Source organism: Loxodonta africana, unplaced genomic scaffold, assembly GCF_030014295.1.
Source record: "Loxodonta africana isolate mLoxAfr1 unplaced genomic scaffold, mLoxAfr1.hap2 scaffold_107, whole genome shotgun sequence".
NCBI lineage: Eukaryota > Metazoa > Chordata > Mammalia > Proboscidea > Elephantidae > Loxodonta > Loxodonta africana.
In genome coordinates this window covers 578,703-650,791 of record NW_026974872.1, presented here as the reverse complement: position 1 = coordinate 650,791, position 72,089 = coordinate 578,703, and the positions used below count along the sequence as shown (strand labels likewise).

Sequence of the window (72,089 nt, the reverse complement as noted above, 5' to 3'; positions counted from 1 at the left end):
GTGCAACCTATTTATGCCACTGTGCAGCAACACACACTTTGGGAACATCTATATAAACTTAGGGTAACTACTTGATATATACTTGCTTTGACGATATTTCACTCAAAGTAATTTTTGACACATATTGATTTGGTATCCCATGAAGCCTCTCACCCCAGACAGCTGCCTATATAGCCCACCCCTTAATTCAGCACTGTCAACAACCGGTTTGCTTCTCAGTCCTTAAGGGAGAAGCCCCCACAAACAGAGGAATGTGAGAACACTGCCAACACATACTCACAAAGAGAACTGCGTGAAGATTTACCTTCTACATTCACCCTGACCCTACAACTCTAACCCTTATCCTAATGCTCAAACACTAACCCTGGCATTGACCCTCACCTGACATGGCCTGGCCCTAACTCCGATTCTAACCCTAACCTTAACACTCCAGGCATCATCCACCCTCCTGTTCTCAGAGGATCTCTGCTCCGCTGTGTTCAGCTCCAAACACTGCACCTTCCCTTTCTGCCCCTGCCTCCTTGCTGGCTTCACTCAGTGAAAATGGGTAAAGGTCTGAAACAAGGTGAGTTCCTTCCAGTCCTGACACAGATTTTTCTATGCACACAAGTGACAGCACACGTCCCACTAAAGGGCTTCAAGGAGGTGCTGTGTTCTGGACTCATTGGACATGTTCACCCTTGCTAATGACTTTCTCGTGAAAGTACAGAAATTACTGGTCTCAGAGCATATGTTCCCTCTGATGGGCTCAAAAAAAAAATCAAAGCCGTTGCCGTTGAGTCAATTCCGACTCATAGCAACCCTATAGGACAGAGTAGAACTGCCCCACGGTTTCCAAGGAGCGCTTGGTGGATTCCAACTGCCAACCTTTTGGTTAGCAGCTGTAGTACTTAAACACCACTGCACTAGGGTTTCCCCAAAGGGCTCGCTTCCCTCTAAGTCAGTCACCGCAGACTCTGCTCCATGTCACGGCCACCCCATGTGTGTCAGAGCAGAACTGTGCAGCATAGGGTTTTCCATGGCTGATTGTTCAGAACTACATCACCAGGTCTTTCTTCCAAGACACCTCTGGATGGATCCGACTGCCAGCTTCCCAGTTAGCAGCTGAGCGTGTCACCATTTGCACCACCTGGGAACTCCCTAGTTCTCTAGGGGGTCCATGCAAAGCTCTGTGCAGACCATGCTTATTTCTGTCCCTCCTGTTGAAACTGAGAGTGTAAATCTTCCCCATTGGCTTTATTGATGGAGGTCAAAATCACAAGAATCAATTAGTGCGGTGGTAGATGAGACACTCTCGAGGGGGCAGAGGGGAGCCGTGCTAATATTAATATCCATACCTTAAATGTCTCCCTTTCCATTCCCACCTTCCTCCTCTGTTGAAGTCAGCATCTCCAGCACAGGCAGTTATACTAGAGTTCCAGACTGAAATCTCACATAGAAAGGAAAAGAAAAACAAAGCCTAAAAGTTCTGGGTGCCTGTTAGTGCCAGGATACCAACTTGCTCTGTGATATCTTGGTGGCAAAACTGTCTGGATAAGGTCACATGCTGGGCACAAAGGTAGGGCGGGAACGGGGTGCAGGCTGAGCCAGGCGTGGGGTTTCAGGGAAGCTTGTTCATGTGAACACTTAACAGATGGCAAACAAGACGACACAACAGGTACAGAAGCTGCAAGACACAGAACCAGGGTGTAAACCAAGGGGCCGGCAGAAGTAGACTTGGTGTCAACTCATAGCGACCCTATGTACCACAGAACCACTGCTGGGTCCTGCACCGTCCTCATAATCGTTACGTTGGAGCCCACTGATGCAGCCACCAGTCGAGGGTCTTCCTGTTTTTAGCTGACCCTCTACTCTACCAAGCATGTTCTTCTCCAGGGACTAGTCCTTTCTGATAGGATGTCCAACACATGGGAAACAAGGCTCATCATCCATGCTTCTAAGTAGCATTCTGGCTGTATTTCTTCTAAGACAGCTTAGTTTATTTAAAAAGTCCTGAACACTCCATTCCACAACTGGAGCTCAGCAACAAAATGCCACAAAAGCATACAGGAGCCATTCTGCCTGGAACGGGTGCGCTGAGCTTATTGGCTCCCCTTAAACTTTACCTGGCCTGGTGAGGAGGCAGTTCAGAGTCCAGGCCAGAAGAGGCCCAGCCTTCTCCAACTCTTCCATGTGGTGGTGGGCAAACCCTCTACCTAAAATTACAGGCTGGGCACAGAGGCAGGGGTGAGAGGGTCCGTTGGGGGGGGGGAGGGAGGCGGGCGGTGACAGTGGGGAGGAGCTGCGGACTGAAAGGGTCGCTGGCAGCAATAGGGTGCGGACTAAGATGGAAGGAGGCAGAGGCGAAAAGGGAAGGTGGAGCAGGCAGAGCCAGTTGTGGGGTTTCAGGGAGCTTGTTCATGTAAATGCTGAGTGGGGGCAAACAGGACGAGAGAGCAGGGGCAGGAGGTGCAAGACACAGAACCAAGGTGCAAAGCGAAGGGCCGGGCGATGTTGCAGCGGTGGTCGACATTTTGAGGAAGCCCGGGGGACCTGGGTATAGTGACTGAGCTCAGGCTGACCCTCAAAGGCATCAGTGGACCGGGGAGACCAGAGGAGGGCTGAACAGGAGGCGCTGGCCGGGCGCTTCTGGAAGCCCTCGGTTCTGACTCTTCTGTCCTCATGTCCTGAGCCATCTCCAGACACGGGTAATGATTCCCCAGGGTCCACCGGCTCACCTAGATGTGCGGCCGCCCTTCCCCACCCTCCGGTGCCCATCCGCCTGTCTGTTCCGGATATCTCTAAAATTTTGATATTTTGTCCTCACAGATTGTTCTTAAAGTACATTTCATTAAAGTGTCATTAATCCTGACCACCGAGTTTCCTGGCACCCCTTAAACATCTCTTCATTTACCCTAATCAGGCCCTGGCGGGGTGGGTGTGTGGAGCTCACAGGTCAGAGTCCAAGCCAAAGAGTGCACAACCTCTCCATCTCCGGGCCCCTCCACTGTCCGCCTGTTTCCTCCCTCCAGATTGTCCTCTCAGTGGGCTTTTGAATATTTAGCTCCTGTCTTCTTGTCTCCACTATTTCCATTAAGGCGCTAGATGGTGACTTCGCTTCAGTTTTGACTTCCATGGCTTAGAATCACCTGACTCTGAATTTCAGCGAAATCGTGGCTGGCCACCAGAGGGCGCTTGCAAACCCACCCGGGACCCCAGCGTGGGACCCGCCGATGCTTGGCCGAACGGACCTGGGCGCCCTCCCATGGTGAAAGCAGGAGCTTTCCTTCCTGCAGGACCCACCGCCGCAGGGAGAGGACCCGAGCCTCTTTGGAACCAAACGCGCAATGAGTCGGCGGCAATGAGGAAAACGCTCCCTTTTCACTGCCCAGACTGCAGAAGAAGGAGCTCGGCTGCAGCTCCTGTCAGACAGATTTCTCCAAAAGCGAGCAAAAAACTGTGCATTTTTTAAGCTGTTTCCACGTGTTTTGATCTTTGCTTCTCATATAGTATTTTAGCAAGACCTATGCAAACCGTTTGCACTTCACTACTAGCCTCAAGTTTGGGGTTTCGAACACCCACTCCCCGAGAGCCCAGGGAAGAAAGGCCTGGAGATCTGCTTCCATAAAGATTCACCCTTTGCTGAGAAAATGCTGTGGAAAAGGGTTCTACTCTCTAACACATGGGGTCACCAGGAGTCGGAATCCATTGGACGGCAACTGGTTTCAGTTTTTTTTTTTTTTTACAACAACATCCAAACATTCCTTCATGGTTTTGGTGGGTTGAAATCATAGCATGCTCTAGTTTTTTTTTTTTTTTTTTTACAGATTCAGTATTGCTGCTGGGGAGAAACTCCACAGATTCAGAGAAAGGGGAAGCACATAAAAGAAGTGTACAAAATATAGGGAACTTCCAGTCGAGTCAGCTGAGTACACAGCCAGTGAGACTTTTTATCCAGAAACTCAAGGAGAAATTGAATATGGGTGTCCTTACGTACCTGCTTTTGTTAAAAACTTAATGGCTATTCTTTCCTACAATATTAATGTAGTTCATCGGAATCTGAAAAATTCAAAGTAAAGGTCACATTATTTTAAATTTATAAATGAAAAAACTAAGATTATATAAATTATATAAATAAAATGTTCTTGTTTAACTACCATTTCTTATCATTTTACTTCACTGGTTTGTGGTTATTGTTAATTGCCATTGAGTAACCTTTGTGTTTGCAAGAGGGAAAGTTAACGGATTCATTGCATGAAAGAGGAACCAAAATACAGTTTCTCTCATTCTACTTGATTAAGTCAGAGGGCTTGATTAAGTCAGAGGGTTTTTTTTCTCTTATTGAAAAACATGTAGGTTAATGATGCATCTGCAGTCTTTTACTTGGAAAAGAATGTAAAGTTACTCCCATTCAAATACGTGCAGGCACTTGTTTTCTCTAATTCTACTTGATTAAGTTAGACAATTTTATTAAGTCAGAGGGTTTTTTTCTCTCATCGAAAAACATGCAAGTTAATGTTGTTTTTGCAGTCTCTTAGCTGGAAAAGAAAGTAAAGATACTCCCATTCAAATACATCCAGTGACTTGGGCTTATAGGTTTTGAATGTACAGTTTGTTTTACCTGGGCATGAATGTGCATTAAAAATATCTTGAGAGCAGAATGCTGTCTCTCCTGTGCAAGTACGAGGCTATAGCGATGTAGTTTTATTGAGTGAACATTAGCTTCCAGGTTTTTCAATAAGAAAAAGAACCTCTGATCTAATCAAATATGCCTAACTTAATCAAGTAGAATCCAGGAAAACAAGGGACTGCACCAATTTGAATGGGAGTAACTTTACATGCTTTTCAGCTAAGACTCTGCAGATGCAGCATTAGCTTGCAGGTTTTTCAATAAAAGAAAACAAACAAAAAAAATCTGATCTAATCAAATGCGCCTAACTTAAGTAGAATCCAAGAAAACAGGGGACCGCATGGATTTGAAAAGGAGTAGCGTCACATTCTTTGCCAACTAAGACACTGCAGAGGCAGCATTAGCTTGCGTGTTTTTCAGTAACAGAAAAAAACCTGATTTCATCAAATCCTCTGGCTTAATCAGGCAGAATGAGACAAACTGTCCTTTGGTTTCTCTTTCATGCAATGAATTCAGTAACTTTGGCTCTTGGAAACACAAGCTTTACTCAGCAAAACTACATCGCCGTAGTCCATGTACTTGCAGAGGATATACCACACAGTGCTATCGTTCAGAGAGTCTTAATACACCTTCCCGCAGGGGTAAAACGAAGTGCAAAATGAAAACCTATGAAACCCAAGAGTCTGCATGTATTGGAATGAGAGCAACTCTTCATTCTTTTGCAACTAACAGACTGCAGAGGCAACATTAGCTTGCACATTTTTCAATATGAGAGAAAACCCTCTGACTTAACCAAACCTGCTGACTTAAACAAGTGGAATGAAACTGTATTTTTGTTTCTCTTTTGCTCAATAAATTTGGTAACTTTGTCTCTAGCAAGCACAGGGTTTAGTCAGCAAAACTACATTGCTATAGCCTGTGTACTTGCCCCGAAAAACCTGCATGGTGTTCTCGTTGAGATTGTTAACGCACATTCGCACTGGGTAAGACAAAGTCCTTATTGAAATTCATTAAAACCCAAGTGTCTGCACGTATTTCAATGGGTGTAACTTTACATTCTTTTCCAACTAATAAAATGCAGAGGTAACATTAGCGTGCATATTTTTCAGTGAAAGAAACATGTTTTGATTTCATCGGATTCTTGACTTAATCAGGCAGAATGAGAGAAACCGTATTTTGTTTTCTTTTTTGCTCAATGAATTCGGTAACTTAGCCTCTTGCAAACACCAGATTTAGTTAGCAAAACTTCATGGTGGTAAAACAAATACTTGCAGAGGAAAACTACATAGTACTATCGTTAAGAGATTCTTAGTGCACTTTCAGGCCCAGATGAAAACAAAGTGCATATTGAAATCCTATAAAAGCCAAGTGTCTCCACATATTTCAGTGGGTGTAGCTTTACGTTCTTTTCCAACTAAGAGACTGCACAGACAACGTTAGCTTCCACGTGTTTCAGTAAGAGAGGATACCTTCTGACTTCATCAAATCCTCTGACTTAATCAGGCAGAATGAGAGAAACTCTATTTTGGTTTCTCTTTCATTCAATGAATTTGGTAACTTTGAGTCTTGCAAGCACAAGGTTTCCTCAGCAAAACTACATTGTTGTAGCCTTTGTACTTGCAGAGGAATAACTATATTGTATTATTGTTAAGAGATTGATAATGCACATTCACGCCCAGGTAAAACAAAGTGCATGTTGAAATCCTAAAAACCCAAGTGTCTGCGTGTATATGAATTAGAGTAACTTTACATTCTTTTCCAACTAAGAGATTTCAGAGGCAATATTAGCTTACCTGTTTTTCAGTAAGAGAAAAACTTTCTGACTTCATCAAATCCTCTGACTAAATTACAAAGAATGAGAGAAACTCTATTTTGGTTTCTCTTTTATGCAATGAATTCGGTAACTTTGACTCTTGCAAACACAAGGTTCACTCAGCAAAACTACATCATGGTAGCCCATATACTTCAGAGGAAAAACTACATAGTCTTATCCTTGTTAAGAGATTGTTAAAACACATTCACGCCCAGGTAAAACAAACTGCATATTGAAATCATAAAACCCAAGGGTCTGCACCTATTTTAATGGGTGTAACTTTACATTCTTTTCCAACTAAGAGACTGCAGAGCAACATTATTTTGAATGTTTTTCAATATGAGAGAAAACCCTGTGACGTAATCAAACCTCCTGACTTAATCAAGTCAGATGACAGAAACTGCATTTTCATTTCTTTTTTGCGCAGTGAATTCAGTCACTTTGGCTCTTGCAAACACAAGGTTTACTTAGAAAAACTACACCATGGTAGGCCCTGTACTTGCAGAGGGATAACTACATCGCGTTTTCATTAAGAGAACGTTAAGGCACATTCATGCACAGTTTTAAAAAAAGTACATATTGAAATCCTTTAAAACCGAAGTGTATGCACATTTTCCAATGGGTGTAACCTACCATTCCTCCCCAACTAAGAGAATACAGAGGCAACACTAGCTGGCAGGTTTTCAGGAAGAGAAAAACCTTCTGACTTCATCAAATCCTCTGACTAAATCAGGCAGAATGAGAGAAACTCTCTTTTGGTTTCTCTTTCATGGAATGAATTTGGTAACTTTGACTCTTGCAAACACAAACTCTACCTCACTGTAGCCCGAATAATTGCACAGAACAATCTGCATGGTGTTCTCTTTAAGAAATTGATAATGCACATTCACGACGGGATAAAACAAAGTGCATATTGAAATCCTATAAAACCCAAATGTCTACACGAATTTCAATGGGTGTGACCTAACATTCTTTTCCAACCAAGAGAATCCAGAAGCAACATTACCTTGCATGTTTTTCAATATGAGAGAAAACCCTCTGATGTGATCAAACCTCCTGACTTAATCAAGTGGATCAGAGAAAGTATATTTTCGTTTCTCATTCAGGCAATGAATTTGGTAACTTTGCCTCTCCAAACACAATGTTTACTCGCAAAACTACATCGCGGTAGCCCATATACTTGCAGAGGAAAAACTACATAGTGTTATCAGTAAGAGATTGTTAAAGCACACTCACGCACAGGGATAACAAACTCCGTATTGAAATCTTATGAAACCCAAGGGTCTACACCTATTTCAATGGGTGTAATGTTACTTTCTTTTCCAACTAAGAGACTGCGGAGCAACATTAGCTTGCATTTTTTCTATATGAGAGAAAATCATCTGACTTCACCAAGCCATATGACTTAATCAAGTGGGAAGAGAAAAACTGCATTTTCGTTTCTCTTTCGCACACCGAATTCAGAAACTTTGGCACTTGCCAATCGAAGATTCACTGAGCAAAACTACATGGAGGTAGCCCATATACTTTCAGAGGAAAAACTACATAATCTTATCATTGTTAAGACATTGTTAAAGCACATTCATGTCCAGGTAAAACACAGTTCATAATGAAATCTTATAAAACCCAAAGGTCTGCACCTATGTCTCTTAGTTGGAACAGAACAGAAAGTTACACCCATTGAACTGTGGGCAGACACATGAGTTCTCTGGCTTTCAGTATGAACTTTGTTTTACCCGAGACTAAATATTATTTCACAATATCTTAAAGTTAGCACTACCTAGATGTTCCTCTGTAAGTTACAGGGGCTACCTATATGTAGTTTAGCAGAGTAAACCTCGTGCTCGCAAAAGCCAAACTTCCTGGGTTCACTGCATGAAAAAGAAACCCAAAGACAGTTTCTTTCATTCTGCCTGCTTTCGTCAGGGGATTGGATGAAGTCTGAGAGTTCTTTCTCTTACTGAAAAGCATGAAAGCTGATGTTGCCTCTGCATTCTCTTAGATGGATATGGGAAGTTACACCCATTGAACTGCAGGCACACACATGGGTTCTCTAGGATTTCAAAACGCACTTTGTTTGACCTGGGCCTGAATGTGCTTACACAATCTCTTAATGCTGACTTTACATAGTTGTACCTCTTCAAGCTACAGGGCTACCACAATGTAGTTTTGCTGAGGAAACCTTGTGCTCACAAGCCAGACTTACCAAGTTCACTAAATGAAAGACAAACCTAAAGTCAGTTTCTTTCATTCTAAATGCTTTCGCCAGAGGTCTGGATGAAGTCACAGAGATCTTCCTCTTAATGAAAAACATACAAGCTGATGTTGCTCCTGCCCTCTCTTACTTGGAAAAGAATGGAAACTTAAACTAATTGAACTGGAGACAGAAACTTGGGTTTGCTAGGATTTAATATGCACTTTGTTTTCCCTGGGCATCAGTGTGTTTTCACAACCGCTTAACACTACCACTTCATTGTTGTTTCTCTGTAAGAACAGTGGCTACTGCTATGTAGTTTTACTGAGGAAACCTTGAGTTTCCAGGAGCCAAACTTACTGCTTTCACTGCAGAAAAGAGAAACCAAAAGACAGTTTCTCTTATTCTGACTGCTTTCATCAGGGGGGAAACCCTGGTGGCATAGTGGTTAAGTGCTACAGCTGCTAATCAAAGGGTCGGCAGTTCAAATCCACCAGGCGCTTCTTGGAAACTCTATGGGGCAGTTCTACTCTGTCTATAGGGTCGCTATGAGTCGGAATGGACTCGATGCCACTGGGTTTGGTTTTGGTTTTGGTTTATCAGAGGACTGGATGAAGTCAGAGAGTTCTTTCTCTTACTGAGAAACATGTAAGTTGATGTTGCCTCTGCACTATTTACTTGGAACGGAATGGAAAGCTACACCCATTGAACTATAATCGGACACTTTGGTTTGTTAGGATTTCAATATGTGCTTTGTTTTGCCTGGTCATCAATGTGCTTTCACAATCTCATAAGGCTACCACTAAGTAGTTGTTTCTGTTCATGAACAGGGGCTACCACGATGTATTTTTCATGAAAAAATCTTGCTTTTCCAGGATCCAAAGTTACTGAGTTCACTGCAGGAAAGAGAAACCAAAAGACAGTTTCCCTCATTCTGCCTGCTTTTGTCAGAGGAGTGATTGAAGCCGGAGAGTTCTTTCACTTCCTGAGAAACAAGAAAGCTGATGTTGCCTCTGCACTCTCTTACATGGAAAGGAAAGGAATATTACACACTTTGAACTGCAGGCAGACACTTGGGTTTGCTATTATATCAATACTCATTTTGTTTTCCATGGGTGTCAAAGTACTTTCACAATCTCTTAAAGCTACCACAACGTAGTTGTTTCTCTACGAATACCCAGGATAACACAGTGTACTTTTGCTAAGGAAACCTTGCATTTCCAGGAGCCAAAGTTATGGATTTCGCTGCAGAAACAGAAACCAAAAGACAGTTTCTTTCATTCTGCCTGCTTTACTCAGAGGACTAGATGAAGTCCAAGAGTTCTTTCTCTTACTGAGAAACATGCAAGGTGATGTTGCCTCTGTGCTCTCTGACTTGGAAAGGAGTGGAAAGTTAAACCCATTAAACTATAAGGAGGCACTTCAGTTTGCTAGGATTTCGATATGCACTTTGTTTTGCTTGGTCAACAATGTGCTTTCACAATCTCTTCAGGCTACTGTGTAGTTGTTTCTTTTCATGAACAGGGGCTACCACGAAGTAATTTTGGTGAAAAAAATCTTGCATTTCCAGGAGCCAAAGTTACCAAGTTCACTTCAGGAAATAGAAACCAAAAGACAGTTTCTCCTATTCTGCCTGATTTCTTCAGAGGAATGGATGAAGTCAGAGAGTTCTTTCACTTACTGAGAAACATGCAAGCTGATATTGCCTCTGCGCTGTCTTAGTTGGAAAGGAATGGAAAATTACACCCTTTGAACTGCGGGCAGACACTTGGGTTTGCTGTTATATCAATACGCACTTTGTTTACTGTGGACGTCAAACAGCGTTCACAATCTCTTAATGCTAACACTACATAGTTGTTCCTCTGCAAGGACAGGGGCTACTGTGATGTAGTCTTGCTGAGGAAACCTTGCATTTCCAGGAGCCAAAGTTACTGGTATCACTGCAGTGAAGAAAAACCAAAAGACAGTTTCTCTCATTCAGCCTACTTTCATCACGGGACTGGATGAAGTCAGAGAGTTCTTTCTATTACTGAGAGACATGCAAGCTGATGTTGCCTCTGTAGTCTCTTACTTGGAAAGAAATGGAAAGTTACACCCATTGAACTGTAAGCAGACACTTGGGTTTATTAGGATTTCAATATGCTCTTTGTTTTCCCTGGGTGTCAAGATGCTTTCACAATCTCTTAATGCTAACACAATGTGATTGTTCCTCTGCAAGGAGAGGTGCTACCTCAATGCAGTTTTTGTGAGGAAACTGTACCTTTCCAAGAACCAAAGTTGCCAAGTTCATTGCAGGATAGAGAAATCAAAACACAGTTTCTCTCATTCTGCCTGCTTTTGTCAGAGGACTGAATGAAGTCAGAGGGTTATTTCTCTTACTGAGAAAAATGCAAGCTGATTTTTCCTCTGTGCTGTCTTACTTGGAAAGGAATGGAAAGTTATACCCATTGAACAGCAGGAAGACACTAGGGTTTGCTGGGATTTCAATATACACTTCTTTTTTTCCTAGGCATCAATGTGCTTTCACAATCTCTTAATGCTAACACCACTTAGTTGTTCCTCTGCAAGGACAGGGGCTGCCACAATGTGGACTTGCTGAGGAAGCCTTGTGTTTCCAGTAGCCAAAGTTACCGATTTCACTGCAGTAAAGAGAAACCAAAAGACAGTTTTTTTCATTCTGCCTGCTTTCATCAGAGGACTGGATGAAGTCAGAGAGTTCTTTCTCTTACTGAGAAACATGCAAGCTGATGTTGCCTCTGCAATCTCTTACTCAATAGGAATAGGAAGTTAAGCCAGTTGAACTCAGGCAGACATGAGTTTGCTAGGATTTCAATATGCGCTTTCTTTTCCCTGGGCATCAGTGGGCTTTCACAATCTCTTAACATTACCACCTCGTAGTTGTTTCCATGCAATAACAGGGGCTACTTGATGCAGTTTTGCTGAGGAAACCTTGAGTTTCCAGGAGCCGAAGTACCAGTGTCACTGAAGGAAAGAGAAACCAAAACAGTCTCTTTCATTCTCCCTGCTCTCGTCAGAGGACTGGATGAAGTCAAAGAGTTCTTTCTGTTACTGAGAAAAATGCAAGCTGATGTTGCCTCTGTGCTCTCTTACTTTGAAAAGACTGGAAAGTTACATCCATTGACGTATAAGCATATACTTGGGTTTGCAACGATTACAATATGTTGTTTGTTTTCCCTGGGCATCAAATGTCCTTTCACAATCTCTTAAGGTTACCACTTCATACTTGTTTCTATGCAAGAACAGAGGTTACCGTGATGTAGTTTTGCTGAGGAAACCTTGCGTTTCCAGGAGTCAAAGTTCCTGATGTCACTGCAGGAAAGAGAAACCCGAAGACATTTTCTTTCACTCTGCCTGCTTTCTTCAGAGGACTGGGTGAAGTCAGAGACTTCTTTCTCTTACTGAGAAATATGCAAGCTGATGTGGCCTCTGCCCTCTCTTACTTGGAAAGGAATGGAAAATTACACCCATTGTGCTATTAGCATTCACTTGGGTTTGCTAGGATTTCAATATGCTCTTTGTTTGCCCTGGCCTTCATTGTGCTTTCACAATGTCTTAACATTACCACTTCATAATAATTTCTGTGCAAGAACAGAGGATAAAGTGATGCAGTTTTGCTGAGGAAACCTTGCATTTCCAGGGGCCAAAGTTTCCGATTTCACAGCAGGAAAGAGAAAACTTAAGGCAGTTTCATCCAGTCTACTATCATCAGTGGACAAGATAAAGTCCAAGAGTTCTTTCTCTTACTGAAAAACATGCAAGTTGATGTTTCCTCTGTGCTCTGTTACTTGGAAAGAAATGGAAAGTTACATCCAGTGAAGTATAAGCATACACTTGGGTTTGCTAGGATTTCAGTATGCCCTTTGTTTTCCATGGGCGTCAGTGTGATTTCAGAATCTCTTAACGTTACCACTTAGTAGTTGTTTCTATGTAAGAACAGAGGTTACTGCGATGTAGTTTTGCTGAGGAAACCTTGTGTTTCCAGGAGTCAAAGTTACCGCTTTCACTGCGGGAAAGAGAAACCTAAAGACAGTTTATCTCATTCAGCCTGCTTTCCTCAGAGGAATGGATGAAGTCAGAGACTTCTTTCTCTTATTGAGAAACATGCAAGCTGATGTTGCCTCTGTGCTGTCTTACTTGGAGAGGAATGGAAAGTTACACCGATTGAGTTGCGGGCACACAGTTGGGTTTGCTAGTATTTAAATATGCACTTTATTTTTCCTGGGTGTCAATGTGCTTTCACAATCTCTTAAAGCTACCACTATGTAGTTTTTTCTATGCAAAAATCAGGGCTAACACGATGTAGTTTTGCTGAGGAAGCCTTGTGTTTCCAGGAGCTGAAGTTAAAGATATCATTGCAGGAAACAGAAACCGAAAGATAGTTTCTTTCATTCTGACTGCTTTCTGCAGAGGACTGGGTGAAGTCAGAGAGTGCTTTCTCTTACCGAGAAACATACAAACTGAGGTTGTCTCTGCGCTGTCTTACTTGGTTGGAATGGAAAATTACACGCGCCGAACTGCAAGCAGACACCTGGGTTTGCTAGGATTTCAATATGCACTTTGCTTTCACTGGGGGTCAATATACTTTCAGGGTCTCTTAATGCTACCACTATGTAGTTGTTTCTATGCAAATACCTTGGTAACGTGATTTAGTTTTGCTGAGGAAACCTTGCATTTCCAGGAGCCAAAGTTACCCATTTCAATGCAGGAAAGAGAAACCAAAAGACAATTTCTTTCATCCTGCCTGCTTTCGTCAGAGGGCTGGATGAAGTCTGAGAGTTCTTTCCCTTCTGAGGAACATGGAAGCTGATGTTGCCTCTGTGCTCTCTTACTTGGAAAGGAATAGAATGCTCCACCCATTGAACTCAGGCGGACATTGGTTTGCTAGTATTTCAATATGCACTTCGTTTTCCCTGGGCATCAATATGCTTTCACAATCTCTTAAGGTTACCACTTTGTACTTCTTTCTATGCAAGAACAGAGGTTACCGCAACGTAGTTTTGCTGAGGAAACCTTGCGTTTCCATGAGTCAAAGTTACCATTTCACTGCAGGAAAGAGAAACCTAAGACGGTTTCTCTAATTTTGCCTGCTCTCATCAGAGGACTAGATGAAGTCATAGAGTTCTTTCTCTTACTGAGAAACATGCAAGCTGATATTGCCTCTGCACTCTCTTACTGGAAAAGGAATGGAAAGTTACAACCATAGACGCATAGACGTATAAGCAGACCCTTGGGTTTCTAGCATGTCAAGATGCTCTTTGTTTTCCCTGGGCGTCAATGTGCTTTCACAATCTCTTAATGCTAACAAAATTTAATTCTTCCTCTGCAAGGACAGGTGCTACGGCAATGCAGTTTTTGTGAGTAAACCTTACGTTTCGAAGAAACAAAGTTACCGAGTTCGTTTCAAGAAAGGGAAACCAGAGACAGTTTCCTTCATTCTGCCTACTTTTGTCAGAGGACTGGATGAAGTCAGAGAGTTCTTTCTCTTACTGAGAAACATGCAAGCTGATATTTCACCTGTGCTCTCTTACTGTGAAAGGAATGGAAAGTTAAACCCATTGAACTCAGGTGGACACTGGTTTGCTAGGATTTCAATATGCAGTTTGTTTTCCCTGGGCATCAATGTGCTTTCCCAATGTCTTAAGGTTATTATTATGTAGTTGTTTCTATGAAAGAACAGGGGTTACACGATGTAGTTTTACTGAGGAAACCTTGCATTTCCAGGAGCCAATGTACCAATTTCACTGAAGGAAAGAGAAACCAAAAGACAGTTTCATTCTGCCTGCTTTTGTCAGAGGACTGGAGGAAGTCAGAGTGTTCTTTCTCTTACTGAGAAACTTAACAAACTGATATTGCCCCTGTGCTCTCTTACTGGGTTGGAATGGAAAGTTTTACCTGTTGAACTGTAAGCAGACACCTGAGTTTGCTAGGATTTAAATATGCACTTTGCTTGTCCTGGGGGTCAATGTACTTTCAGAGTCTTTTAAGGCTGCCACTGTGTAGTTGTTTCTATACGAATACCCAGGATAACACGATGCACTTTTACTGAGGAAATCTTGCATCTCCAGGAGCCTAAGTTACCAATTTGAATGCAGGGAACAGAAACCAAAAGACAGTTTCTTTCATTCTGTCTGCTTTCATCAGAGGACTGAATGAAGTCCGAGAGTTCTTTCTCTTACTGAGAAACATGCAACCTAATGTTGACTCTGCACTCTCTTACTTAGTAGGAAGGGAATGTTACTCCCATTGAACTCGGGAGGACATGGGTTTGCTAGGATTCCAATATGCGCTTTCTTTTCCCTGGGGGTCAATGTGCCGTCACAATCTCTTAATGGTACCACTATGTAGTTGTTTCACTGTTAGAAGAGGGGATACAGCAATGTAGTTTTGCTGAGAAAAACTTGCTTTTCCAGGAGCCAAAGTTTCTGAGTTTATTGCAGGAAAGAGAAACCAAAAGATAGTTTCTGTCATTCTGCCTGCTTTCATCAGAGGAGTGAATGAAGTCAGAGAGTTCTTTCTCTTACTGAGAAACATGCAAGCTGATGTTGCCTCTCCATTCTCTTAGTTGGAAAAGAAAAGAAAGCTACACCCATTTACTGTTCGCAGACACTTGGGTTTTCTAGGATAAAAATGGGCTCTTTGTTTTACCCTGGCATGAATGTGCTTTCACAATCTCTTAAAGCTAAAACTATTTAGTTGTTCTACTGGTTTCCAGGGCTACTGCAATGTAGCTTTGTTGAGGAAATCTTGTGTTCGCAAGAGCCAAAGTTTCTGAGTTCACTGCATGAAAGGGAAATCCAAAGGCAGTTTCCTCCTTCTGCCTGCTTTTGTCAGAGGACTGGGTGAAGTCAGAGAGGTCTAGCTCTTCCTGCTGAGTGAAGTAAGTCAGTCACAAAAGGACAGATAGTGTGTGAGATCATTATTATAAGAACTTAAGAAAAGGTTTTAACACAGAAAAAAAATTATTTGATGGCTATGAGGGTGGGGAGTGTGGGGGGAGGGAAAATCACAATTTTTTTTTTTTTTTTTACATAGTAGACGAGGGTCAACTTCAGTGAAGGGAAGGACAACAAACAATACAGGGGAAGTCAGCAAACTGGATCAAACCAAAAACGAAGAAGTTTCCTAAACACATTCAAACACTTTGAGGGACAGACTAGCTGGGACTGGGGATGGAGATCATAGTTTTGGGGTATATCTAGGTCAATTGGCATAATAGACTCGACAGCAGTGGGTTTGTTTTTTTGGAGAATGTGCTAAAAAACAAAACCCTTTGAACTGAGAGGATTCTGACTTATAGCAACCATACGGGACAGAGTAGAACTGCCCCATAGACTTTCCAAGGAATGGCTGGTGGATTAGAACTGCTGACCTGTTGGCTAGCAGCCAAGCTCTTAACCACTACACCACCAGGGCTCCAAGAGAATGTGTTGCGAACCATGAAATCAGGAGAGGAGAGTGGATATGCTGAGTGGAAGTGGGAAAAAGTGCTAGGTACAGAAGTGGAGCTACAATGATTGTCTTGTTTTTGTCAACATTTAGAATAAACTTTGCAGTGTCAGCATTTGTGTTTGTGTATGTGTATGTTTGTGCAAGCCTTTCCCTTCTGTTTTACCCTTCATAGTCTTCTGAGGGGGGTATTAGATATGGGCCAGGTTGCAAGGAGTTTCAGTGTAGTGTGATGATTTGACATACTCAGTTAAATTAATTCGCTCAAAAGTCCCCATTCCAGACCTTGTAGTTCCACTCTTATTAATGCCTTTCCTTTCACATGTAAATCTGTTAACATACCTTATTGATTTAGCAATCCAGAGGTTCAGCTTTGCATCTGACTTCGTTTTAACCAACCCTTTTTACCTATATCAGAATATACACTAATTATGATAAATTTCTTGAGACTGTCTATAGATGCTCCCATGTTTGGAATCCTTTCTCCCCTGGTTGTTCTTACTTAATAGTTATCTTTTTTGTTTCATGGATTATTTTTTCTTATCTATATGAAAAACTTTTTAAAATGTTTGTTGAATTATTTTTGGAGTATTTCTTGGGGGACAGAATATACTATGATGTGTTACGTTTGCTGCCTGTCTTTCATTGTTTTGGCTTTTCAACATTAAAATCCTGCTTCCTGTCTCCTTAACTGCTGCCCCAAAGTAGAGGAAATTGGCAGAAATGGTTTAGGCATCATGCTGACATTCAGGATAAGCTTTTAGACCTCATACATAGTAATTTCCCTGTCTCTGGGTGAGTTTGGAAACCCTAGTACCATAGTGGCTAAGTGCTATGGCTGCTAACTAAAGGGTCTGCAGTTCAGATTCTCCAGGTACTCCTTGGAAACTCTATGGAGCAGTTCTACTCTGTCCTATAAGGTCGCTATGAGTCAGAATCGAATCAAAGGCAATAGGTTTTTTTTTTTTTTTAGTTTTAGGTGAAGTTTAACCCCCATATTCTGAACACCCGATGCATGAAGTTACACGTAAATAGCATTGCAGCTGTGCAGTAAGATTAATAATGTTACTGATGTAACTTATATGAACTTCCTACGTGTAAACCCCTTAAAAGTAACCTTCCATTCCCTCTCACTGAGCAGCGTTGGCAGTAGCAACCCTGACTATTTCTTTCCTTAGCACCACGAAATAAAGGTGCCTTTCTACACTCTTATCTCAGTCACTGGTTTATTAGCTGATTCAAGCCATGCCGACAAGAACCTAGGGTTTCCACCCAGCAAAAATGAGCACTTCCAGGTAATAATATCTCATATTTATCAAAAGGTATATCATAGTCATTCTTCAGAATTTCATTAATTATAATCATCACAACAGTTCTGTAAAGTAAGTTCTATTAATATTTTCATATTTTAGATAATAAAATGGAGGTTCAGAGAGGGTAAATAAATTACCCAAGTTGAACTCATGAGGAATAAATAAATAGTCCAAGTTCACATTGGTCTTAAGCATTAGAATCAGGTTTCAAACGTGGTCTAGCTGCAGGTTCCAGGCTCATAACAGCTACTCTAAATTACTTCTTAATGTCAGTTTTCTGCTTTAATAATGTCATCCCTGAAATAACAGAAAGTATCAGATTAAAAGAAGAGAAATAGCAGTGGGGTTCATAAAGTAGTGAATACCTAGGATAATTTCTGGGAGAGAAAATAAATTCAATAAAGACAATGAATAAATGAATTGAAACAACAAGCTAATCAGTTCATTTTGGATGCAGGACTTGCTCAAACTAAATAATGGAAAACCATCACAAAGTGGTTACAGAACATGGGCAGGTTTGTAATAAATGTGCTGTGGGGGGATATTAGGAATTATCATTAAGTCTGGAACAGGAGCAATGGTTACACAGTGGTTAGAGCTCGGCTACTAATGAAAAGGTGGACATTTCAAATCCACCAGGTGCTCTTTTGAAATTCTAAGGGGCAGTTCTAGTCTGTCCTATATGGTCTCTATGAGTCAGAATTGACTGGGCAGGAAGAATCTGGTCTTTTGGTTTAGTAAGGAAGATGCTAAAAATAATAACAAGGAAGTTCCCATTTAAGAAATGATTTGTGAATTTCTGCCTTGAAAAGTTCCGCCACCTTTAAAAATAAAGGTAGAAGTAGAATTTTTTAAAAAATAGCTAAATCATTATCACTAATGATGTGTAGAAGTTGGCCAGGGGCTTGTCAAGATTGATGTTACTTCCTTAAAAAGAGAGGTCTCTGAGGAGATTTTTTCCCTACCATCTTCTACTTTCTGGATTGTGTTACCGTTTGAGCTTCAGTTCTTAGCAAATTTAATTTTAGGGCAAGAGATTGGCAAATATATTTATTGGCTTTGATTTTGCTGAGCTACTGAACCAATGAGAGCCTTCAGGCCCCACTACTGGACTTTTAATTTGTTTTAATAAATTAAAACTTCTTCCTTGAGCTAATGTTTGAGTGATCCATTTACTTATTGAGTGTTTCATTAAATACCTGGGAAAACATTTCTAGATGACACAAGGGGCAGAGGAAGAGGGACATGCAATCACAAAGGTTGGGCATCATGGAATCGTAGGCTGTGCCATTCATATAGACTAAGATGTGAAGAAACCTGCTGAAAATGTGCAATATATTGGGTATTGCCATGGTTAATGTAAACATCCAAGTGCTTCCCACCACAGTATCACACATACCAAAAGGAACAACAGGCAACGCAGTGATATACATCAACCCAAAGAAAAGAAATTTGTCTAATCCACTTATAGTTTTTCACTGAAGAAGCTCCTGAAAATAGGAAAGACAAAGAGAAATAGAGACAATGATGAGAAAATACTGAGGAGCTTTTTTTTGATATACAAGTTAAATATTATTACAGTGAGAATAAGAAATAATGTGTGATTCATTAAAATGTTTAAAGACTCCCAATAATGTTGATAGTTGTCGTAGCTGTTAGGTGCCAAGGAGTTGGTTGTGATCACAGGAATTCCACGAACTACAGAATGAAAGAATGTCTGGTCCTGAACCATCCTCACAATATTTGCTGTGTTTGAGCCCATTGTTGCAGACACTGTATCAATCCATCTCATTGAGGGTCTTCCTATTTTTGCTGACCCTCTACTATACCAACCATGATGTCCTTCTCTGAGGACTGGCCCTCCTCCTAAGTGTCAAATAGTACCTGCATATAATTTCTCTGTAGGAGAAAGTTACCACCAAAGAGAGTGGAGTGAAGGAATTGACAAATCGGTGCTACATATATTGATGGATTTCCTGGACAAAGAATAAATCAGTGGAGAGGTGGGCAGAAATGCCAGGGCATAGGAAAGTCTTGGAATTCAAGTTATAAAAAAGAATGATATTCTAATTTCCAGCTTATGTGAATGACACATCCCTAGAACTGTTAGGAGCACGCCCTTCACAATAATGTGGTGTTTCTCCCAGTTTCCACAGTGTCATATTCAAGGAGAAATCATCTTATATTTATAGCCTGTCTTACCTATATACAATGGCAACTAAAAATAATAACAAACCTGTATCATCTCTTTGATGAGAAGAATAAAAATATTTACTATGATATTATCTTACTTAAATAGCAGCAATTATATACTACATAATATAAGAAATAACAGCAACGTATAAGATCTGATGTGTCTCTATTTATATAATTACTGGCTCAAAATATTAGCTTATTACTTGAAGCAAAAGAAATGAATCAACACTAGAGCAGGCAAAATAAAAGTCCAGCGTTTATTCTCTCATAAAAAACGTTGGCATTTTTAAAACTCTCCTCTTCATGGAACTTTTCTTTGACCATCACAACCAATTGCTTCTATGGAACTTGTGAATTTATATTAAAAAAACTGATATAGAAAGAAAATCTAGGGATTTTTTTCAAGGCTTTATTTTTTACAGTCATTAACTTTTCGTGATTTTTCTAATCATAAAGGCATTTAGTATCCACTCAAGTAAGCATGAGTTCTGCATCTTTTAAAGTGCTCTATACATTAGAATGTCAGATAAATTGGCTTTTTTTTCTGGTTACTTTTATTTTTGAAACATTTTATTAAGACATAAGTAATACATCATATTATTCACTCGTATGCCTTCAGTTTTTTCAGCTTGAGAAATGTGGAGCAGGTTCTTCCCTTTTGGCTTTTTAACTCCAAATCTCTGTACCTTTCATTACAATACTTTGTCTTTTTGAGCCGCCATGAAATCGTCAGTTCAGTTTTTAACTTCATTATTTCTTTCATTTGCTTTAGCTACTTTATGTTTCAGGGCCTCTTCTGACATCTGTTTTGATTTTCTCTTTCTTTCCTCCCTTTTTAATGATCTTTTGCTTTCTTCATCTATGATATTTGATGTCATTCCAAACTTGTCTAATCTTTTGTCATTAGTGTTCAATGAGTCAAATCTACTCTTGAGATGATCTCAAAATTCATGTCGGATGAACTCAAGGTCATATTTCGGGTCTCATGAACTTGCTCTAATTTTCTTCAGCTTCAACTTGTACTTGAGTATGAGCAATGGATGGTCTGTTCTGTTGTTGGGCCCTAGCTTTGTTCTGACTGATGATATTGAGCTTCTCCATCATCTCTTTCAGCAGATGTAGTCAATTTGACACCTGTGTATTCCATCTGGTGCGGTCCACATGTATAAAATATAGTCTCCATTTATGTTGTTGAAAAAAAGTTTTTTGTAATGAAGAATTCATTGGTCTTGCAATATTCCAACATGTGATCTTTGGAGTCCTTTCTATCACCAAGGCCATATTTTGCAACGAACAATCCTTCTTCTTTGTTTCCAACTTTCACATTTTGTTCACCCTTAATGACCAGTGCATCTTGACTGAAATTTTGAAGAATTCCAGCCTTCATAAGTTGGTAAAATCTTCAGTTTCCTCATCTTTGCCTCACCGCTCGGTGGGTAAATTTGAATTATAGTAGTATTGTCTGGTCTTCTCTGGATATTATCCTATTACTGACAGCATTTACTTCATGATACGTCTTGGAATGTTCTTTTTGTCAATGAGTGTGACACCATTCCACTTCAATTTGCCATTCCCACCATATTAGACCATATGAATGCCAATTCAAAATGAAAAATACCAGTCGTTTTCTGCTCAGTAATACCTAGAGTATCCATATTTATGCATCCATTTCATATTTTTTATTATTTCCAATGTGTGAGATTCATACTTTCATGTTCTAATTATTAATGGTTTTTGCAGCTGTTTCTTCCGATTTTGAGCAATGCCAATAAAATAGGGTATCTTAATCTGATAAAATAAAATAAGAGAGAAGCCTTAAACAAAAAATTTGAACTAAAAGGAGGAGTTGTGTTGACTAATAACTGTCCTCAGAGGTCCAAAAATAGCGAAAATATAGAAAACACACAAAGAAATGGTATATACCATATATATGAACTGTACTGATTTTATTCCATTTGAAAACTTTACGGAAGTGGATGAATATTGAGCGGTCTGTCCTAAAGGTAAAACATTTTAATCCAGATCCCTTGGTGGGAGAAATTAAAAGTTAACTGAGAATAAATGTATCTAAAAGAAACTTACTCCCTGGTGAATACAAATTGTTTAGAAAATTAACAGGCACCCTAGACATTTTGTTAAGCTTTCAAGTGCTTCAGACATAATTAACACGTTGCTTGGTATCTCCTCAGGGAGAGCCTCAAAGACTGAGAGAAAGCCATATATTGTTCCGTCTATGCCATGTTAAGAAGCGCATGGTGTGTCAAAGCAGATTCATTTTAGGTAAAAGGTAGAATTTTTTATGCAGTGTCACGTTTTAATAATGTCTAGAATATTTTAGTGCTATTTTCAAGGCCCCATTTTTAATCAATTACAAAGCCACAGAAAAATATTTAGAATTTTGATTCTATTCTATCTGCTTACCATTATTCTTGGTAAGTTTTTTATGGTTAAATGTGGACTTCATGTATTGACTTTTGTAGTTTAATCCTACAGAATTTAATGGCTGCATTTATTCACTAATAGTTTACTCAGAGACTGCTCTGCTCATAGTGTTCAGGAATAGATGTATGCCAGACAAATAGATAGAAAGATAGATAGACAGACAGACAGGTAGGTAGGTAAGTAGATTAGATAGATGATAGACAGACAGATAGACAGACAGACAGATAGATGATAGATAGATAGGTAGATAGATAGATAGATAGATAGATAGATAGATAGATGATAGACAGACAGACAGGTAGACAGACAGACAGACAAATAGATAGATGATGGAAGGACGGAAGGACGGACGGAAGGACGGACGGACACATATACATACCTAGGAAGCAGTGATCACAAAGTTTTAAACCAGCAATTCCATTATTTTAAACTGTAGGGCTATTCTTATATTTCTTAAAACATTTGTGGCATATTCAGATACTTTTATTTAAGATTATACTGACATTTATCTGTAATATCTCCTGGTACATAGGCATTCCAATGTCTAATGGAAGTTGCTTCATTTAAAGACAGGTTTTGATAACTTCTAGTAATTTACATATATAGTCACAGTATATTTTCTTTTTCTCCTACGCTATTGTGATTTTTTAAACTTTTATTTTTCATAAAAAGTAGAGGATACATATTTTACAAGCGTTTTTTTTTGACACCAATATTTCACTATTTGTTCAGGTTTCCTCATATATCCTAGATTTCTCCATGAGAAAAAAATATATGTATATCTGATTTGTTACAAAAAACTTAGAATGTGTCCTTTATAATACAAATGCCCAGTTGGAGGAGAAAGTATTTTAAGTAGACCAACAAAGAAAGTAATCTAAAGAATGGCACTTTTTTCTTAATTGTGCTTTAAAGTGAAAGTTTACAAATCAAGTCAGCCTCTCATACAAAAATTTATATACACCTTTCTGTATGGACAGTTCTACTCTGTCCTATAGGGTCGCTATGAGTCGGAATCGACTCGACAGCACTGGGTTTTTTTTATATACCTATTTCATCATGAAAATGGTGACAAAGAACTTAAGTCACAGTCCAGAAGAATTTACTTATAAATATCTTAAGGATCAAAACAATTAACAACAACCAAAAAATCATTCCAAGTAATTACTGTCAACAACCAAATAAAGATAGATGATGATGATGATACACAGATGATAGATATATAGATAGACAGACAGACAAATAGTACTAAACACACACTATTTTAGAGTTATTTTCAGGTATCACAGACACATTGAAACATTTAAGTCTCATTTATTCTTCCTAACAACCATGCAAGAAAGTGCTGGAATATGATTTTTCAGGTGAGGATAAACAGATTCTTATAACTGATGTTATTTACCCTAAGTATCGCTTCCTATATATTACAAATGGAGATATATTGTTATTATTGTTAGGTGCCTTCAAGTTGGTTCAGATGCATAGGGACCCTATAGGACAGAGTAGAACCGCCCATACAGAGCTTCCAGGGAGCAGCTGGTAGATTTGAACTGCTGACCTTTTGGTTAGCCGCAGAGCTCTTAACCACCACACCAACAGGGCTCCAAATGAAGTTATAGCAGAGGTATATCTGTATACATATAATTCTAGGAATATTTCCATGTATAAAGACAAATAATCCACATTGTTATCAATTATATATCTATCCAAAACTTGTCTAGTATGTTGACTGTTCCATCCTGGACCATCTATTATCATGAGTTTTAATAAGATAATATATTGAAGTACAGGTTCAAAATGTATCCATGAATTTTTTTAAGTATATAAAAAAAGAAAAGTTTTAAGAAGAATGTGATAATATCCACATATCCAACACCTGAAGTTTAGCATATTATTCTTTTTTGTTTCATCTATCAGGCTATCCATCACTCTACCTAACTGTACATGTGTGTGTAAAATTTGTGGAAGGTGGGTATATATTCAAATACAGTAAAATGGAAAGTTTGGATTTATCTTATTCATACTGGGTTTGTATACTAAAAATCTACCACATGATACTGCATTAAAGCTATTGATGTTGCTTATATCTCTCTCCAGAATAGATTTTCTGATAGACCTAGATGGATACACACAATCTAACAATGTTGAACGAATTTACTCTGACGGGAATCACAGAGCGCCCTGAGCTACAGTCTCCATTGTTTGGGCTATTCCTCATCATCTATATGACCTCAGTCGTGGCAACTTGGGCATGCTCATTCTCACTAAGATAGACTCTAGTCTGTAAATGCCCATGTACTTTTTTTCTCAGATACCTGGCTAACACTGATCTTGGTTATTCAACGGCTGTGGGATCTAAATGTTTGTGAATTTTTTGTTCATGGAAATGCAATCTTCTATTATTTGTGTGCTACACAGAGAGCTTTGTTTATTATGTTCATAACTAGTGAGATTTTCATTCTATGTCCTACTAGCACTACGCAGCCATCTGTTACCCTCTGCTCTACTCAGTCATCATGTCACAAAGGGCGTGCTGGGTGTGGGTAGCAATCACCTGTCTCTACAGCACATTTATTTCTCTTCTGATCACTATAAAGATTTTTAATTTATCCTCTGTGGCTACAATGTCATCACTCATTTTTACTGTGACACTCTCCACTTGTTATCCTTGCTCTGTTCAAACATGCATGAAATGGAATTGATCATTCTCATCTTTGCAGCTTTTGATTTTATTTCACCACTCCTAACAGTTCTTGTTTCTTACCTGCTCATTCTTGTAGCCATTCTCAGGATGAACTCAGCTGAGGGCAGGCACAAGTCTTTCTCCACCTGTGGGTCCCACCTGACGATGGTGGTAGTGTTCTATGGGACTTTAATCTTTACATATCTGCAGCCCAAGCCCACCCACTCCTTTAACACTAATAAAGTGGTTCCCATATTTTACACCTTGGTTATCCCTATGTTGAATCCTTTGATCTATAGTTTAAGGAATAAAGATGTGAAATATGCCTTATGTAGGACTTTAGGGGCAATTATGCATTATGTTTTCTCAAAGTTCTTTATACCATGTCATTCACATAAATTACATTATGGGCTTTAAACATTTCTTCTATGCGCCTTCGGAGGGCATAGCAAGCATGAAAGTGCAGATAAGTTCAACATCTATTTATATAGTGCATACTAGCAGTCAGTCTACTGTGAGCTGTAAATAAATTAATAAAACAGAAAAAAAAAGTTGCCTTTCTTGAGCAGGAGAGATGCATCATAGGCTTAACAGGTAGGAAATTGTATAGTCTATTAGAAAGTGTTAGGATTGGTAAATTAAAATAAAAAAAGAGGAGTGAATACAGAAGAGTAGATAAAATTTTGTAGAAAGAGTTTGCATGTGCACACGTGTGTGCGTGTGTGTGTGTTTGTGTATGTGTGTACACACACATCTTCTGTTTTAGTGCTCCGGCTCTGCCCTTAGATGGCTTACTGTAATTGCAAGGTGCCTCAGTGTGGCTGTATGTTTTGAAGTACTCAGTCATCTGAATTTGCTCAAATGTCCCCTTTCTAAACCTTGAAATCCCTCTCTTTCATAATCAGTGTCTTTACATTCATATATGAACCCTTAGAGTCTGCTTACTTTTATATTGTTTTTATTAATATTAAATCAAAAAACCAAACCCATTGCCGTTGAGTCGATTCCGACTCATAGCGACTCTATAGGACAGAGTAGAACTGCACCATAGAGTTTCCAAGGAGCGCCTGGCAGATTCGAACTGCCTACCCTTTGGTTAGCAGCCGTAGCACTTAACCACTACACCACCAGGGTTTCCTTATTAATATTATCTTATAAATGGTAACAAAATAAATTTATTATATTCAGAAGGATCAGCTCAGTATCCGGTTTGTCTAAATCGACCTTTTTTTTTTTTTTATCAGTGTACATACCAGTTAGGATAAATTTATTGAAGTACACACAGTAGTTTCCAGGTTTTTACATTTTTTTTCTCTACCTCATTGATATCAGTTCCCAACTGCATGGTTCTGTCTCAGATTGTTATCCTTATCTATCCGGAAAATTATAATTGTTTAGAAGACATTTTGTAATTGTTTATGTATCCTTGCATAAGAAGTCTATTGTATGATGAGCTAGGTCATTGCTTTTTTTTTGTTTGTTTGGCTGAATTTTCTCAAATTTGGTTAATGTAAGTGTGCTCTATATTTGTTCATCATTTTGATTATTCTACTTGGAAGAAGCAAAAGGAGAAAACAAATGTTTGAACTGTGCTGTGTTTCTAGTGAGTGAGGTGTGATATGTGGCATTTTATATATTTGCCATGATTTCTTGACATAGTTGCTCCATATTCCTTCCTCATTTTCCAGGCATATTTTCTTATTTTTATTCATTTAATATTCAAAAAAAATTTATGAGAAAAAATAAAGGAAATTTTAGACACTAAGATTTTCTATATTAAAAAAAAAAAAAAAACCTCTGTGTTTTAAGGTAGGACCATAGAAGGAGGGGCGTGATATATTTCCATGTATACAGGGACTAGGAAACCCATAAGAAAAAAAATCATTGATAAAGAGTTTACCAAAATAGAAATTTAAATTTAAGATAATTTCCATCCCTAGTCAAGTCCAAGCGGCTTGACTGGGGAATTCTATTAAGTATTTAGGGAAAAAGAATTAGCCTATTCTCTATAAACTCTTCCAGAAAACTGAAAAGGAAGGTATGTTTCCATTTTCTATATGAGGATAGCTTCAATCTGATATCAAATGCAGACAAAAGCATTTGATAAAACAGCATGCATGTGAAAAACATACAGAAAAATTTAAGAAATTGAATCTTGAAATATGTAAAGGCAATAGTATATCAAATTAGGTATGCCCCAAGAATGCGTGATTGGCTTTTAAAAATCACTTAATGGCATTCACCATAAAAACTATTAGAAATGAAAACCAATGCCACATAAACTGATATAGAAAAATATTTTAAAAGTCCCTATTGTGATAAAATTTTGACCAAAGTAATATAAAAGTAATCCAACAGAATCAGAAATTACTGAACAATATCATTAGTATAACACAAAAGTAAAATTTTGCTGAAGATAATTCAAAAGGGTTAGTGCATCAACAAAGAAAGTCCAGAAATTCAAGCTGGTCAAAAGAGGATATATAACAAGGGATGTCATTGCTGATGTCAGATGGATCCTGGCTGAAAGCAGAGAATACCAGAAAGATGTTTACCTGTGTTTTATTGACTATGTAAAGGCATTCGACTGTATGAATCATAACAAATTGTGGATAACATTAAGAAAAGTAAGAATTCCAGAACGTTTAATTGTGCTCATGAGGAACATGTACTTAGACCAAGGGGCAGTGATATACTTCTTGTTTTAAAGTCAAGGCAGGTTTGTGTCAGGGTTGTATCTTTCCACAATACTTATTCAAAGAAGCTGGGCTACATGAAGAACAGGGCATCGGGATTGGAGGAAGATTTATTAACAACCTGTAATATGCAGATGACATAGCCTTCCCTTCTAAATGTGCAGGGGACTTGATGCACTTACCGATGAGGATCAAAGACCACCACCTTTAGTATGGATTACACCTCAACATAAAAAAAAAAAAAAATGAAAATCCCCATAACTGGACCAGTTAGTAACATTGTGATAAATGGAGAAGAGATTGGAGATGTCAAGGATTTCATTTTACTTGCATCCATAGTCAACACGCGTAGAAGCAGCAGTCAAGAAATCAAAAGACGCTTTGCATTGAGCAAATCTGCTGCAAAAGACCCTTAATAGCATTAAAAAGCAAAGATGTCACTTTAAGGATTAAGGTGTTCCCGAGCCAAACCAGGGTGTTTTCAATCAACTCACATGCACGTGAAAGCTGGAAAATGAATAAGGAAGACTGAAGAAAAATTAATGCCTTTGAATCATGGTATCGGCTAGGACTTCCAAAAAAAAAAAAACGAAAAAACCTGTCTTGTAAGAAGTACACCCAGGATATTCCTTGGTAACAAGGATGGAGAGACTTTGTCTCACATACTTTAGACACATTATGAGGAGCTAGCCCCTGGAGAAGGACATCATGTTTGATAAGTAGAGAGACTTTGTCTCACATACTTTAGACACATTATGAGGAGCTAGCCCCTGGAGAAGGACATCATGTTTAATAAGTAGAGGGTTAGCAAAAAGGAGGAAGACCGTCAGTGAGGTGGACTGACACAGCGGCTGCAAAAATGGTACAAGCATAATAACGAAGGTGAGGATGGTGCAGGACCCGGTAGTGTTTTGTTCTGTTGTACATAGGGTCGCTAGGAGTTGGAACCAACTCAGCAGCACCTAACCCCAAGTAGCAACACTGTTAAAATGTAACTTACTCAAACCGATAGAGGGCAACAAAGAACAAGTCACACCTACCATCACACATGCTATGAAAGATTGAGTAAATTCTCAGTAAGACCAGGAATAAAACACGTAAATCTACCCTTACCAAATCTGACATTTTGTGGATGTAGCCAGTACAATAAGGCAATAAAAAAAAAACGAATAGAAAGTACCCAAATTGGAAAGGAAGAAATGAAACTTTTTATTGATAGATGATAGGATCGTTCATGTACAATGTCTAATAGGGCCTACAATAAAAAAAAAAAAATAGAGTTATAGAATTAAAAATTAACCTAGCATTTCTTTGTGAATTTATTTTCAGCTTATTGGTTTATTAAAAAAAGAGCTATTTGGATTTTAAGTGGAGTTGCATTGATTCTATAAATACATTTGGGGATTTCTTAGATATAACACTGATAATGGATTGAGTTGTGTTCCCCAAAATATGTTTCAGTTTGGCTAGGCCATGATTCCCAGTATTGTGTGGTTGTCCAACATTTTGGAATCTGATGTGACTATCTTATGTGTTCTAAATCCTAACCTTTAAGATGTTACTAAGGCAGAATTAGAAGCAGTTATGTTAATGAGGAAGGACTCAACCTACAAGATTAAGTTGTATTTTGAGTGACTCTCTTTTGAGATATAAAAGAGAGCAGCAAGCTGAGAGAAGTGGTACCTTATGTCACCAAGAAAAACCTCGCAGAGCAGGGCACATACTTTGGACCCAGAGACCTGGAGCTAAGTTCCTAGATGAGGGGAAGATTGATGACAAGGACCTTCCCTAAGAGCCAACAGAGACAGAAAATCTTCCCTCAGACTTGGCGTCCTGAATTCAGGTTTCTAGCCTTCTAAACTCTGACATGTGTTGGAAGCAACTCAACAGTAACACATAATTGGTGAGAAAATAAACTTCTATTTTTTAAAGACATCCAACTGTAATATTTCTGTTATAGCAGCACTAGATAACTAAGACAAACAGTAGAAGCAAAATCCGTAAGAAGCTTGGCCAAATCAAATTTTAAAACTCTTGCTCTTCCAAAGACACTTGTATACAAACAAGTTATATTCTTGGAGATAATGTTTTCAAATAACATATCTCATAAATGACTTGTGTCCATAATATGTGCAGATGGCACAGAACTATAAAAAAGGAAACACTCTGCAAAAAATAGCCATAAAAATCAACAATAACTTATCCAAAGAAAATATGCAGCTGACAAGCATATAAAATGCTCGTCGTCATTATTATTTTTTATTTTTATTGTGCTTTAAGCGAAAGTTTACAAATCAAGTCAGTCTCTCCTACAAAAATTTATACACAACTTACTATATACTCCTAATTGCTCTTCCCCTAATGAGACAGCCTGCACCATCCCTCCACTCTCTCTTTTCCTGTCCATTTCGCCAGCTTCTAACCCCTCTTCCCTCTCATCTCCCCTCCAGATAGGAGATGCCAACATAGTCTCAAGTGTCCACTTGATCCAAGAAGCTCGTTCTTCACCAGCATCTTTTTCTATCCCATTGTCCAGTCCAGTTCCTGTCTGAAGGGTTGGCTTCGAGAATGGCTCCTGTCCTGGGCTAACAGAAGGTCTGGGAGCCATGATCACCGGGGTCCTTCTAGTCTCAGTCAGACCATTAAGCCTGGTCGTTTTACCAGAATTTGGGGTCTGCATGCCACCACTCTCCTGCTCCCTCAGGGGTTCTCTGTTGTGTTCCCTGTTAGGGCAGTCATCGGTTGTAGCCGGGCACCATCTAGTTCTTCTGGTCTCAGGCTGATGTAGTCTCTGGTTTATGTGACCCTTTCTGTCTCTTGGGCTGGTAATTACCTGGTGTCATTGATGTTCTTCATTCTCCTTTGCTCCATGTGGGTTGAGACCAATTGATGCATCTTAGATAGCTCCAGACACTGCTCTCCAAAGTGGGATGCAGAATGTTTTCTTAATAGATTTTATTATGTCAATTGACTTAAATGTTCCCTGAAGCCATGGTCCCCAAATCCCCGCCCCTGCTACCCTGGCCTCCAAAGCATTCAGTTTCTTCATGAAACCCCTTTGGTTTTGGTTTAGTCCAGTTGTGCTGACATCGCTTGTATTGTGTGTTGTCTTTCCCGTCACCTAAAGTAGTTCTTATCTACCTCTCTCCCTCCCTCCCTCATCTCATAACCATCGAAGAATGTTTTCTTCTCTGTTTAAACTATTTCTCGAGTTCTTATAATAGTGGTCTTATACATTAATATTACATCTCTAGTAAGATTTATTCCTAAGTGTTTTGTCTTCTTGGGGGCTACTGTAAATGGTATTGAATTGGTGATTTCTTCTTCAATGATCTTTTTGTTGGTGTAGAGGAATCCAACTGATTTTTGTATGTTTATCTTGGATCCCGATACTCTGCTGAGCTCTTCTATTAGTTTTGGTAGTTTTCTGGAGGATTCCTTAGGGTTTTCTGTGTATAAGATCATGTCATCCACAAAAAGAGATACTTTTACTTCTTCCTTGCCAATCCAGATGCCCTTTATTTCTTTATCTAGCCTAATATCTCTGGGTAGGACCTCCAGCACAATGTTGAATAAGAGTGCTGAAAAAGGGCATCCTTGTCTGTTCCCCTATCTCCAAGGGAATGATTTCAGGTTCCCTTTTCCATTTAGGATGATGTTAGCTATTGGCTTTGTATAAATACCCTTTATTATGTTGAGGAATTTTCCTTCTATTCCTATTTTGCTGAGAGTTTTTATCACGAATGGTGTTGAACTTTGTCAAATGCCTTTTCTGCATCAGTTGATAAAATCACGTGACTCTTGTCTTTTGTTTCATTTATATGATGGACTACATTAATTGTTTTTCTCATGTTGAACCATCCCTGCATACCTGGTATGAATCCCACTTGGTCGTGGTGAATTTTTTGATTATTTTTTTGAATTCAATTGGCTAGAATTTTGTTGAGGGTTTTTAAAGGATCTAGGTTCATGAGGGATATATGTCTGTAATTTTCTTTTTTTGTGGTGTCTTTACCTGGTTTTGGTATCAGGGATATGCTGGCTTCATAGAATGAGTTTGGGAGTATTCAGTCCTTTTCTATGCTCTGAAATACCTAAACTCTTCTCTGAAAGTTTGGTAGAACTCTTCAGTGAAGTCATCTGGGCCAGGTTTTTTTTTTGTTGTTGTTGTTGTTGTTGAGATTTTTTGATTACCTTTTCAATCTTTTCTTTTGTTATGGGTCTATTTAGTTGTTCTACCTCTGTTTGTGTTAGTTTAGGTAGGTAGTCCGTTTCTAGAAATTCATCCATTTCTTCTAGGTTTTCAAATTTGTTAGAGTACAATTTTTCATAGTAATCTGATATGATTCTTTTAATTTCAGTTGGGTCTGTTGTAATATTGCCCAACTCATTTCTTATTCAGGTTATTTGCTTCCTCTCCTGTTTTTCTTTTGTCAATTTGGCCAATGATTTATCAATTTTGTTGATTTTTTCAAAGAACCAGCTTTTGGTCTACTTAATTCTTTCAATTTTTTTTTTCCTGTTTTCTATTTCATTTAGTTCTGCTCTAATTTTTATTATTTGTTTTCTTCTGGTGCCTGAGGGTTTTCTTTCATTGTAGGGATACTTCTTTGATTTTGGCCCTTTCTTCTTTTGGATGTGTGCATTTATTGACATAAATTGGCCTCTGAACACTGGTTTTGCTGTGTCCCAAAGGTTCTGATAGGAAATGTTTTCATTCTCATTGGATTCTATGAATTTCTTTATTGCATCCTTAATGTCTTCCATAATCCAGTCTTTTTTGAGCAGGGTTTTGGTCAGTTTCCAAGTGTTTGATTTCTTTTCCCTGCTTTTTCTGTTATCGATTTCCACTTTTTTGGCCTCATGGTCAGAGAAAATGCTTTGTAATATTTCAATGTTTTGCTTTCTGCTAAGGCTTGCTTTATGACCTAACATGTGGTCTATTCTAGAGAATGTTCACGTGCACTAGAAAAGAAAGTATACTTGGGTGCTGTTGGGTGGAGTGTTCTGTATATGTCTATGAAGTCAAATTGGTTGATTGTGGCATTTAGATCTTCCTTGTCTTTATTGAGCTTCTTTTGGATCTCCTGTCCTTCACCAAAAGCCGTGTGTTGAAGTCTCCTACTATTATTGTGAAGCTGTCTATCTCACTTTTCAATGCTGATGGAGTATGTTTTGAGTCTCTTGCAACCCTGTCTTTGGGTGCATAAATATTTAATCTGGTTATATCCTCCTTGTATATTGTTCCTGTAGTCATTATACAGTGTCCTTCCTTATCCTTTATAATGGTTTTAACTTTAAAGTCTATTTTGTCAGGAATTAATATTGCCACTCCTGCTCTTTTTTGATTGTTGTTTGCGTGATATATTTTTTCCCATCCTTTCAGTTTTAGTTTGTTTGTGTCTCTAAGTCTGAGGTGTGTCTCTTGTAGGCAGCATATAGACGGATCCTGTTTCTTTACCCATTCTGCCACTGTCTGTCTCTTTACTGGTGCATTTACATTCAGTGTAATTATGGACAGGTATGAATTTAGTGCTATTATTTTGATGTCTATTTTTGTGTGTTGTCGACAGTTTCTTTTTCCCACTTAATTTTTTGTGCTGAGTAGATTATATATTGTCTTTTCCTCTTATTCTTTGACCATTTTGTTTCTGCCGAGTCTCTATTTTTGTCTTGTATTTTATTTTGATGTGTAGGATAGTTTGTCTCCTTTGTGGTTACCTTATTCTTTACCCCTATTTTTCTAAATTTAAACCTAACCTTTATTTCTTTGTATCACCTTGTCTTCCTGTCCATATGAAAGATCTATGACTACATTTCTTAGTCCCTCTTTGTTGTTTTAATGTTGTCTTCTTTTATGTAATAGAATCGCCCTTTCTCTCTTTTGAGCGTTTTTTATCTTGGTTTATTTTTGTGATTTCCCTGTCAGGGTTGACTTCTGATGGCTCTGCCCAGCATTCTAGTCTTGGGTTGATACCTGACATTATTGATTTTCTAACCAAAGAACTCCCTTTAGTATTTCTTGTAGTACTGGTTTGGTTTTTACAAATTCCCTAAACTTCTGTTTATCTGCAAACGTCCTAATTTCACCTTCATCTTTGAGAGACAGTTTTGCTGAATACATGATTCTTGGCTGGCTATTTTTTTCCTTCAGTTTTTTATATGTCATCCCATTGCCCTCTTGCCAGCATGGTTTCTGCCGAGTAGTCTGAGCTTTTTTTTATTGACTGTCCTTTGTAGGTGACACTAGCCAATCTTAAAATTCTCTCTTTATCTTTGGTTTTGGCAAGTTCGATTATAATATGTTTTGGTGACTTTCTTTTAAAATCTACCTCAAGTGAGTTCGATGAGCATCTTGGATAGATATCTACTCATCTTTCACCATATCAGAGAAGTTTTCAGCCAACAAATCTTCAAGAATTCTCTCTGAATTTTCTTTTATCCCTCCCTGTTCTGGAGCTCCAATTACTCACAGGTTATTTCTCTTGATAGAGTCCCACATGATTCTTTTCTTCATTTTTTAAAATTCTTTTATCTGATTTTTCTTCAAATATATTGGTGCCAAGTGCTTTATCTTCAAGTTCACAAATATTGCTCAATTCTTCTCCTCTGACTTTCTATTGAATTGTCTAATTCTGTAATTTTATTGTTAATCTTCTGAATTTCTGATTGCTGTCTCTCTATGGATTTTTCCAGCTTATTAAATTTTTCATTATGTTCTTTAAGAACTTTTTAAATTTCTTCAATTGTTTTATTTGTGTGTTCTACGGCTTGTTCTGCATTTTGCCTTATCTTCTTCCTGAAGTCTTGAAGAGTTCCGTATATTAATCTTTTGCTTTCCGCATCTGGTAGTTCAAAGAATACTCATTCATCTGGACAATTCCGTGATTCTTTGTTTTGAGAGCTTGTTGTGGCAATCATGGTCTGTTTCTTTATGTGACTTGATATTGACAGTTGTCTCCAAGCCACCTATAAGTTATTTTATTAGTTTGTTTTGTTTGCTTACTGTATCATAGCTTCTTTTTTTGTTTTGTTTTGGTATAACCCTATGGGTTGCTTGAATGAGCTAGCTTGATTATTTTCACCTTTGGAGCTCTGACATCCTCTCCCCAGATGGCTAGAGCTGTTTTCAGGTAGCTTAGGTTTCCAGGTAGCTGATCACCAAGTGTATGGTACAGGCTCTGTCCTACAGTCTTGCAGGGGTAAGGGTGATTGGTGTAGGTACTGGTATCTGGTTGCAGCAAGTGGTCACACTCTGAACAAGGCAGGGGGCTGAGAATCATCCCCCAAGTCTCTCTGAAGAAAGCTGGTCCATTTTTCCTGGAGTGTACAGGTGGGTGGGTTCTGCAGACAGACCATGGGCACCCAATGTTTTTGGTTGTAAGGACTGGGAGGTACCAGTTATCCTTGGACCCCTGTTGCAGGTGACTGGGTGACCTGAGTGAAGCCACCAGTCCTTATGCCCCTTATGTGGGTTGGTGAGGACCCTGTGTAATAGGCAAAGTGGTGTCAAACATCAAACACCCACCTCTCCACCGCCCAGCTGAAATAGTTGTAGTCTGCCAACAAGGGCCTATTCTCCCGAAATATGCCCACAGATGTCCATGCAGAGAGTAAAGGTAGTCAAAGTCCATGGACCATTTATGCCTGGACAGGAGCCGCTTCAGTCCTGAGCTCCCCATGTTAGTGGAGCTGGCAAATTATCTTTTCCCTCAATTTCATATTTATTCCTTCTCCAGGGCCTGGAGGATGGCTCTAGGTGCTCAACAGGACCTATCTCGGGCCCAGGGAATTCAGCCATGAAGCCATCTTGGGGGTGTGGTAGAATATACACAAGTACTTGGCTTTTGCTGAGAGTGACATTCTTCTCTGGTTTCAGAGGTGTGAGCAGGCTGTGTGGCTGGCTGCTTCTCCCTGAGGAAACTGCAGCTGAACACTAGTACCAGTCCACCACAGCTGCTCCCGGGAATGGTGCCTGAGGGCTCCTGGCCATTCAGGTCTGGTAACTTCTCTCTGCTTCTGAATTGTCTCTTCCTCCCCTGCCTCTCAGTTCGTTTTCTAACCTTGTCTGTGATGTCCAGGGCTCCTAGCTTGTCATGAATGTACTCCTTTCACTTTTTTTCCCAGGTATTTGTTGTAAGAGGGCTCGCCAGTTGCGTCTGTCTATTCTGCCATCTTGGCCCCACCTCCTCATTTATTTTTATTTATTTGTGCTTTAAAAGTGAAAGGTTACAAATCAAGTCAGTCTCTCATACAGGAATTTACATACACTTTGCTGTATACTTCTAATTGCTCCCCCCTTGATAAGACGGCTCACTCCTTCCCTCCACTCTCTCTTTTAATGTCCATTCAGCCAGCTTCTGACCCCTTCTGCCCACTCATCTCCCATCCAGATAGGAGATGCCAACATAATCTCATGTGACTCCTGATCCAAGACACTCATTCTTCACCAGTATCATTTTCTATCCCATCGTCCAGTCCAATCCCTTCCTGAAGAGTTGGCTTTGGGAATGGTTCCTATCTTGGGCCAACAGAAGGTCTGGGGACCATGACTACCAGGGTGCTTAAGTATCAGTCATACCACTAAGTCTGGTCTTTTTATGAGAGTTTTTAGTGTGCATCCCACTGCTCTCCTTCTCCCTCAGGGGTTCTCTGTTGTGTTCCCTGTAAGGGCAGTCACCTGTTGTAGCTGGGCACCTTATAGTTTTTCTGGTCTCAAGCTGATGTAGTCTCTGATTTATGTGGCCCTTTCTGTCTCTTGGGCTCATAATTACCTTGTGTTTGGTGTTCTTCATTCTCCTTTGCTCTAGGTGAGTTGAGACCAATCGATGCATCTTAGTTGGCTGCTTGCTAACGTTTAAGACCCCAGCTGCCACTCTCCAAGTTGGGAGCAGCATCATTAGTAATTAAAGAATTTCAGTTAAAACATTAATGACATAATTCTTTACATCTATTAGAATATCATGTAGTTGGTAAGTATGTGGAGGAACCTGAGTATTCATAAACTCCTACAGGGAAATTAAAATGGTATAAATACTTTAAAAAATAATTTCCTTTCAGCATCAGGGTCTTCAAAAGCTAACCACAGTTTTATCATAAAATTTAACCATATTACTCATATATGTCTACCCAGGAGAAATTACAGCATTTTTCCTTACAAAGGCATGTATACAAATGTCCATAGCAACTTTGCAAAAGTCAAAAACTAGGATCAACCCAACTGCTCATCTACTTGAGGACGAATAAGTAAATTGCGGTATATTCAAGAAAATGGATACTACTCAACAATAAAAACTAATGAATTATTGTTACCTGCAAATATATTGATAAAAAGTACAAATCAATAAATTGGACTTTGTCAAAATTAAAACAACCCACACGTAGACATTTATTCCAGAGAAATGAAAACTTATTTTCATACAATAACATTTACACAAATTAGTAGATAAATGGTAACTTTGGAAAAGTGCAAGATAGTACACAGTACTGGGGAAGTCATGATAATTTGTTTAGGGCGAAGTCATAGAAGCTTCATAGACATATCCAAACCACCTGAGAGACTGAGCTACTGGGCTGAGGGGCTGGGGACCATGGTCTCAGGGAATATCTAGCTCAACAGACATAACATAGTCTATAGAGAAAATATTGTACATCCAACTGTGGTGACGCTTGCAAGCAGGCATCTAAAATATATCTACTGGTCATTCTGTTTGGAGCAAAGGAGAATGAAGAGAACCAAAGGCACAAGGGGAAGATTAGTCCGAAGGACTAATGGACCACAACAACCACAGCATCCACCAGACTGAGCCCAGGACAACTAGACAGTGCCCAGTTACCACCACCAACTGCTCTGGCAGGGGTCACAATAGAAGGTCCCAGACAGAGAGGGAGAAAAATGTAGAACAGACTTCAAATTCACACACACACACACACACACACACACAGAAACCTGGCTTGTTGGTCTCACAGAGACTGAAGAAACCATAAAAGTATGGCTCCTGGACACCTTTTAAAGTCCAACACTGAAGTCACCCCTGAGATTCACCCTTCAGCCAAAGATTGGACAGGTCTATGCGGCCAAAAATAACACACATGAGTGACGTACTTCGTATTGCAATCATAAATACAGGACTAGTGGGCACACTTGTTCAAAAGCAAAGAAGAGAAAACAGGATGGGACAGAAAAATTGGACAAATGGAAACAGAGGCTAAGGTAAAGAAAGGGAGAGTGTTGACATAGTACAGGGTTGGCAACAAATGTCACAAAGAACTTGTGCATTAACTGTTTAATGAGAAACTAATTTGCTCTGAAAGCTTTCACCTAAATCACAACCAAAAAAAGAAAAAAAGGTTGATAAAAACATTATTTATAATAGCTAAAAACTGGCAGCAACCCAAAATTTCCTTCTGTGGGTGAATGGTTATGTAAACTGTAATAAATAGATACATGATACAATACTCTACAATAAAATGAACAAATTATTAATACACACAACAGCATGGATGGACCTTAGTAGAGTCATGTGAAGTGAAAAAAGTCTATCTCAAAATGTTGTTGCTTTCTGCCATTGAGTTGACTTTAACTTATGACAACCTTATGTATAACAGAACAAAATGATGCCCAGTCCTGGGCTATCCTCAAAATCACTGGTATGATTGAGTCCACTGCTGCAGCCAATGTGGAAATCCATGTCACAGAGGGCTCACATTCTCTTTGGCCCTTTACTTCACCAAATATGATGTCCTCCTCCAGAAAATGGTCTTTCCTGATGACATGTCCAACGCAAGAAGATCGGACAATGTTCTGTTGGAGACAACAAGATATTTACCATTAAAAAATTTTTGGTTCGTTAGGTACCATGGAGTGGATTGTGACTCATAGTGACCTATAGGACAGAGTAGAAATGCCCCATAGGGTTGCCTAGGCTGTTATGAATGCAGATGGCAAGTTCTTTTTTCTCCAGAATGGCTTGTGGGTTAAAACTGTGAACCTTTTGGTTAGCAGTGAATTTTTAAACATTGCAATACCGGTGTTCCTTCCATTAAAGAATAGACAAGTAAAAAAAAATACACACATACATATACATATCATTACATATCACAAATAAGCAAAAAAAAAAAGTCACAAATGTTTACATTACAAATATTTAAAATGGCAAAATGCATCAAAAAGATTTATAGCATAATACATATATATTCATAATAAAACATTACACACAAAATACCACACTTTACAAGGTGTGATGGTTAAGGTTGTGTGTCAACTTGTCTTGGCCATCATTCTCAGTGGTTTGGCAGTCCAAAGATGTTGTGATCACTTCCATGATGAGGTTCGATATAATGTGGTTACCTCCATGATAGACTCTGCTCTGAGTAGCAAGTCAGTTGAAAGGAAGTTTCCTTGGGTGTGTGGTCTGAATTGAATATAAGCAGACATTCTGGCAAGGTTCATTTGCTATTGCTCACTTTGGGTCCTGTAGCTGGCTCCTGTTCATCTGACCTCTGGTTCTTGGGAATTGAGCCAGCAGCTTGCCTTCAGTATTGCCTGCTGATTTGGGGATTCTTGGATCTTCCCAGCCAGTGAGCAAGAGCCCTGCTGTTTGACCTGTAGATGTTGGGTCATCCAGCCTTTGCAGCTGCATGAATCAGGAGAAGCCTGTATCCTGATCTCGGGACTTGGGATGTTCCAGCTTCAATATCCCTGTGAGCCATTTCCTTGATGTAAATCTCTGTATACACATATTTATATGCTTTACTGGTTTTGCTCCTCTAGAGAACCCAGCCTAAGACACAAGTGTATATTGACATGGTACAGCATATGTCAAGCACAGCTGAATATGTGTGAAGGCAAGAAAGATGTTTTGGGATGAGGATTGAACAGAATGGAAAAGCATACAATATTGAGATGTAATAAAGGAAGCAAAAAACCTAAACAGACAGATGATGGCAATTGATCATCAAATGAGAAGCAAGGGTAACATTTCTGTTCTTTAGGTCAAAACAAAATTAACAAACAAAAAATAACTTGAAAATAGCAATAACAGCAACAATAATAAAAATAGTAAGAGCAAACTAGGAAGTGATACCTCACATATGCACAATGCAATAGTTTTATTCCATTTAAGTCTTTTAAATAATGTGATAAGACAGTGTTTAAGCACTTCTTCGTTTTGTCATCCGTTTGAAGAAACCACTGTAGAAATAGAGAATGTTGATAGGTCTGTTATACAGATACGATATTTTAATCCCGATCCCCATGTGGTAAAAATGGAACGTTAACAAAGAGTAAAACAAAGGACTATATGAAACAGATAAACATAGACATGCATACACACTCTATGAGTAAAAATTTGGTCACTGGTGAATACAAAATATACTGGACAATTAACAAACGAAGGCCAGGTATTTTGTTAAGCTTTCAAATGCCTCAGGAACAATCAGCAAATTGTTTGGCATCTCCTCAGGGAGGATCTCCATGGGTAAAAAAAAAAAAAAAATCCATAAATTCTTCTCCCTCTGCCGTTTTAAGAAACACTTGGGAGAGGAGTCAAGACAGAGGCTTCATTGCAGGTAAAAAGACTGTTTCCGTATTTTACCAGTATCCAGAATGTTTCATTGACCCTTGCAGGGTCCCACCTTTATCCAATGGCAAAGTCATTGCAAAATATTAGGATTTCTGATTCAGTTCTGTGTGCGTTATACTTTTCAATAGTGCCTGAAGCTAGGATCTCTCTCCAATTTTTTGACATAATTTTTTTTTCAAATCTTCACACTCTATTTCAGAGGCTAAATGCTAAGAAGCATTTTGAAACATTATCATTCCATGTCTAAATATTTTTACTTCATATAAGTAGTTATCTGAATAAAGTTAACAGAAAAAAACAAAGTCCTGGAGTCAGTTTTGCCTCATAACTGCCCCCTGGGTATCAGAGACCCGTGCTCCACAGGTTTTTCAATGGCTGTGACCTTCCAGAAGTAGATCTTTCTTTCTTCAAGGTGCCTCTGAGTGGACTCGACCCACCAGCCTTTCAGTCTGTAGCTGAGTGCTTAAGTGTTTTTGCCACCCAGGTGGCCTAATTATGTGAATAATAGAGCTCCAATATGAAAGTAAAGGAAGCATATACAGTATTAAAAATACTGCAGCAGAATTATGAAGCTGCAGGTATTCAGTTTCTAGCATTGGTGTTCTTCAAAATCCTCAGTTATAAGCTGCCTCTAGGCTCTTATGTACCTCTCAAGTGTAATTTAATATTTAATGCATATTTAGATAACAGTACAAATGTCCATTTTTCCTAATCTCTTGATGAAGAAACAAATAAATTTCCATCTCACACCTCGTGTTGAGAAGTGAAAAGCAATTTTTGGAGTTTAGGAAACTTTTAATTACCTAGTTTTTTTTTTTATGGTGATAGTATAATATATACCATATTCTTCAATTTCCAGTAGAATCTGGCAGGAAGAAGACATAATTTTTTCAAAGAGCATAGCTGTGTAAAATGAATTAAATGCTCAACAAATACAGTAAACTATGGAAAATAATTTGGTGCTCTCCGTGGAACTCCAAAGCCGATGGGAGGAAGTCCTCTTATCTCCTCTTAACTTATAGGAAAAGCAGCACTTACCAATATAAGTATTTTTGTTCTTCAGCCTTTCATCATTGCAACTCGACAAGATTTACATTGCTTTTATTGTATTCATTGAAGATAGTTGATTTCCTAATTATAATATCTACTAATACCCAATTCAGTACCTCTTAAAAAAAATTTTTAGTGTGCTTTAAGTGAAAGTTTACACAGCAAATTAATTTTCCAATCAGAAACTCTTACCAAAAACTGTGTCCGCACTCTTCTCATTTCCTTCCTGGCTCCCTGTTTCCATTAGTCAGGTTTCCCTGTCCCTCCCTGACTACTTGCCCTTTTGGTCTCCTGTAGTTGATCGAAGTTATTGTTTAGCAGCCCCGTCTGTTATTGGCCTGAAAGGTGGCCACCAGGGGTGTCTGTAGTTTCACATTAGAAGATTGTCTTAAGAAAATAGTCTCAGGGGTTTCTCCAGCCTCTTTCAAACAAGTAAATCTGGTCTTTTTTGTTTATTTATTTTTGAATTTGAATTTTTTTTTTACATTTTTTCCCCCATTTTGCTCCAGGCTTTCTATTGTGATCCTGGTCAGAGTGGTACCATCTAGTCCTTCTGGTCTCAGGTTAGAGGAGGCTGTGGTTCATGTGGGCCATATGTCCTTTGGACTAATTACTTCCTTTAGTCTTTGGTTTTCTTCGTTCTCCTTTGTTCTAGGTGGAAAGAGGCCAATAGTTTTTTTTTTTTTTTCTGACATAAGCAATGTGTGTACAGGGTCACAACCTTGTAAGCAATGTTTTAAATGAGATAGTGTATTTCCTGTGCAACCATTTTATTATTTAATATGATACTATTGTATTTTTCTATTTGTTTGGTTATTCTTGATTCAGAGGCTGCTGGTAGTGCTATTTTCATGTAAGTAGTATCATTTCAAACCTTTCGTTCTTTTACCTTAAACTGCCATCCTCATCCTTCTCTGGCATTTTTTTTTTTTAATCTGTGGCTTATTAGGGATACATATATACATTTTAATTTAAATATACATGTGTTTATATGCATTATGTACTATATAATAGCTTAAACTAGAGGATTTCTTTATCCAAATGGAATTTTTAAATGAAATTTTGTTATATAAAATCAGTGACATGGACCTTACTTTCTCCCAATTTGTTCAAATTTTCTCTCACTGTCTTAGATTCTTCCATGAGAAACTATATCTCATTTGTTACAAACAATTTAGTATATTAGTTATAATGAAAATGCTCCTAGGTTAGGACATATTTTAAGTAAATTTATATTCAAATGCACTGCTGACTCAAAAGTGACCCCATAGCTGTAAATAGGCTATAAATCTCTATGGAAGCAGACTGCCACATCTTTCTCCCATGGAGCCACTGGTGGTTTTGAACCGCTGACCTTTAGGTTAGCAGTCCATCAACTTATATTAAAATGTATTAAGAAGATGTATCATCCAGAAGATTGGCACATCGATGGTCCAATTTTAGTCATGGAGTTGAGGATGCAGGAGGGAAGGGCTGGGCTCAGTTACATGGATAACAAACTACTCAACCTACTTATCATCATAACCCTGACATAGAAGCTAGATCACAGTAGGAGAATTTGCATATGCATATGTAAAGAAAACACCTTTCAGGTAACTTACTGTCATCATTTGTCATTTAAAAAAAAAAACATCACTATATACTTGATATTTGAGACTTATGTCCTGATATCTTAAATGCATTGAAACATTTAATCCTCATTTTTTTTTCCAGCAACACTGAAGGGAAGTGGTCATTTTGCACTTGTGAATAAAGAAATTAAGGTATCTTTTTTTTTTTTTATTCTATAACCCACAAAGCCAAAACCAAACCCATTGCCACTGAGTTGATTCCAACTCATAGTGACCCTATAGGACAGAGTAAAACTGCCCCAAAGAGTTTCCAAAGAGTACCTGGTGGATTTGAACTGCCGCTCTTTTGGTTAGCAGTCGTAGCACTTGACCACTATGCCACAAACTTTTCTATTACCCACAAGCTGAGGTATAAAAAAGACTATATCTGTATGGGTCTACCACCTGGAATAATTTCCTGTATAAAGACAGACTATCCCCACCACGATCTATTAGATTTTCCTTGTGTTCAATACTTGTCAAGTATGTTGTTTCCGACTGTACCACCTGTGGCACAAGGGCTTTTACAGGACTATGTTTTGAAGTAAGGGATACTAAATGTTTCCACACATTCTGGGAATTTGCATTTTGAAATGTTTTTAATGAAGTTAACATACATATTATAATTTTATACATGTCATTATGTAATTGTCAGTATTGTAAATGAAAAAAGAAAGTTTTGTAACCACCCATATACCTAACACATCTAAAATTTTTTACTTTTTTTATTTTTGCTTCATATATCTATATGTAAAAAAAGAAAACCTGTTGCCATCGAGTTGATTCTGACTCATAGAGACCTTATAGGACAGAGTAGAACTGCCCAATAGGTTTTCTAAGGAGCAGCTAGTAGATTCAAAAAGCTGACTTTGTGGTTATCAGCCAAGCTCTTAACCACTGCTCCACCAGGAATCCCATCAAGGTATATGTATATGTACATCTACATCTACGTGTACACGTACACATATGCCTTCACCTACATCTTTATCTGTGTCTATCTCTATCTCTATGTCTGTATCAGGGCTTTTCAACTTCCGCCATAGTGACATTTTGGACTGGAAATTTTGTTATTGTGTGGGGTTACTCTGTATATAGTAGAATTTTTAATAACATCCCAGGCCTCCATTAGATACCAGTAGTACCCTTCTCCTAGTACTGACACCCAAAATGTCCTAGGCATTGACAAATGTTCCATGGGCAGCAAATTTTCCTCAATTGATAACAAGTTAGATTTTTCTTTCTTTCCCTCTATCTTTTTTTCTTTCTTCATGTACCTATACTTTACTTGTGGGAGGCGGGTTTACTTTCAAAAACCTGTATTGGAAGTTTGGATTTATCTTATTCATTTAGCATATTGCCTTTGTATACTAAAAATCTACCAGATGATGCTACATAAAACCGATTGACTACGCTGATATCTCTATCCAGAACAGGTTTCCTGATAGACCAAGATGGAAAAGCAAAATCTAACAATGCTAAATGAATTCCTTCTGATGGGAATCACAGATCACCCTGGGCTCCAGGCTCCGTTGTTCGGGCTGTTCCTCATCATCTACACGATCTCAGTGGTGGGCAACTCAGGCATGATCATCCTCACCAAGACAGACTCCAAGCTACAAACACCCATGTACTTTTTTCTCAGACACCTGGCTATCACTGATCTTGGTTATTCAACAGCTGTGGGACCCAAAATGCTAGTCAATTTTATTGTGGATGAAAACACTATCTCCTATTATTTTTGTGCTACACAGCTAGCTTTCTTTATTGTGTTCATAACTAGTGAACTTTTTCTTCTGTCAGCAATGTCTTATGACCGCTTTGTGGCTATCTGTAACCCTCTGCTCTACACAGTCATCATGTCACAAAGGACTTGTTGGGTGCTGGTGGCAATACCCTATCTCTACAGCACATTTGTTTCTCTTCTGGTCACCATAAAGATTTTTAATTTATCCTTCTGCGGCTACAATATCATCAATCATTTCTACTGTGACAATCTCTTCTTGTTATCCTTGCTCTGCTCAAACACACATGAAATTGAATTGATCAATCTCATCTTAGCATCTTTTGATTTGATTTCATCTCTTCTAACAGTTCTTGTTTCTTACCTACTCGTTTTTGTAGCCATTCTCAGGATGAAGTCAGCTGAGGGCAGGCACAAGGCTTTCTCCACCTGTGGATCCCATCTGACAGTGGTGGTAGTGTTCTATGGGACTTTAATCTTTATGTACATGCAGCCCAAGTCCAGTCATTCCTTTGACACTGATAAAGTGGCTTCCATATTTTACACCCTGGTTATCCCCATGTTGAATCCCTTGATTTATAGCTTGAGGAACAAAGATGTAAAATGTGCCCTACATAGGACATGGAAAAAAATACGCAATGTATTTTCTAGAGTTTGATGCAGCATATGATTCCTACAAATTACACCATGAACTCAAACCTTGTCTGTGTGCCTCCATAGGGAACAGTGAGCACAAATATATTCAACATATATTTATAAATTGCCTTCTACATGCTAGTCACTCTTCTAAGTGCATTGATGAACAAAAGAGTACAAACTGGTACCTTTCTTGAAGGAAAGAGATGGATCACAAACAATAATTAAGAACAATCTATAGTACAGTAGAATGTGTTAGGACCCTTGTGGTGCAGCAGTTAAATTGCTTGACTGCTAACTGGAACGTCAGTGTTTCAAAAAACCAGTTGCTTCTTGGGAGAAAATTGAAGCAATCTGCTTCCATAAAGATTTTCAGCCTTGGAAACCCTATGGGACAGTTCTATTCTGTCCTATAATGTTGCTATGAGTCATAATTGACTCAACAGCAGTGCATTTGGTTTTTTTGATAATGTGTTAAAAAATACCAAACCCATTGTCCTTGAGTCGATTACTACTCACAGCAACCCTGTAAGACAGAGTAGAACTGCCCCATAGGGTTTTCAAGGAGTGGGCAGTGGATTTGAATTGCCGACCTTTTGGTTAGCAGCCAAGCTCTTAACCACTGCACCACTAGGGCTCCAGGAGAATGTGTTGGGAATCATGAAATTAGGCAAGGAGAGTGGATATGCTGAGTGGAAGTGGGAAAAAGTACTAGGTACAAAAGTGGAGATACAAAGATTCTGGTGTTTTTTTTTTTCAATTATTAAACTTTTCAGTGTCAGCACTTGTGTTTATGTATGTGTGTGTGTTTGTAAGCCTTTGCCTTCTGTTTTAGTCTTCAAAGTCTTCTGAAGGCTGCATTAGATCAGGGCCAGGTTGCGAGGAGTCTCAGAGTATATGGCGATTTAAAGTACTCAGTTGCATGAATTGCTTAAATGCCCCCATTGCAGATCTTGGAGTTCTACCCTTTACCCATTAATGCCTTTACTTTCACATGTAAATCTGTTTACTCAACATACCTTGAAATTTTTGCAGTTCAAAAGTTCAGCTCTGCATCTGACTTGTTTTTGCCTAGATCAGAATATACACCAGTTAAGATAAATTTCTTGAGGCCAACCATAGAGGCTCCCAGGTTTGAAATCCATCCCCTGCTGGTTGTTCTTTCTTAATAATTATCTTTTTTTGTTTAATGGATGATCCTTTCTTATCTATATCAACAACTTTTTAAGTTGTTTGTTCAATTACTTTCTGTGTATCTCCTTGGGTAACAGGATAGTCTATGACGAGTTAAGTTTGCTGCCTCTCTTTCATTGGTTTGGCTTTCCTAAACTTTGGTAAATATTTATTATGAATTTTATTTGCATTGACTTTTGTCCACCCTACTTGTGAGCGACAAAATGAGATAATCCCATGGTTTGTGCTTACCTGTATTTCTAATTCAAGTAAGACCTTTTATGTGGTAAGGATATAGTTATCTAGTTTTACGGACATAGCTGCAGCATGTTAAAACCCACTGCCGTCGAGTTGATTCCGATGCTCCTTAATTTTTTCCATGTATTTTTGTTTATTGTTATTATTTTAAAATTTCTAGTATTTTTTTGAAACTTCAAAAGTCTAAATTATTTTCTTGGCACATGATCATGAAATAAAATTCTCCGTGTAGCCAATGAAACTTGAATAAAAATAGTCCATTGGAATATAAAAAGGTGCACGGTTTATTGTCATGTGAGCATAAATAGTTTAAAAATGTTAAAGTACTTAGAAGGCTATGAAGGTCATGAGCACTAAACCAAACAAAACCCCGTTGCCATCGAGTGGATTCTGCCTCATAGCAACCCTATAGAACAGAGTAGAACTGCCCCTATAGGGTTTCCAGTGAGCAGCTGGTGGGTTTGAACTGCTGACCTTTCGGTTAGCAGCAGAGTTCTCAACCACCACGCCAATAGGGCCCTGCTGCTGGACTTTTTTTTTAAATAAATTAAAACCCCTTTCTTGAGCTAATTTTGGGTGATCCCTTTGCTTATTGTTTCATTACATGCATGGGAAAAGCATTACTAGATGATGCAATGCAGAGAGGCAGAGGCACCATAAGCAATTGTGACAGTTGGGCACCATGGTATTGTAGGGTGTGTCATTCATATACACTAAGATGTGAAAGAAGCAGCTGAAAATTTGCAATATATTGGGTAGTCCCAAGTTTAATGCAAACATCTAAGAGCTTCCCACCACAGAAATCATCAGATCAAAAGGAATAACATACAACTCAGGGATATCCATCAACCCAAAGGAAAAAAAAGTGTAATTCACCTATATAGTTTTTCACTGAAGGAGCTCCTGAAATTAAGAGAGAGAAAGAGAGGAGAGAAAAAAAAAAAAAAGGAAATACTAGCTGAGGATCTTGAGTATACGAGTTAAACATTTTTACAGTTAGAATAAGAAATGATCTGTGATTCATTTAAATATTTAATGGTCCCCAATAATCTTAATACTTGTTGTTGTTAGGTGCCATTGAGTTAGTTTTGACTCACAGAAACCCCATGTACAGGAGAATGGAATAGCACCTGGTCCTGAGCCATCCTCACAATCATTGCTGTGTTTGAGACCATTGTTGCAGCCACTGTGCCAATCCACCTCCTTGAGGGTCTTCCTCTTTTTCTTTGACCCTGTACTATACTAAGCTTGATGTTCTTCTCCAGTGACTGGTCCCCACCACCAAGTGTCAAATAGTATCTGCATGTAATCTTTCATCTAGAGAAAGTTACCACCAAATTGGTACTACATACGTTGCTGGATTCCCTGGAGAAAGAGTAAACCAGTGGAGAGGTGAACAGAAATGCTTTGAGGTAGGGAAGTCACAGAAGTCAAGTTACAGGAAGAGTGATATTCTAATTTCCAGTATATGTGACTGGCACATTGCTAGAACTGTGAGGGGCATGCCCTTCACTACAACGTGGTATTCCTCCCAGTTTTCGTTGTGTCATATTCTAGTAGTAGGTTATCTTGTATTCATAGCCAGTCTTTTCTATACACAATGGCAACTAAAAACAATAGCAAACCTGTAAAGGCTCCTTGGTGAGAAATATAAAAATATTATATTACTTAAATCCCAGAAAACCTGCACAATTTAATATATGAAATAACAGCAAAGTACAGCATCAGATATATCTATTTACATAATTTTAGCTCAAAATATTAGTTTATTACTTGAAGCAATAAAAACTAGCCAACCCTAAAGTAGGCAAAATAAGAATTCAACATTTACTGTCTCATAGAGAATATTGGTATTTAAAACTCACTTCTTCATGGACATTTTCTTTGACCATCACAACAAATGACTCTATGGAAATTGTTAACTTAAAATAATTGATAAAGAAACATTGGATTTTTTTCAAGGCTTTATTTTTTACAAAGTCATTAAATGTTCATGATTTTTTTTTTAAACATTAAGACTTTTAATACCTACTTGAGTAAGCAAGGATTCTACACATTTAAAGTGCTTTATACATGGGTAAATCTCTTTTTTCACATCTAGAAGTCAGATAAATTGGCTTTTTCTTGTTACATTTATTTTTTAAAACCTTTTATTGAGATATAATTAACATAGCATATAATTCACTGGGTTTTTATAGTTCACTCACATGGCTTGAATTTTTTTCTTCATTTCTTTCAGTATGAGAAATGCCGAGCATGTTCTTCCCTTTTGGTTTTCCATGGTCTTTGCACATTTCATTATAATAGTTTATTTGTCTTCTCAAGCCACCCTTTGAAATCTTCAGTTTTTAACTTCATTATTTCTTCCATTTGCTTTCAAGAGCAATTTTCAGAGTCTCCTCAGCCATCCATTTTGTTTTTTTCTTTCTTTCCTATTTTTTTTTAATGACCTTTTGCTTTGTTCATACTTGATGTCCTTGATCCCATTCCAAATTTGTCTAATCTTTGGTCATTAGTGTTCAATGTGTCAAATATATTCTTGAGATGGTCTCTAAATTCAGGCTGGATGTACTCAAGGTCATGTTTTGCTCTAATTTTCTTCAGCTTCATCTTGAACTTACATATGATTAATCATTGGTCTCTTCTGCACTTGGCTCCTGGCCTTGTTGCAACGATGATATTGAGCTTCTCCATCATCTCTTTCCACAGACATAGTTGATTTCATTCCTGTGTGTTCTGTCTGGTGAGTTCCACATGTATAGTCTCCTTTATGTTGCTGAAAAAAAAGTTATTCGTAAAGAAAAATTTGTTGGTTTTACAATATTCTAACATGCGATGCCTGACATTGTTTCTAACACCAAGGCCATATTTTCCAACTACCAATCCTTCTTCATTGTCTCCAACTTTCACATTCTAATCACCAATAATTATCAATGCATCTTGACTGCAATTTTGATTAATTTCAGACTTCATAAGTTGATAAAATCTTTGATTTCCTTATCTTTGGCATTAGTGTTTGGTGGGTAAATTTGAATAATAGTCATATTAACTGGTTTTCTTCATTGGAGTATGGATATATCCTGTCTCTGACAGCATTGCACTTCAGGATAGATCTTGAAATGTTCTTTTTTAAGGATGAGTGTGATGCCATTCCTCTTCAATTTGTTGTTCCCATGATAGTCCAAATCAAAACGTATAATACCAGTCCATTTCAGCTCACTAAGGTCTAGGATATCCGGATGCCCATCTTTATGTTTTTTGTTTCATTTTTTACAATTTCATTTCTCAGAGATTCATACTTCATACATTTCATGTTCTGATTATTAAGGGCTATTTGCCAGTTTCTTTTCATTTTGAGTCATGCTAATAAAATTGAATATCTTAATCTGATAAAATAGAATAAGAAAGCAGTCTTAAACAGACAATTCACAACGAAAGAAGGAGTGGAGCGACTAATATCTGTCTCCATATTAAAAAAATAAGAGAAATATAGGGAAAAAATGCATATCATATACATCAAATGTAATAATTTTATTGCATTTGAGAACATGGTGGAAATAAGGAAATATTGAGTGGCCTGTCCTAAAGGTAAATTTTTTTAATCCAGGTCCCTGGGTGCGACAATTTGAAAGTTAACTGAGTTAAATTAATAAATGTATCTAAAAGAAACCTACTCCTTGGTGAACGCAAATAGTTTAGAAAATTAGCAGACACCCTAGATGTTTTCTTAAGCTTTCAAGGGCTTCAGACATTAACACATTGCTTGCTATCTCCTCAGGGAGAGCCTCAAGGGCTGAGAGAAAGCTATAAATTGTTTCCACTATGCCATGCTAAGGAGCTAATAAAACAGATTGATTACAGGTAAAAGGCATAATTTTTTATGCAGTGCCATTTTTCTAACATCTAGAATGTTTTGGTGACATTTTCAAGGCTTCATTTTAATCAATGGCAAAGCAACAGCAAAATAGTAAGAATTTTGATTTAGTTCTGTCTGCTTTCCATCATTATCCCTGATAAGTTTTATATGAGGTAGATGTGGACTTCTCGTATTCTCTTTTCTAATTTAACGCTTTGAATTTTAATGTCTGCATTTGCTTGCTAATAGTTTACTCAGAGACTGCTCTGCTTATAGTGTTCAGGAATAGATATATGCAAGTTAAGAAAGAAAAGAAAGAGAGAGAGAGAAAGAAAGAGAGAGAGAAGAAGGAAGGAAGGAAGGAAGGAAGGAAGGAAGGAAGGAAGGAAGGAAGGAAGGAAGGAAGGAAGGAAGGAAGGAAGAAGGAAGGAAGGAAGGAAGGAAGGAAGGAAGGAAGGAAGGAAGGAAGGAAGGAAGGAAGGAAGGAAGGATAGATGATGATAGATTAGATAGATGATAGATCAGACGGACAGACAGACAGATAGATAGATAGATATAGACACACAGACATAGTTAGGAAGAAGTAATCACTACAAAATTTTAAACCAACCATTCTGTTATCTTAACCTGTAGGGCTATTGTTGTGTTTTTAAAACATCTGAGGTATATTCAGATACTTTTTTTTTTGAGATTATAATTAAATGGATCTCTGATGTCTCATGGCACATAAAAGTTCTGATGTTAAATGGAAGACGCTTCATGTTCAGACAGATTTTAAATAACTTCCAGTAATTCACATATATGTCATCGTCAGTATATTTTCTTTTTCTCCTACGCTATTGTGTCATATGGTGATTTTTTAACTTTCTTTTTTTTCATAAAAAGTAGAGGATTTTTTTTTTTACAAGGCAGAGTTTGTGACATTAATGTTTCACTATTTGTTCAGATTTCCTCATATATCCTAGATTTCTCCATGAGAAAAACTACATATATCTGATGTGTTAAAAAAAAACTTAGAATGTGTCAGTTATAATACTAATGCTCAATTGGAGGAGAAATTATGTAGACTAACAAAGAAAGTCATCTATAGAATGGCACTTTCAGGCACTTCAGTCATAGAATGGGTTTTATGGAAATGTGGGGCTGGGGTCAGTTACAAGGATAGAACCATAATGAACCTAGTCATTATGAAAGTGGTGGCAAAGAATTTAAGTCACAGTCCAGAAGAATTTACCTATAAATATCATAGAGATCAAAACAATTAACAAAAAAAATCATTTCAAGTAATTACTGGCAACATCAAAAAAAATAGGTGACAAGGATGATAGACAAATACATGATAGATAGTTATACAGAGAGACATATGGATGAATGGATGGATGGGTGGATAGATGGAAGGATGGATGGATAGATAGATAAAGTGTACTAAACACACTCTATTTTAGAGTTATTTTCAAGTAACAAAGACACATTGAAGCATTTAATTCTCATGTATTCTTCATAACAATCCTGCAAGAAAGTGTTAGAATATGATTTTTCAGGTAGGGATAAACAGATTCATATAACTTATGTTATTTACCCAAAGTACCACTTTGTATATCTTACAAATGGAGGTATAACCCAACCTAGTATAGCAGAGGCTGTATCTAGGTTCATACAAAGGAATGTTTTCATCTATAAAGACAAATAATCCCTATTGTAATCAATTATATATCTATCTAAAACTCATCTACTATGTTGATTGTTCCATCCTGAACCAACTGTAATCATGAGTTTGCATAAGATAATGTTTTGAAATGAAAGGTTCAAAATGTTTTCACATATTTCTTCGTTGTTGTTGTTGTTAGGTTCTATCGAGTCGGTTCTGACTCATAGCGACCCTATGCACAACAGAATGAAACACTGCCTGGTCCTGCGCCATCCTTACAATCGTTTGTTATGCTTGAGCTCATCGTTGCAGCCACTGTGTCAATCCACCTCGTTGAGGGTCTTCCTCTTTTCCGCTGACCCTGTACTTTGCCAAGTATGATGTCCTTTCTCCAGGGACTGATCCCTCTTGACAATGTGTCCAAAGTACATAAGATGCAGTCTCGCCATCCTTGCTTCTAAAGAGCATTCTGGCTGTACTTCTTCTAAGACAGATTTGTTCGTTCTTTTGGCAGTGCATGGGATATTCAATATTCTTCACCAACACCACAATTAAAAGGCGTCAATTCTACTTCAGTCTTCCTTATTCATCGTCCAGCTTTCACATGAATATGATGCGATTGAAAATACCATGGCTTGGATCAGGCAAACCTTAGTCTTCAGGGTGACATCTTTGCTCTTCAACACTTTGAAGAGGTCCTTTGCAGCAGATTTACCCAATGCAATGCATCTTTTGATTTCTTGACTGCTGCTTCCATGGCTGTTGATTGTGGATCCAAGTAAAATGAAATCCTTGACAACTTCAGTCTTTTCTCCGTTTATCATGATGTCGCTCATTGGTCCACTTGTGAGGATTTTTGTTTTCTTTATGTTGAGATGTAATCCATACTGAAGGCTGTGGTCTTTGATCTTCATTAGTAAGTGCTTCAAGTCTTCCTCACTTTCAGTAAGCAAGCTTGTGTCATCTGCATAACGCAGGTTGTTAAGGAGACTTTCTCCAATCCTGATGCCCTGTTCTTCATATAGTCTAGCTTTTCTTTAGGTATACGAAAAAGATAAAAGTTTTAAGAAGAGTACAATAAATATCCATGTATCTAACACCTAAAGGTTTAACAGTTTATCCATTTTTGTTTCATCTATCAATCTATCCATTAATCTATAATATGTGTGTGTGTGTGTGTGTGTGTATAAAATTTGTGGGAGTAGGGTATATATTCAAATATCCTAATAAGGAAAGATTGGATTTATATTATTCACACTGGATTTGTATACTAAAAATCCATCGGACGACTATGTTAAAGCTATTGACGATGCTGATGTCTCTATCCAGAATAGGTTTCCTGATAGACCTAGATGGACAAACACAGTCTAACAGTGCTGAATGAATTCATCCTGTTGGGAATCACAGACTGTCCTGAGCTGCAGACTCCATTGTTTGGACTGTCCCTCATCAACTACATGATCTCAGTGGTGGGCAACTTGGGTATGGTCATCCTCACCAAGATAGACTCTAGTCTACAAACTCCCAAGTATTTTTTTCTCAGATACGTAGCTATCACTGATCTTGGTTACTCAATAGCTGTGGGACCCATAATGTTGGTAAATTTTGTTGTGCATGAAAATACAATCTCCTATTATTTTTGTGCTATACAGCTAGTTATTTTTATTTTGTTCATAAATAGTGAATTTTTTATTCTGTCAGCAATGTCTTATCACCACTATGTAGCCAGCTGTAACCCTCTGCTCTACACAGTCATCACGTCACAAAGGACGTGGTGGGTGCTGGTGGTGACTCCCTACCTCTACACCACATTTGTTTCTCTTCTCCTCACCATAAAGATTTTTAATTTATTCTTCTGTGGCTACAATGTCATCAGGCATTTCTACTGTGATGGTCTCCCCTTGTTGTCTTTCCTCTGCTCAGACACACTTGGAATTGAATCGATCATTCTCATCTTAGCAGCTTTTGATTTAATTTCATCCTTCCTAATAGTTCTTGTTTCTTACCTGCTCATTCTTCAATCATTCTCAAGATGAAGTCAGCTGAGGGCAGGCACAAGGCTTTCTCCACTTGTGGATCCCACCTAACAGTGGTGGTAGTGTTCTATGGGACTTTAATCTTTATGTACATGCAGCCCAAGTCCAGTTCCTCCTTTGACACTGATAAAATGGCTTCCATATTTTACATACTGGTTATTCCCATGTCAAATCCCTTGATCTATAGTTTAAGGAATAAAGATGTAAAATATGTCTTACATAGGACTTTGGGACAATTATGTAATATATTTACTCAAAGTTCACTATACCATATGATTCATATAAATTACATTATGGGCTTTAAACTGTTTTCTCTCTGCCTCCAAAGGGAATAGCAAGCAAAAAAGCATAGACAAGTTCAACATATATTTCTATGTTGCCTTCTACCACTCAGTTTACTAAGAGCTATAAAGAGATTAATAAATAAAACAGTAAAAAATGATGACTTCCTGACCAGTGCCTGATCTCTAAAATCTATATGATTCTGTTAAAACTCAACCACAAAAAGACAAACAACCCAATCAAGAAGTGGACAAAGGATATGAACACGCACTTCACTAAAGAAGATATTCAGGCAGCTAACAGATACATGAGAAAATGCTCTCGATCATTAGCCATTAGAGAAATGCAAATTAAAACTACGATGAGATTCCATCTCACTCCACCAAGGCTGGCATTAATCCAAAAAACACAAAATAATAAATGTTGGAGAAGCTGTGGAGAGATTGGAACTCTTATACACTGCTGATGGGAATGTAAAATAGTACAACCACTTTGGAAATCTATCTGGCGTTATCTTAAACAGTTAGAAATAGAACTACCATACAACCCAGAAATCCCACTCCTCGGGATATACCCTAGAGAAATAAGAGCCTTCCCACGAACAGATATATGCACACCCATGTTTATTGCAGCTCTGTTTACAATAGCAAAAAGCTGGAAGCAACCAAGGTGTCCATCAACAGATGAGTGGTTAAATAAATTGTGGTATATTCACACAATGGAATACCACGCATCGATAAAGAACAGTGACAAATCTGTGAAACATTTCATAACATAGAGGAACCTGGAAGGTATTATGCTGAGCGAAATTAGAGGCAAAAGGACAAATATTGTATAAGACCACTATTACAAGATCTTGAGAAATAGTATAAACTGAGAAGAACACATACTTTTGTGGTTACGAGGGGGGAGGGAGGGAGGGTGGGAGAGGGTTATTTACTGATTAGTTAGTAGATAAGAACTACTTTAGGTGAAGGGAAGGACAATACTCAATACAGGGAAGGTCAGCTCAACTGGACTGGACCAAAAGCAAAGAAGTTTCTGGGATAAACTGAATGCTTCAAAGGTCAGCGGAGCAAGGGCGGGGGTTTGGGAACTATGGCTTAAGGGAACTTCTAAGTCAATTGGCAAAATAATTCTATTATGAAAACATTCTGCATCCCACTTTGAAATGTGGTGTCTGGGGTCTTAAATGCTAACAAGCAGCCATCTAAGATGCATCAATTGGTCTCAACCCACCTAGATCAAAGGAGAATGAAGAACACCAAGGTCACACAATAACTATGAGCCCAAGAGACAGAAAGGGCCACAGGAACCAGAGACTTACATCGTCCTGAGACCAGAAGAGCTAGATGGTGCCTGGCCACAACCGATGACTGCCCTGACAGGGAGCACAACAGAGAACCCCTGAGGGAGCAGGAGATCAGTGGGATGAAGACCCCAAATTCTCATAAAAAGACCAGACTTAATGGTCTGACTGAGACTAGAGGAATCCCGGCAGTCATGTACCCCAAACCTTCTGTTGGCCCAGGACAGGAACCATTCCCGAAGACAACTCATCAGACATGGAAGGGACTGGACAATGGGTTGGAGAGAGATGCTGGTAAAGAGTGAGCTACTTGTATCAGGTGGACACTTGAGACTGTGTTGGCATCTCCTGTCTGGATGGGAGATAGGAGAGTAGAGAGGGTTAGAAACTAGCAAAATTGTCACGAGAGACTGGAAGGGCTGACTCATTAGGGGGAGATTAAGTGGGAGTATGGAGTAAGGTGCATATAAGCTTATATGTGACAGGCTGACTTGATTTGTAAATGATCACTTAAAGCTCAATAAAAATTATTTAAAAAAATGTTGTCTTCCTTAAGCAGGAGAGATGTATTATAAGCATACTAATTAAGAAATTTTATAGGATATTAGAAGGAGTTAGGTGGTGATTAAAAAAAAGAAATGAAAAACAAGAGTAAATATGCCCAGTGGGATAGGGAAACAGTAGTAGATACAGGAAGAATTCCAAGTATCTGGTGTTTTCCCCATTTAGAAGAAAAAAAAAATTGTAGAAAGTATATGTGTGCGTGTATGTATGTGCGTGTAGGTGCATGTATGCGTGTACGTGTGTGCATGTGTTTATGTGTGCTTGTGTGTATGTGCGTGCACACTTGTTTGTATGTGTATGTGAATGTATGTATACCTACGTGCATGTGTCTGTACGTGTACATATGTGTGTATGTATATGTGTGTGTGTGTTCGTGTCTGCATACCTTCTGTTTTGTGTTCATTCTCTGCCCAGGGGTGGCTAATTCTGATTGCAAGAAGGCTCTGTATAGTGGGATGATATGAAATTTGCTCAAATGTCCACTTTCTAAACCTTGAAATCCATCTCTTTCATCATCAGCGCCTTTATTTTCATATATGAGCCCTTAGAATCTGTTTGCTTTGTTATTATTTCTATCGTTATTATAACAGTAATATAAACAGTAATAAAATATAGTTATTATATTTGATAAGACCAGCTCAGTATCTGTTTTTCTCTAAATGAGCCCATTTTGTCTGTATCATTAGATATACCAGGTAAGATAAATTTATTGGCGTCAGCCACAGAAGTTTCCGGGTTTTTTTCATTTTTTCTCTTCCAGATGGATATCACTTCCTTATTGGACGCTTCTGTCTCATAGATTTTTCCCCTTATCTGTCTAGAAAACAATAGTTACTCTATTTAGGAGACATTATCTGTTTAAGGTATCCTTGCATAAGAGGTCTATGGTATGATGACTTAGGTCATTTGCCTTGTTTTTTTTTTTTTTTAAGAATGTTCTCAAATTTGTGTAATATGAGTGTGCACTATATTTTGAGTGACCTATTGTTTGAATTCATTGTTTTGACTATTCTACTTGGAAGAAGCAAAAGAAGATAATCCCATGATTTGAACTATGCTGTGTTTCTAGTGAGTGAGGTGTGATTTGTAGTATTTTATATATTTGACATGGTTTCTGCACATGTTATTGTTGTTAGGTGCCATCAAGTTGGTTTTGACTCATAGTGACCCTATATACAACAGGAGGAAGCACTGCCGGGTCCTGTGCTATCCTCACAATAGTTTTTATGTTTGAGCCCATTGATGCAGCCACTGTTGTCAATTCATCTCCTTGAGGGTCTTTCTCTTTCTTGCTGACCCTCTACTTTACCAAGCATGACATCTTTCTCACAGAACTGAGGCGTCCCGATAACTGGTCCAAAGTATATGAAATGTAATCTTGCCTGTCTTGCTTCTAAGGAGCATTGTGGTTGTATTCTTCAAAGACAAATTTGTTCATTCTTTTGGCAGTCCACGGTATATTCAATATTCTTCGCCAACACCACAGTTCAAAGGCATTAATTCTTCGGTCTTCCTTATTCATCATCCAGCTTTCACATGCATATGAGGCGATTGAAAACACCATGCCTTGGGTAGGAGCACCTTAGTCTTCAAGGTAATACCTTTGCTTTTCAACATTTAAAGAGGTCTTTTGCAACAAATTTGCCCAATGCAGCATGTCTTTTGCTTTCTTGACTGCTGCTTCCAGGAGCATTGAATGTGGATCCAAGTAAAATGAAATCTTTGACAACTTCAATCTTTTCTTCATTTATCTCAATGTTGCCTATTGGTCCCGTTGTGAGGGTTTTTATTTTCTTTAAGTTGAGGTGTAATATATAATGAAGGTTTGGCCTATGATTTTCATCAGTTAAGTGCTTCAAGTCCTCTTCACCCTCAGCAAGCAAGGTTGGGGATCATCTGCATAACACAGGTTGTTAATAAGTCTTCTCCCAAACCTGATTCTGCATTCTTCATGGAGGCCAGTTTCTCAGATTGTTTGCTCAGCATACAGAATAGGTATAGGTATAGTGAAAGATACAACCCTGATGCACACCTTTCCTGACTTTAAACCACTCAGTATCCCCTTGTTCTGTTTGAATGAGATTGCCTTTTGATCTAGGTACATGTTCTGCATAAGCACAATTAAGTGTTCTGGAGTTCCCATTATTCTCAATGTCATCAATAATTTGTTATGCTTCACACGGTCGAATGCCTTCACATAATCAATAAAACACAGGTAAACATATTTCTGGTATTCTTTGCTTTCAGCCAGGATTCATCCGACAGCATCTATGTGTTTTTTCTGGACATAGTTCTTCCATATTCCTTGCTAATTTTCCATGCATATTTTTGTATTTTTATCCCTTTAATAGTAACAAAAAAATTGTAATGAGAAAGAAAAAATAAATTTTAAATATACTAAGGTTGTCTATTAAAAAAAAAAGATCCAATCTAGGTTTTAGTTTAGCACCATACAAGGGGGGGTATGATATATTTTCATGTATAGAGAGACTAGAAAACACGTAAGAAAAAAAAAGTCACTGGTAAAGAGAGTATCAAAATGGAAATTTCAGTTTAATATACTCTGCATCCTCACTCAGGTCCAAGTGAGCTGATTGGGAAACTTTATTAAGCTTTTAGGAAAAAAAGAAGTAGCCTATTCCACATAAAATCTTCCACAAATCTGAAGAAAACAGTGTATTTGCATTTTCCATATGAACGTAGCTTTAACCGTGATATCAAACTCAGGCAAAGACATTAAAAGAAGAGAAAACAACAGAACACATATATGTAAAATGTAAAGAAAAATTTAAGAAATTGAGCCTGATGACATGTAAAGACAATAACACACCAAATTAGGTGTTCTCCAGAAATGCACGGATAGTTCTACATTAAAAAAAAATCAATTACTGATATTAAACGTAATAACAAATTACAAATGAAAAACAATGCCATATGAGTAGATCTAGAGGAATATTTTAAAAGTTCTAATAATTGTGATAAGGCTTTGAGAACGCTAGTATTAAAATGGAATATCCTCAAACTGATAGAGGGCACCCATGAAAAACCTACAGCTACCATCACACGTGGTATGAAAAATTGAATACATTCTCAGTAAGACCAGGAAAAAAACAAGTAAGTCCACTCTTACCAAACATGTTTATATTTTAGTGGATATTCTAGGTAACACAATAAGGCAATAAAAGGCAATAAAAAATTAAACAAATAAATAGAAAGCATCCAGATTGGAAAGGAAGAAGGAAAACTTTTTTTTTAATGATAGAAGACATGATTTTTTTATGTAAAAAATCTAATAGAGCCTACATTACATTTATAGAACTAAAAAGATAACTTTTTTTTGTGAATTTACTTTCAGCTTATTAGTTTATTAAAAAAAAAAAACAAAGCCCGTTTGGATTTTAAGTGGGCTTGCATCAACTCTATAGATTTATTTGGGGATTTCATAGATATAAAGCCAAAAGCAAAATCCATAAAAAAGTTTAACCACATCAAATATTAAAACTTATGCTCTTCAAAAGACAGTTGTATAAAAACCAGTTATATTCTGGGAGATAATACTTTCAAATAACATATCTCATAAATGGTTTGTTTCCATGATATACAGATATCTCAAAGCTCAAAAAACAGAAAAGAAATAAAAAGAAAGAGAGAAGGAAAGAAAAGAAATGAAACAGTCCACAAACATGGCCATAAATACAACAATTTACCCAAGGAACATATACAGTTGGCAAATAAGCACATAAAAATGTTCAGTTCATTAACCTTTGGTGAATTTCAAGTGAAAACATTAATGACAGATCTCTATACAGCTATTAGAATATCAGATAGCTGGTAAGTATGTGAAGGGACCAGAACTCTCATATGCTGCTAGTGGAAAATTAAATCTGTGTCAATACTTTAAAAAATAATTTATTTTAAGTATCAGGGTCTTAAAAAGCTGAACATGGTTTTACCATATTATTTAGCCATTTTACTCATATATACTCAAGAGGAATGACAGCATTTTTTCTTATAAAGATATGTATACAAATGTTCATAACAACTTTATTTGTAATACTCAAAAACTAGAATCAACCCAAAGGTTCATCTACTTTAGAATGAATAAATAAATTGTGATATATCCAAGAGAGTGCCCATCACTCAATAATAAAAACTTCTGAATTACTGGTACATGCAAACATATGGAAGAAAAGTACAAAATGACAGGTTGGGCTTTGTCAAAATTAAAACAACCCACACTTAGAAATTTATTCCAGAGAAATGAAAATTTATGTTCATACAAAAACCCTTACACAAATATTCACAGAAACATTAATAACTAAAAATTGGTAACCACCTAAAATGTCCCTCTATAGGTGAACGAGTAATCAAACTGTAGTAAATTCATGATGAAATAATACTCAGCAGTGAAAAGGAACAAATTATTAATGCTTATGATAGCATGGAAGGACCTCAATAGAACCAATGTGAAGTGAAAAAAAATCTATCTCTAGAGGTTGTTGTTATCTGCCATTGAGCTGACTGCAACTTACAGTGACAGAATAAAGTGTTGCCTGGCCCTGTGCTATCCTCACAATCATTGGCATGTTTGAGTCCATGTTGCAGCCACTGTGTCAGTCCAACTCATGAAGGGCTTCCCTCATTCTCCTTGGCCCTCTGCTTCACCAAATATGATGTTCTCCTCCAGCAACTGGTCTTTCCTAAAGACACGTCCAAAGCAAGAAAGCCAGAACATGTTCTGTTGGAAGCAAAAAAAAAAAAAAAAAAAACCTACCATTAAAGAATTTTTGGTTTGTGAGATGCTTTTGAGTCAATTGTGACTTATAGTGACCTACAAGACAGAGTAGAAATGCCCCATAGGGTTATCTAGGCTGTAATCTTTATGGATGCAGATGGCCAGATCTTTTCTCCCTGGAATGGCTTGGGGGTAAAAACTGGCAACCTTTCAGTTAGCAGTGAGTTTTGGACATTGCACAACCATGCCTCCTCTCCATTAAAGGGTAAGCAAGTGAATATATATGCATAATACCCACTAAACCATTGCTGTCGAGGGGACTCTGACTCACAGTGATCCTGTAAGACAGAGTAGAACTGTCCCATAAGGTTTCCAAGGAGCACCTGGTGGATTTGAACTGCTGACCTTTTGGTTAACAGCCATAGCTCTTAACCACTATGCCACCAGAGTTCCCTCATGAGCACCACCAGCTAATAATATCTCATACATATTGAATGCCATATCATAGTCATTTTCTATATATATACACACACACATTCACACCCCCCCCACTACATAGGACAAATAAGCAAAAAAAAAAATTTTAAAGGCCACAAATGGATACATTACAAATATTTACAATGACAAATGCTGCAAAAGGATTTATAGCACAATAAATATAAATTCATAGTAAAACAGTACACACAAAATATCTGTTTTTCAAGGAACAATTTGGTTGGTTTCAAATGGCCAACTTTCCTGCTAGTAGCTGAATGCTTAACCACCTGCACCACTCAGGGGCCTTAGAAGGCTCCATGTATAAATCATTAGGTGAGAAGGTAGAGTAATTGTAGAAGATTAGTAAAGATGACCCAAATGCAGAGGTCGTTCATCATCTGTAAGGATAATATTTTGTAAAATTTCCTCTCAGGAGACTATCAAAGTATAAGGCCAAATATGTCAATGAACCAGGTGTAAACTCCAATAAACAAGTTACAAAAGTAGGATAGTACTTTTATTATTATTATTATTGAAGGTAGAAAAGAATAAAGGCTATAACCCCAAATACATCTAAATTGAAAACGAGTTATTTGAGAATACAATCTGTTATGAAGTAAGAGAGAATTAATCTTTATTTTTTCTGGATGAGATACTTTTTTCAGTCCTTAATAGTGGAAACTTTTTTTTCCTTTAACCAACTTTTTTGTTTGCTGTGGAGTTGTCTCCTATGCATAGCAACCTTACCCATAACAGAATGAAACGTTGCCTAGCTTGCACCATCTTTTTATTTGCCCTTAAAATCATTGCACATTGTTTCCAGAGTAGGGGAAGAAAATACAACTAAATGAGTCTTACAATAAACATTCAATTATAAAATAAATAATCCAAGAATATCTTTCTTCAATCAGTAGGGCATTGCCACTGAAGATTAGAAAGTCGTAGTAAGAGATGTTCACACATTCTGCCATAATTTTATATGCACCTGAGGCATTATGTCAAAAATATCAAGGAAAAATTCTATCAAATGCTAAGTGATTATAGAAATATTGGCTGAATAAATGCGTTTAGAAATGAGTTATTCTAAAGGAATAAAGATTAATTAAAAGATCAGTAACCCAAGGCACAGAGGGTCTGTCCTTCTTGACTTTGAAATCACAAAGTCAGATGTAATATAATTGTAATGATAATCTTACAAGATGAAATGATCATCAGGCTAGGGATAGAAAAATTCAGTCCTGGTCTTTGCTAGATGGCCAAGAATAAGTTGTATTCTTTTTTAATTTTTTTGGATCTATATTATCAAGCAGAAGGATCATTCTGTGATCATTCTGTTATTGAAGGACAGAGCTTAGTTCTGGAGTGAATACTAGGATCTGAATTTGTGCTTGTGAATCATCAGCTTGGCCTGGCTCCAGTGATACTCTGCCCCTGGGAACAACCTACCACTGCAGGGCTAGATGGAAACTCACTGCATGGTGATTAGCTCCTCAGTCAGTAGAGACCCAACCTCAAAGGGATGCAATTACAATGATGCAAGTCAGCGCATTTCCAGTTTTTGAAAATAGCACTCTGGCCTCTTTTAGCGCAGGTCCATTACCCAAAGGAAGACATTTTATTAATGACACTTCTTCTAAGACTTGGGTTGGAAACTGCTTTCAAATTAAGCTCAAAATACAGCCAGATGGCAGGCATAGTCCCTTGAATAACTTTGTAATTAGCTTTCCTGGCTGTCTTTTGGCAATCTTTTCTATTTAGAGAAAATTTAAATTACCCTGCCAACCACAAAGGTTGTTTCCTATTTAAGTCTTTTGAAAATCACTGGACACTCTGCCCGTTGCCACCGAGTCCTTTGAAAATAATTTCCCATTAAGTAACAGGACTACTATGGCACTAGTTTTTTTTAACAGGACTATTTGCTGGCTGTACAGGTCCTGATTTACTTGCCTCTACATTTGGAACAACCACTTTGAAACTCTCACATGTCATAATTTCTTGCTCTTCTATAAAAGAAGCTTCATGTGAGTAAATCCTGGATGAAGTCAGACCTTTGGTTACTCTGATGTGATCCTAGAATATTTATCTCAACAGTCTTCTACCTTCTACCTACCGGGACCACTGGGTAACTGACTGGGTTCTCAGAAGTCAGAGATGACGCCAGACTGAGTTTTGGAGGTGGCCCTAAAAACTTAAGTATTAGACGTGTTCCTATTAATTTAAGTTGCTGTTTTGAAATTGTTGAAATAATGGAATCATCTAAACACACACACAATTATACTTAAAATGTGTTAATAATTCACCTGTTTGTTTGATTTACACAAATTGTGATCTCAGGGTAAGAGCTTTGAGCTATCAACCATTTTTAGCTTGATTTACTTTAATAACTTTTGGCACTTTATCAAAACTTAAACTTAAATGTTTTGATAATTTGATATTTTGTCCTCTATCCAGATATGAATATTAGTAAATAAAAGAGTGTGTGCACATGCTTCAGAGATGTGCTTGTAGAAAGGAAAGGAATGGGAATACTTGGTGTGATGAGGATAGTTTAAATTTTTTTTTCTGTTTTCCTTCTATTCTCTTTCATATATTTAATAGATTAAAATACATTTATATATATATATATATATATATATATATATATATATATATATATATATATATGTATAGTCCTGGTAGTGGAAACCCTGGTGACATAGTGGTTAAGTGCTACAGCTGCTAACCAAAGGGTCGGCAGTTCGAATCCTCCAGGCGCTCCTTGGAAACTCTATGGGGCAGTTCTACTCTGTCCTGTAGGATCACTATGAGTCGGAATCGACTCGACGGCACTGGGTTTGGTTTTTGGTTAGTCCTGGTGGTGCAGTGGTTAAGTATTTGGCTGCTAATCAAAAGGTCGGTAGTTCGAATCCATCAGCCATGCCTTGGAAACCCTATGGGGCAGCTCTACTCTGTCTAATAGGGTCACTATGAGTCAGAATCAACTCAACAGCTATGGGATATATATATGTGTATATATATATCGATTGCCGTTGAGTCAATTTCGACTCATAGTGACCCTATAAGACAGATTAGAACTGCCCTATGGGGTTTTCAAGGCTGTAATCTTTATGGAACCAGACTGCCACATCTTTCTCTCACAGAGTGGCTGGTGGGCTTGAACTGCTGATCTTTCGGTTAGCACCTGAGCACTTTAACCACTAACACCACCAGGGTGCTCTCTCTCTCTCTCTCTATGTATATATCTTGTTTCCTTTTGTACCAATTTCTTTAACCTTAATTTTTCTACAATAGCCTCTGAGAAAAAACTTACATGGTGTTTTTATTTTTTTCTGTTTTAATTAGTTAATGATACTTCAGACTTTTGGTTTTCATTATCAATGTCATGGGGAGTTGAAATCTTTAAAATATGTTTCTCAATCAATATAAAACCTTACACACCTATTTGTGAGCATCTCTTCTTAAGAGGGTGGTGGTAGTGGTGTGTTAGGGGTGATGCTGGTGATTTTCTCAGGAAGAGGGTGGAGAAGTTAAGAAAGAATAACCCTCTGCTGTCTGCAGAAGCATTCCAAGTAAACATTAATTTTTGTGTCTACAATGGCATACTAACTTCCATCCCACACAAAAGAGCTATTGGAGATTATTCCATCTTAACAAGTCCTCAACTCTCAAGAAAAGCACGGTGTATTTTTAAGGCTTACTGACGGAAATAGTCCTTTTAAAGCCCTTATGGATGATGTATGTGCTTGGGGCATACACCTTCAAAAGAAAGCAGAGCCCTTGATTGTTCATTAAAAATGACGACCCAGAAATTACCCTTCTGTGTCCCCAGTGTTATGGACCACTATTTCTGTGATGTACTACCTTTGTTGAAACTTGCCTGCATGGATACTTATGTCATGAATCTACTCGTGGTGTTTAATAGTGGGGCCACATGCATGGTGCATTTCATAATCCTGATCATCTCCTATGTTTTCACCTTATGCTCTCTGAGTAACAGGAGTGCAGAAGGAAGAAAGAAAGCCCTCTCTACCTGCACTTCTGACATTATCGTTGTCATCTTATTCTTTGTTCCATGTATATTCGCTTACACTTGTCCCTCAATCACATTTCCAGTGGGCAAGATGGTGGCTGTGTTTTACACTATTCGGACACCCTTGCTCAACCCTCTGATTTACACTCTGAGGAATGCAGATATATAAAATGCCATGAGAAAGTTATGGTGCAACCAACTACGATTTGAGACAGCAAAGAACAGAAGATTTTAGCTGTTAATTCTGTCATAATTTGAATAAAATTGGGTAGATAGAGAAGAAAAAATATTCTTATCTTGATGTGGACAATAGCATTCTCTCCCAGAAGTATGTTTGGGGACATTAGTAGAGTGAGCACAGACCCATTTATTTTGAGCCAATGTCAATAAAGTAACAGAACATTAAGTACGGTAATATTTGTGGGAGCACAAGCCCACTCCCCACTTCTGCTTTCTGGGGTTGATACCCGTGTTCTTTTGCTGTATGTGACCCAGATCCTGTTGTGTATATAGCTTCACCTCACTCTTTCATACATTCTGGTTTGAGCTTCTTTTCTCCGTGTCTTTCATCCAAGTTTAATAATTTGTCCCTGATTTCTGGCTGATTTTTTTGTTTTTGTTGTTGGCCAATAAGTTTTGGCACTACTAAATCTGGGCTTTTCTGGTTCAACAGCCAATAGGATGAGATCACTATGAGAATCTCATAGGAGCATACAGATGAGCTAATTAAGCCCCTATTTGATGCTTGGCTCCCTTTTGTAATGTCCTTAAAAAAATTTTAAGAAAAGGACATCCTTTCACTTCCCTCTTGAACACATACAGTGAGCAACTCATGTGCTTCTATTCAAATAAAGACAATTCTAGTTGTAATAAATATTAACTGTGTTGTCATAATCTTTTCCTATGTACTTTGATATCATTTTTCTTGTTCAACATGTTAATCATTATTCATTCATAAAATTTAGTTCCATATACATTTTTTGTTGAAGCTTCAGTCAATGGATACTGCCCAAATCTTTTGGTTAGTAAATTGGTGACAATTTTGTAAAATTGTGAGGGTTATATTGTAACGAGGAACATGACATGGATGAGATCATAAAGAGAAAAATTTCTTTTTTTTCTTTATAATAAAAAAAGATAGTAACTGACATATAGAGAAAAAGAGTTAATGTTATAATAATTCATCCAAATGAGACTCTCTGCTTGGAAATATACAAGCCCTGGTGGTACAGTGGTTAAGAGCTACAGCTGCTAACCAAAAGGTCGGCAGATCAACCCACCAGCCGCTCTTGTAAACTCTATGCGGCAGCTCTACTCTGTCAGATAGATTCGCTGTGAGCTGGAATCAACTCGAAGGCAACTTTTTTTTTTTGGGCTTAGAAATATAGAACTAAATATATCAAAAAAGTAAAACTTCTCATTAGGTATCAGGCATAGTCCTAGTGCAAGGAATATGTTTCACTGATCAGCGGCCCGTCTGCCTGGTAGGTACGCTTCCTTTTGAAGAGGAATATTTCAGGCTACGGATTCTTGAGACCATAATCAATAATGCCCTTTTTGTCAAATCCTAGTTTTATCAAGCAAATATCCTATAATAATTTGGCTTCCTATAGAGAGTTTCCTTCCTGGAGAGAAAGATATCGACCAATGACTGAAATAAGTATTTTAATGCTCTTGACCTCGATCTATGTATCTATCTATGAAAGTAAATATTTATATAATTAAATACAGATATTTTAATAAATATATACATATATAATAACCAACTATTTATATATCGCATGTTATGGATTGAATTTTGTCCCCCCAAAATATGTGTCAACTTGGTTAGGCCATGATTCCCAGCATTGTGTAATTTCCCTCCATTTAGTGATTGTAATTTTTTGTTAAAGAGGTTTAGGGTAGGATCGTACACCCTTACTAAGGTCACATCCCTGATCTAATGTAAATGGAGTTTCCCTGGAGTGTGACCTGCACTACCTTTCATCTTACAAGAGATAAAAGGAAAGGGAAGCAAGCAGAGGTACCTCTTACCACCAAGAAAGCAGTGCTGGGAGCAGAGCACGTCCTTTGAACCTGGGTTCCTGTGGCAAGGGACTTCCTCCAGAGCCAAGAGAGAAAGCCTTCCCCTGATGCTGATGCCCTGAATTTAGACTTCTAGCCTACTAGACATGAGAGAGTAAATTTTTCTTTGTTGAAGCCATCTACTTGTGGTATTTCTGTTATAGCAGCACTTGATGACTAAGACATCACGCATGTAGATCTATAACGTAATGTCACTTGAACACTGAGGGCCTTTGTATGAGTTATCTTCGGAAATAACTCTAAAAATGTTACAACATCAAAAAATGTTATAGCAGTTCTCACCTGACCTATTAGGGGAAAAAAATGCTGACCTTCATAAGTTATACAGAATCTGATATATTTTCTCATCAATTCCTCTATACTCTTGGTTTGAGCTACCATTATCTCTCACTTAAGTAATAGCAACATTGTTGTTTTTATTAGGTGCTGTTGAGTCGGTTCCAACTCATAGCAAGCAACCCTATAGGACAGAGGAGAACTGCCCCATAGGGTTTCCGAAGAGCAACTGATGGATTTGAACTGCTGACTTTTTCTTTAGCAGCTGAGCTCTTAATCACTACACCACCAGGGGTCCACCAAGTGAAAGCAATAGACTCTAACATTCTTCTTGCTTCTACTGTTGTCCTGCTATGGCCATTTTTAACACAGCAGCCAAAGGTTCCTCTTAAAACTTGAGTCAAATCAGGTCACTCTTTTGCATAAAAACCTGAAACATCCCTGTTTTATCCAGAGGAAAAGCCAAAATTCTTACAGTGATTTGACCTTCTATGAACTTTTTGGCCTTCTCTCCTGTTGCTCACACACCCCCTCTCTTAGCTCCAGTCACACTGGCTTCCTTGTTTTTCCTTGATTTCACCAGGCAAGCTTTCATCTATGATATTTGTCTCACCTGTGTTCTCTGTTTAAAACACTCTTTAAGTAAGGTCTAGCCTCGTCTCTATAAGACATTAGTCTTCCCTCAAACAGGTCTCCAGAATCAACGTATTTAATAGTGAATACCCATAAGTTTTTTTTTTTTACCCATAAGTACTCATCATCTCCTTATATTAGTCTACTTCTTCTTTTTAAATAGTATTTATTATCTCCTAACATTTATTTAATTTACCTACTTGTTTTATCTCTTTCTTGTCTCTCTCCAAGAAGAAAACGGTTTTCATCTATTTCATTCAGGAATATATCCCAAGCCAGTTGTAGAATGATTGGAACATAATAGAAACTCATTAAATATTTGATATAGTTTTTTTTTTAATCGAGTTCTTCAAATCTGAGGAGTCTAAACCAGAAATCCTAACACTAGGATCTGCTGGAGCCCATACGAATGCTTAATTTTGTGTTTTCATCTTGATGATAATTCCAAAATATATATTGAAACATTTTGAGTCAGAGTCCCTGGGTGGTGGAAACAGTTAAACTCTCAACTAATAGCCAACAGGTTGGCGGCTTGAACCCACCCAGAGGTGTGTGGGAAGATCGGCCCGGCCACCTGCTTCTGCTTTAGAAAAGTCACAGCCTTGAAAACCCTAAGGAAAAGATCTACTCTGCAACACACAGGGTAGCCATGAGTTGGAATCAACTCAATGAATATTAACAACAACACATTCTGAGTCATCTGACAAAAAACTTATGTCCATACAAAACCACATAATTTGAGTGTGTACAGTGGTTAAGTGCTTGGTTGCTAACTGGAAGGTCATTGGTTCGAACCCACCAGCAGCTCTGTGTGAGAAAAACGAGGCAATCTACTTCCTTAAGATTAAAACCTTGGAATCTCTGTGGGGCAGTTCTACTCTGTCCTATAGGGTCACTATGAATTGGAATAGATTGCACAGCAATGGTAAGTAATTTTTTGTTTGTTTGTTTTGGTTTGGTGCGTGCTTGCTAGTGTGGTGGTGCCAAAGACTGCTACATTGTGTTTGGAGGCTAAAAAACAAGTAGAGATGAACTTGATAAGTGAGTAAAAAGAATTTGTGTGAAGTGCACATCAAATAACTGTGAAGTCCAGAAAAAGATTTCACAATAGAGAGAGAAAATTGGTAATAACATTGATTTGCCAAACTTGAAATTACTTTTGCCACATGTCTGTTTATGTGACAATTTTACTATAACAAAACTATGTTAATAAAAATGTTAATAGTAACATTAAATTACTTTTGTTAATTTAAATTTTACTGATGTTGTAGTGGTTATATTTGTAAATTTGACTTAGTTTTAAATTTGTATAAAAATTATAAGTGTAAGGAAATTTTAACTCTTTTGATGTTTACACATGTTAGTAAAATAAATCATTTAATTTAACCTTGGCATTCATGATAAATATTTTACTTTAAAAAAGTTGCATATAATACTCTAAATTAAAAAAAATCCAGTCTATTCTCTAGAAAACGAAAGCACTTTTAGTAGCAAAACAGTTTTTTTTTTAATTAAACTGTATATCCACATAAGAAAACAAACCAAACCTGTTGCTGTCCACCAGATTCAAACTCATAGTGACCCTATATGACAGACTAGAACTGTCCCATAGGGTTTCCAAGGAGCAGCTGGTGAATTCAAATGGCTGACCTTTTGGTTAACAGTCTACCACTTAACACTTTGCCACCAGGGTTCTGTACACGCAATAGAAAAATAAAAATGAAACATAAGACTTAAGTCTGAGGATGATGATCTAGAGGTAGACAAGACTCTGGCCAAGTTGATTATGATTGTCTAGGCCCTTTAATCATTGAAATGTATCAATATTGTCTCTTTTAATGATTCATTCCGAACCAAGAAAACTTTCCAAGGAAGTCTACAAAATTTTTTCCCCATAGAAAGCCATATATTGACTAATGACTAGGGTGAGTGTGATGCTCAATTATTCCTGCCTCCTAGTATTCATTCCTTGTACAATGCCCTCTCCTTGAGTGGGGGCAGGATACGTGATTTTCCTACCACCAATAGAATATAGTAGAAGTAATGGGATAACTTCCATGATTATGTTATGTAACACTGCAATTTCTGTACTATTCACAGTCTCTCTCCCTTGTTGGTTTTGAAGAAGCAAGCTGTGAGATTGTGAAATGCCCTTTGGAAATGTGCACATAGACAGGAAATGAGGGCAGCCTCTGGCAGATAGCCAGCAAGAAACTGAGGTCATCAGTCCAACAACATGCAAGGAACTGAATTTTGCCAATAACCACATGACTTGGGCACAGATCCTTCCACAGTAGAGTCTGGAGATGAGGCCACAGCCCCAGGTGATGCCTTGATTGTAGCCTTGGGAGTAGAGGAACCAGCTAAGCCATGCCTGGACTCCTTATGCACAGATACTGTGAGATAATAAATGTGTGTTATGTTAAGCCAGGCGCTATATGGTAATTTGTCACACAGCAGTAGATAACTACAGTAGATAGCTGAGAATGTAGGCCTATTTTCTAATTATATTTTCTCAGAAATGTACTAACCTCATATTCGGTCAAAGTTAGCCAGTCCATGAAGGCTGTCCATCTCTGAGAATGAACAGATTCCTTTTTCGTGGTATAAATCTGAAGATCAGTCGTGATACATAGTTACTCCATGGTGGAACAACAAGAAGGTGCAACCCTGCCAGGCAATTTCTGAACTTTTCGCCCTATGTTTCTATTTCAATAAGCTTCAGACTTCGATGTTATGAATTTTGATGTAAAAAATACTCAGAATGTTGGTGAAGGAATCTTATCTTTGTATGTGATATACAATATTAAAAATCCAGATACATTCAAGGAATATAGTACTAGTTATAGTATAGTGAAATTTGTAAGAGCCAGAATTTGACAGGACTTTCTTGTTTTTCCAGATTTCACAATTTTTCCTTCAACAGCATGCAGTCACCATTTTTCTATCATTATTTAGTGGAAAATATATATACAGATGGAAACATATGTGTATACAATAATATTTTAATGAGTTTTTGATAAACATTTACACAGAAAATTAAGTTTCCATTTGGCAATTTTCACTCAAATTAAGTGATTTTTTTTTTTTTAGTTACATTTATCACAATGTGTTAACATTCTCTTTAATTGTGTTCATATTTTAGTCTCATACTGATGGTTTTTAAGTAGTGTAATGATCTTATGGGTAATCTTTTATTTTGTGTGTCACTCTTCTATTTTACTATAAGGTGATCTCAGGGGATAGGCTTGGTTCTAGGTTTAAAGAATGTCTCAGGGTGATAGTCTCAGGGAGTCCTCTGTTCTCTACTGTTCGTTTGTTTGCTTTTTTTTTTTTTAATAGCAATTTGAGTTCTACTGCACATTTTTCTTCCATTCTATTGTGATCCTGGTCAGAATGGTCAGTGATGGTAGCCAGGCACTGACTAGTTCTTTTTGTCTCAGGGTAGATGACGTTGTAGCTTATGTAGACTTGTCTCTTCTCAGAGTTTTGGTTACCTTTTACTGTTTTTCTCCTGGACAGGAAAGACAAATAATTGTGTCTTAAATGGTCAGCTTGCAAGCTTTTAATTCCAGACACTAGTCACTTCCTTAGGATGCAGATCATGATTTTTGTGAACTATGTTACGACAATTGACTGAGTTGTCCCGTGAAACTATGGTCCCAAGCTTTCAAACCCCAAAAGTCAGTCATG

General features: G+C 37.9%; 1 protein-coding gene across 1 annotated transcript; it reads left to right on the top strand.

Annotated features, from left to right (window-relative positions):
* Positions 1-39,029: 39,029 nt before the first annotated feature.
* Positions 39,030-46,982, top strand: LOC135229170 (olfactory receptor 8K3-like). The gene has a single exon (XM_064278926.1). The coding sequence runs from the start codon at positions 44,109-44,111 to the stop codon at positions 45,054-45,056; it is 948 nt and encodes a 315-aa protein (XP_064134996.1). The 5' UTR covers positions 39,030-44,108; the 3' UTR covers positions 45,057-46,982.
* The last annotated feature ends 25,107 nt before the right edge of the window (positions 46,983-72,089 follow it).

Bases quoted from the DNA above. Each gene is read 5' to 3' on its own strand.
- LOC135229170 (XM_064278926.1), top strand. From the start codon at position 44,109: ATGGAAAAGCAAAATCTAACAATGCTAAATGAATTCCTTCTGATGGGA.